The following is a 60,211-nucleotide window of genomic DNA, read 5'->3' as shown; positions in this document are numbered from 1 at the left end:
GCACCAAATAAAGAACTTGTAGTCAAATTGTAGATATATGTAGTAAATTTGTAGATAATATCATAAAACTAAAATTCTAAGCATTTTCGAACTACACAAACCTGCATTCTCATCTACCACAATGGCATCAACTTCAAAATCTCTAAATCTGCCATAGTTATCCCAATTCCCATTCAATTTTAGCATTATTGGGATTTTTGACATGATTTCGTGTAGTTGAGAGAAAAAAGATGAAGAACAGATATAGGTTCGACAATTTGAGTACCGAGGACGATGAAGAACAATTTTGAATTCTACAATTTGTATTGCGTTGTTGAAGCTTCTGAAGCTCTGCGTTGTTTTTGAACTATAGTGAAAGAGAGAATTACGCAGCAATCAGATCTCTTTCCTTTTCAAATTTCGAATTTAATGTGGAAAGAATCAAACACAGATTTTGTGCCTTTTTTTCGCGCGTTTTAAATGGCAGAATCTGCCTAATTATGGATTGGTATATAAATTGTAGTTAAAGTGTGGACTGGGCGGGTAATTAACAAATTATGCACATTTTTGATAATAAGGTTTCATATATGGTATAGGAAGGAAAAAATACCTTGTTGTTATGGATTGGACATGTCTATCAACGAGGTCCCCATTTCTCTGGATCAACGACTAATTGGAGCCCCATTATTGGCCCATTCTACCTTGCCGAGAATCCCTCTCAACACAATAACAGCAACACCCCCTCTACCTCGACCAATCAGATCCTTCCACGTGTCAGAAAACCTCTTCCCTGCATTCTCAGCTTCCCTTTTGCGACGTATCAGAAAATTGAGCGTTGAAATTGAGAGAAATTAAAAACAGGAGAAGGGTCACCATTGCTGATAAGGAGGAGGAGATTTAACACTCCTCCTCATCAACCTGAATCACGACCTATTTAATTTACTCCATTATTATATGTCAATTTAGGATTTAGCTCAATTATTATACGTGAATGTTATATATTATTCGTCGCATTTGAAAAATCCATATATAGTTCGAGAAGAGGGTCATCCTATTTTCTTCCTCTGTTGCTCGAGCGAGACCGAGGTGGAAAAGGCATCGGATTTGACTTTGATATGGCTGAACAGGGACTTGACTCATTTCAAAGGGTACGGCAATCAAAAGGAAACCAGGAACTGAATGATGAGTTGAAAATGAAAGCAAATGAACTCGAAAGGCTTTTTGCCGAGCATAAACTACGTACTCCTCCTGGAAATCAATCTAATTCTATCAGCAGAATTAGTAGGCATAGTTACATGCAAAGTTGGCCATCAGCTACTTCATCCTACAGTAATTCTGTATTAGATAATGCTTTTGTCGATCAAGTGTTTGACAATTTTACTGAACCTGGTGATAGGATCTCTTCTGATGAGGTAAATAGTTTTGCGGTTGGTTCTCCAGGGAAATTTTATGATATGTATATGCAGAAAAGGGATGCAAAACTTAAGGAAGAATGGAATTCTAAGGGAGCAGAGAAAGAAGCTAAGCTGAAAGCTATGGAGGATAGCCTTGAGAGGAGTAAAGCTGAAATGAAGACTATGGACAGACTCAGATCATTCAATTCCAGTTCAAATTTTAGCAGAGACCAGGTATAATTCTAGTTCCCTTCTACCAATAGTTTGCAGCAATTTCACAAACACACACACATAAGGTGTAGACATTTCTGTTTCCTATTCCTAAAGTCACCAATCTTGAAAAAAGTTCCCTTTGACAGCAACAATCAGAATTTGGGCAAAGTGATGATAGAGAACATAAGCCTGGAGAAGAAGTTTCTACACAAAATGCTCAGAGGAAGAAACAACATTTACCTATCAAAACTTCATCTACACCTCAAGCCATAGTAGCATCTGTTACAAGGTCTCCAGTGAAGGCTTCTAGTAGTCCGTCTAGTCGCCGAAAATTTCAACCTGAAAGTCCAATTGCACGTTCTGTTCCAAACTTGTCTTACCTGAGAAAGGAAAACTCAGAGCCTTCTTCCCCGGCTGGTAAAATGACTACTCGTTCACAATCCAGGAACTATTCTCGCAGCAACTTACTGCACTCACAGTCCTTAAGAAAAAGCTCTGCTTTGAATTCTGAGGGTGTTAGTTTGGCACCTCTCAAATTTGATAAGGACAAGATGGAACATAGTCCTACGGGTGTAATTTCAGCACCTCCACAATCTGGCGATGAAAAGAAGGAGCAGAGTCTTACAGATAAAATTCCCAGCATTTCAGATTCGAAGACTTCCATAAAGAAGGTAAAAGATGCTGACTTCAGTTCAAGAGGTGGTTTGATTGAGACAAGGGGTTCTAATATTGTATCTAAGTTTGCGCACAATGTTGATGATGAGGATGAGGCTGATGATGATGATATGGAATTGGATTCCGAGAACTCAGTGAATATAGATGAGGAAGACTTTGAGAACATGATATCTGCAGTTGAGGAAATTTTTGATAATAGGACACCAAGACTGAGCCATGAGACAGAGAAGCTGGTAAATTCTGGTTCAGAATTTGGTGATATCCTGAGATCACCTTCTTCTGTGCCTTCTAGCTTCCTCTCTGGTAGATTTGCACATGAGTCGCTGAGAGAAAGTAGTCCTATCTCACAGACTGATCATCACCCTTTTTCTTATCCTCATGACATGTCTGATGTTGATGCTTCAGACTCTCCTGCGGGAAGTCCTGCATCCTATAATTCACATTTTATGGGTCCAATGGAGAGTGATTCAGCTGCTAGAGTGAGGAAGAAATGGGGAATGGCGGCTCAGAAACCAATCCATGTTGTAAAATCTTCTCAAAATCAATTGCGCAAGGATAAGGCTAGAGGATTTAAACGGTTATTAAAATTTGGAAAGAAAAACCATGGAGCAGATAGTTTGGTTAAAGACTGGATTTCAGCAACCACTTATAAGGGAGATGATGGCACGGGAAATGGACTTGATCCTCCAAATCGATCTGATGTTTGCCAATATGAGGATGAGTTTTTCAACGAACAAGGTGAGATATGATGTTTCATTTTACTAAAGAAAACCATGTTGTTTTCGTTTTGATTGATATTCAATGGCTATCCCTAAATTGATTAAATATTTTTAGTTTTTAATTTTTTCATGTTTCTTCTTTAAGCTTTTAATAAGAATATTCCAGCAGCACCATGCTGATGAATTGCTTTTTCTGATCTAGTTCATGAAATATCTCTATTTCACCACATGTTATGAGCTGAGTGTACCAAAATTGCAGGTTTACTTAATGAAGAAATTGGACTCTTCTGAATAATAAAACACAACTGTTTCATAGTGGTGTAAGACGAAGAGTATACTTATTCATCATTAAGTTTAATAAATTGTCAAAATGATTCTTGTAAAGGACGATGGGTGTGACCAATCATGCATTGGAAATTTTTGATATACATGTGGTTCCTTCAATAAACTTATGTATCAGATGCTGCAGCTTTAGCTTGTGGTTCTCAATTCCATTTATACTGTCGTTGATGATTCTTCTTCCTATTTGTTTTCTACATTAGGTTCTGAAAGGAGTAACAGTTTAGCGCATGACAGTACGAATACAGATCTTTCTGGTGTTTCCATTTTCTTTAGGAAAAATTCAGGGAGGATATTAGAATTTTATCGCATAGGAAAACTTGGGAAGCAAAGGAGACCTTTAGATCTTCCAAAGTTTATCTGTGTCGATTAACAGTTTTGTAGAATTAGCTTTGTTTAGTTTGCCCCAAATTCTTCTAATTCTCTGTTATACACAAGGAAACATATGTAGAAGCTTCAGATAATCGAGTTCAAAATTTAGGTTGTACGAGTATATAGACGTAAATGAAACTTTTTGGGAAGATTTAGTTAATGGGGTTTTCTGTTTCATTTGCTTCTGAGTACATCCTTTTCATGTGATCTTATTTTTCAGTATTCCTTTAAAATTATAGGTCTGAAGCTTGTTGATTTCAAGTTACTGATTTAGTGATCTCTCTGTCTAGCAGTTCAATCCTTGCACAGTTCTATTCCGGCAGCTCCAGTTAACTTCAAATTGAGGGAAGATCATTTATCAGGAAGCTCAATAAAGGGTGAATATTTAGTATAGTGTTGGTCTTTCTCAACTTATTCCTGTGTTTGTTGTTTTGTCCAATAAATGCCACCATGGGAAAGTATGTGCCCCTGGGGTGCTATAATTAAAGTAAGAAGGAAAAAAAGAAAGAGTAAGGGCCTCTATTGGGAGTTGTCACTTTGCTTCATAACCTTAAAAAACAGCTCACAGTTCTCTTGCAACTATCTTCCTGACTTATATTCTTCCTGATTCAAAGAGCATTCCCAATAAGCAGAACAACTGCAGTTGTTTCATCTGCATCTTATGTGTCTTGCTTATTAATCGATGCCTTAAAGCTGTATTACATTCGTCAGCAACGAACAGTATATCATCAAGTTTCTCAGGCATCTTGAACTTGTCAATATTTTGTACTGCAGAATATTCCTATTGAAGCTTGTAAAAGTTTTTGTGCGTTCAAGTATTTACATGTTAACTTCTATCTATTCTTACTATTTCACAGCACCGAGACCATTCTTTTCCTTATCATCATTTAGAAGCAAGGGAAAGGACTCAAAGATAAGTCTCCCAAAGGTATAAAAGTTCCAGTGATTAATCACATGGAACTGCCTTGACGGTGTGCAGCTTCAAATCATATTTTATTCAGCCAGAACTTGAGGTATGCGCGTGCTACAATCAATATTTATACTATTTGTTCTTGTATATAGTATATCATTGGGCTTTTGTTAGCCTTGCTTGTACTTTGGTATTAATTCTGGTTGTCTCGGTGTATAATGTTGTCTATTGCCTTGAGAGGACAGTTCCCTGTGGCGGAATGTTAATGTTATTTTACCTGTCACAGCATTCTTCAACTTTTATATTTATATTTTGCAGTAATTCAAGCTTGATTCTTTTAAATTTCAGAACTTGAGTTTATGTTCAGAATTGCATATTAGCAGTTTGGAAGGAGAAGCTTGATTCATGAGTAATTGTAGATCTAATATTTCATGTAAATGAAAAGAATCGTGTGGCTAAAGAGTACATTGAATGAAAAAGGACTTACCTGCACTCAACGTTTAGCAAATAGGAGATATTATAACTGAGATTTGAGTGCTGGAATTGGTGGGAGAATTAAGCTGGAGAGCAAGAGCACATGCAAAATTCTTGAAAGATCAAAGTTACAAGTAATTTAGCATGTGCCCTGCTTCTCCAGCTTAAATAACCGTCCACCTACACATATTTTCTCAACCATTTGCAGATTCTTCCACCTCTGCTTAAGGCGCTTCGCAAACCTCATCCAGTCCCAACCTCGGGAAAAAGGATAATAGTTGTAGTAGGTCGATGGTTAGCATAAAATAGCCACTCTAACTAATTCTGGATTGAGGCGTATTAGCTTGTAAAAAGATTTAGAGAAGAATATTATGCTGGCAATAGCCATATATGCAAGTACTTGTATATATATAGCATTAAGTTGCTTCACGAAAATGGATCCCATAATTAAGAAAATAGGCCAGTGTAGTGTATTTTAATCAAATGCAGAGATAAGGCCAAGCAAAATGAATTTTTTGCTATGGTGACTGTTGAAGTTGGCAGCCGAAAAGGAAATCCATGAAGCCGAATGCAGAGATAAGGCCAAGCAAAATGAATTTTTTGCTATGGTGACTGTTGAAGTTGGTAGCCAAAAAGGAAATCCATGAAGCCGAGTAGAAACGCCTGCTATTTTTTAAAGAATAATTTCTCAACCAAAATGCAACCTAAAGAGAGCAAGGGCAGGCCACCCACCCTATTTGCCTATTCAACCTGCAAAACTTTAGCTTGAGAAATACTTCGGAAAAGAAAAAAGAAAAAACAATTGTAGAATACCAAAACGATTATGTGCAACTCAATTAGAGCCGTTAACTCGCTTCTGAATGTCACGCCCCAAAATAAGATGAGACGTTTAGCTCTGCATCGAACTAACCAACCGATATAGTCATTATACTCAAATCATGCCCACATGAACCATATGATATCTTCATTTATGAAAGCATTATCATTTTACTGAAAATGTAAAAGGTACAACAAAAAAACTACAGTTAAACATCTTTATAACATCCTCGTTTGTTCCAAATATTTTTGGATGTTATAGCGAATTGCTGTTATAGAGAATATATATTATAACAAAATATGACATTTCCGAAAAAATTTGACTTTTATAGTGAAGTGTTGTTATATAAGGATGTTGTTATAGAGAGGTCTGACTGTAGTTATGAATTTCTTTGTCGCAAAGTGCTTCGTAACTCGTAAGTACTATTTGGACGACTTTGATGTTAGTGTTACCCTTTGTCTATAATAGTTGTGCTGAGAAATACGCTTTGATGATTCATGATTGAACATGTACATTGAGCTTGATATCTATCAGCAATCTTTATTTACTTTTTGAACTGAAAGGAAGTGTATAAGAAACTTTCAAAATAAAAAGAAGAACTATAGGCAATAATCACAAGAATTTGTAAATTTCAACGTGAAGGTACAACATCTTATAAGTGTGAGTGTGGTGCGAATAAAAGTATAAAATTTTATGATCATAAACTCAAGTGACTTGGGAATTCGTAACAAGTTCGAGTAAGTATAAAATTTTAGAAGCATATATCAGACGAGTATGTGTTTGCTTATTCACATTCTGAATCTCTAATCAAGTTCTTGATAAATAATCACGCATAAACAAAAAGCTTTAGATTAAATTGAGAAGTGTTTGAAAACTGAGAAGTATAACATCTCTATAACAACATTCTTATATAACATCAGTTCATTATAAAAACCAAGCTTTTCCGGAACCAAATGTCATATTTTGTTATAATATATGTTCTCTATAACAACATTTCGCTATAATAGTAAAAAATATCCAGAACAAACGAGGATGTTATAGAGAGGTTTGACTGCAGCAGATAACAAATAATCTTTTGGACATAACTTTAAACACAAAAGAGAGGGGAAAATAGGGTTGTGCAGGGATCGGAACGGATTTAGCACATTTCGGATCGGATTTCAGATTTCGGATTCTAGAAAATGCAATCCGAATCTGATCCGGTATTATCCGAATTAATATCGGATCAGATCGGATTTTCAAATTTCGGATCAGATATTATGCCTCAAAGTTACAAACTCATATGTATATTTTCTTTGTAAAAGAGGCAATACAGTAAGAAAAATTCATGTTTATGCAATTATGAGAGTACTATGGTGCCAATATAGCTAAATCCATCAATTATAAAGGAAATAACTTGGAGAAAAATGTAAAAGAAGTACTAACTAATCGAAATTAAAGTTTAGTATTTATACATGCTCTAATAATTTCGGATTTCAGATCGGATCGGATCGGATCGGATTAAAATTATATCAATCCGAATCTGATCCGAAATCCGAAATTTTGATAAACACAATCCGAAATCCGATCCAAGAACGGATCGGTTCGAATTTCGGATATCCAATCCAAATGTACAGCCCTAGGGGAAAAGGGACAAATCTTTAAACCAAATTCTATTTGTGCAAATATTGATATAGTATCGGTCACAAATATTGTTTATCAATTTCTACTTCAAGTACTATTTTTTTTTAAACTTATTATTCAAATGGCCTAAGCATTCCATATGAGTCTTATATTAATAATCAGAGTACAAAGAAATAACATTGTGAAATATGTTATTAGATTTGATTTTTAATGATGCAAATAATATATCTGTGCAGGAACTCATGGATAGCAATTCAAAGATTGAAGGAATCAATTAGAGAAGATCATGGAATCAAGGAGTAACTACGAGATGGAAGCATTTAATCAGGGAACTTAAGGAAAGCAATCCGAGATTAGCAAAGATTAGCAAATCAACGGACAACTACGAGATGGAAGGAATCAAGAAAAGCAATTCGGGATTAGAGTAATCAATCAAAGCCAAGACGGAATCAATCAAGCCTAAACTTAAGGAATCAAACAAGTCGAGTGTATCCAAATCCGGAAGGTGCAAGATCTTGGGAAGCATATATGGAACATCAATCAAGGATCTCGTAATTATAGCCGTTGCTGTATGACCTTATTCTTGGAAAGAATCAATTTCTCTCCAAGGATCAAATCTCTTGGGTTGACAAATCTCTCCAGAAACCAAGCCTCTCTCAAAGTATTTAAACCTGTATCTGTACCCTAGAACCACATACTTTGATCGAACCAAATACCCTCTCTTTATTCTACTACAAACAAACATTGTAGCTCTACTAGATCTGCCGTGTAACAAGTTAGAGAAGAAAGAGAGAACAACATTGGTGAGACATTGTATCAAAAGAAACGAGTGAAATAGAAACTAAGCGATCGGTGTAGATCACACCATTCTCTGTACTCTCGAAGAAACTCATTCACTGAAAAAGAACTCACTTGCAACCCAAGGGGACTGGACTAGGATTCACATTGAATCCGAACCAGTATAAAACTCTGGTGTCTTTAATTCCTGCATTTATATTCTGCATCTTAAATTCTGTCTTTACTAATATCAAGTTCTTATATACAGTCGACTAATCGTAAAACTAGTCAACTGCTAGCTATTAAGTTTAAAAACAAACAATTCACCCCCCCCCCCTCTTGTACTTTCAATTGGTATCAGAGCAAGGCTCACACTTTTCTTTTTGCTTAACAGTTTGTGAGAAAAGATCATGGCTAATCAAGTTATCATAGGAGCACTTCTTCAAGAAGGTACTTCCTAAGTAAGGCCACCATATTTCAATGGACAACACTTCTCCCACTGGAAAGTACGTATGGAGATATATGCAAAGGCATATGATGTTAAAGTGTGGAGAGTCATAAAAAAGGGAAACTATCCTCTGCCGGCTGCCACTCAACCTCTTGCTGATCCTGAAGATATAGACTCATATACAGATGAGCAAATGGTGGTTGTGCAAGTCAACAACAAGGCAAGAAATTTTCTCTACAATGCTATAAGTGGTGAAGAATATGAAAAAATCTCCAGCTGTGATACAGCCAAAGAAATGTGGGATAAGCTTGAAGTTACATACGAAGGAACCAGCAAAGTGAAGGAAACACATATCAACATGTTAGTTCACGATTATGAACTCTTATAGATGAAAGAAGGAGAATCCATTGAGGAAATGTTTGCCAGATTCAGTAAAATCATTAGCGACCTAAAAGCTTTCGGCAAACCATACTCAAGTGGTGATCAAGTTAGAAGATTCTCAAAAGTTTACCAACCACATGGCAAACTAAAGTAGTCACACTTGAATAACAGGACCTGAATAAATTATCTTATGATGAACTTCGTGGAGAACTCATAGCCTTCGAAAAGACGCATCTCAAGAAAACAAACCAAGAAGAAAAGAAGAAAACAGTTGCATTCAAGGCCACAACTGAGATAGCTGAGAATGATATCAATGATAATCCTGAAGCTCTTCAAGAACAAATTGCTATGATGTCAAGAAACTTGGATGGCTTAATGAGAAGATTCAGGAACACGAGAAGAGGAAGGATTCCACCTGGGCGAACCAGGCAATATAACGAACAAGATAAGAATGATGGAACATGCTATGAGTGTGGAAGATTTGGACATACTCAAGCCGAATGTCCAGATCTAAAAAGAAAAATCTCCAGAGGTTTCAACAAAAACAAATCATTTGGAAGCTGGAGTGATGAAGACAGTTCAGAACACGAAGAAGTAGCAAATCTTTGCTTCATGACAATTTTGGAAAACGATATGAACAAACTTTCAGGATGCTGGACACACGAGGATATTTCAGACGATGAATGCAAAGATAACAATGAAAACTGCTTCATGGCTCGAGGTGAAACAAGTGAGGTAAGGTCTTATAATTGTGAAAGATGTAATGAATTGCAGGATATTCTTGATCTCACTTTGAAAGAGTCTCAAAAAATGATGGATGAACTAAAGAGACTCAACAAAGAAGTAAAAAACTGGAAGCTCAAACACGAAGTATGTGAAATCGAAAAAGAAGTACTTCAAGAAGAGTTTGAGGAATTGCAAATGCAACTCAATGGCATGCGCAAATCCACCAGTCACAGCTCTATCAAGTCAAACCAGACGACTTACAAGTCAACTGGAAAAGGACCAGCCAGAACTGAGTCCACTAGTACTAATACAACTGAAAGACCCAAAAATGGGTCAGGAATTACGTGTCACTACTGCAATAAAAGTGGACATAAATATTCTTATTGTCATTTTCGTAAGTCTAATATTTCAGGATGGATTTGGAAACCTAAAATGATCCTGAACCTAGTAACATTAACCTACCAGGACCCAAGCAAGCTTGGGTACCTAAAAGAAAGTGATCACTACGTTTTGCAGGAACACCACTGAAGAAATCGCAAAGGAAAATGGTACTTAGACAGTGCGTGTTCCAGCCACATGACAGGTGGTAAAAACTTGTTCAAAGAAGTTACAAAAATAGACGGAGGAAGCGTTAAGTTTGGCGATGATTCAAAAAGAAAAATAATCGGTACCGGAACAATCCCCTTCAATAACAACTGTGATATCACTGAGGTTTATCTAGTTGATGGGTTTAACTACAACCTTCTGAGCATAAGTCAGCTATGCGACTCAGGATATGAGGTAAAGTTTAAGAAAATAGGTTGTGCTATTGAAGATGAGACAGGTAAGACAATCCTCCTAGGTAAAAGGTATGGAAATGTTTACATTCTTGATGGTTTTGAAAATATTGATGGTCATATTTGTTTAACTTCAATATCTGATGATCCTTGGTTATGGCATAGGAAACTTGGTCATGCAAGCATGCATCTGATTGAAAAACTTTCCAAGCATGAGTTAGTTATTGGTTTACCAAAATTGAATTTCTCTAGAAATCATATATGTGATGCCTGTCAAATTGGAAAACAAACAAGAAACTCTTTCAAAAACAAGGATATTGTATCCACTTCTAAACCCTTGTAATTGCTTTATATGGATTTATTTGGGCCTACTAGAACTGCTAGCATAGGAGGAAAAAGATATGTTTTTGTTATTGTTGAGATTATTCGCATTTTACTTGGGTGATTTTCTTATCTCATAAGGATGAAGCGTTAAGAAACTTTGAGGTTTTCTGTAAGAAGGTTGAAAGAGAAAAAGGGTATATGATTACAACAATACAAAGTGATCATGGAGGAGAATTTGAAAGCAGAGCATTCGAAGACTTCTGTAATGATCAAGGATATACTCATAATTTCTCTGCACCAAGATCACCCCAACAGAATGGTGTTGTGGAACGAACAAATAGAACACTACAAGATATGGCAAGAACGATGCTACTAGATCATTCTCTACCAAACCATTTCTGGGCAGAAAGAGTAAGTATAGCATGCCACATTCTCAACCGATGTCTCATAAGGCCAATTCTGAAGAAAACCCCTTATAAACTGTGGAAAGGTAAACGTCCTAATAGTAGTTGCTTTCATCCCTTTGGAAGTAAGTGTTTCATTCACAATAAGGGTAAGGACAATCTTGGAAAATTTGATCCAAGAAGTGATGAAGGTATTTTTCTGGGTTACTCATTAAATAGTAGATCCTTTAGAGTATACAACAAACGCACGAGGTGTGTGGAAGAATCTGTGCATATTATATTTGATGAAAATAACTCCTCGGTCGAGAAAGGTTTTATTGCAGGTAATGAAGATCAAATTCAAGAAAATCAAGAGACAAGCAAATCACAAAAGTCGACTGATGGATCTGACACCATGATAGAGTCAACTAATGAAACCAGCAACAATCCACCAGAACCGCCGAAGGAGTCGACTACTCATATTGTTCGCCTAGACGAATGGAGAAGTGAACCTGAATATCATAAAAAATTCATCATAGGAGATCCAAATGAAGGAATGAAAACCAGGGGAGCTCTCAAGAAGAAAGCCAACATAGCACTGATCTCTCAGATTGAGCCAAATAAAATAGAGGAAGCTCTTAAAGACTCAAGTTGGATGCAAGCGGTTCAGGATGAGTTAGATCAATTCGACAAAAATCAAGAATGGAAACTGATACCCAAACCTAAAAACGTTCCTGTGATAGGGACAAAGTGGGTCTTCAGAAATAAGCTCAATGAGGATAGAAAAGTCGTAAGAAACAAAGACAGATTAGTTGCTTAAGGATATTCACAACAAGAAGGAGTCGACTATGACGAAACCTTTGCCCCAGTAGCTCGACTGGAATCTATACGCATTCTGTTGGCATATGCATCCTTTAAAGGATTCAAGTTATTTCAGATGGATGTTAAAAGTGCCTTCTTAAATGGTTTCATTGAAGAGGAAGTATATGTGAAGCAACCCCCTGGGTTTGTAGACTAAGAGTTTCCATATCATGTGTATAAGCTAACTAAAGCACTGTACGGGCTGAAGCAAGCTCCACGAGCATGATACGAAAGATTAAGATCTTTTCTTATTGATCATGGGTTTACAAGAGGTAAAGTAGATACTACTCTGTTTATTAAAAGATCATCAGAAGGTAATCTCATTATTCAGATTTATGTTGATGATATTATATTTGGTAGAACTAATCCTCTTATGTGCAAGGAATTTTCAAATATTATGCAAAGTGAGTTCGAAATGAGTATGATGGGAGAACTGACGTTCTTTCTTGGACTTCAAATTCAACAATCTAAAGAAGGAACATTCATATGTCAGACTAAATACACAAAGGAGCTGATCCAAAAATTCGGCATGAGCAGTGCCAAAGCTATTGGCACACCAATGAGTCCTTCAACAAGTCTCGACAAAGATGAACAGGGAAAATCTGTTGNTTACTGTTCCTTACGGTCAAAATGGTGGGCATGGGGGTATGAAAAAACGTAAGCCGTCAGCTACCTCTTCTAGAACACATCCGTATTGTGAATACGAACAATTGCCATGTGTAACCAATTTGACTTCAATTGATGGATTCCTTGACATGGAAGCTGAAGTGATGCAAAAAGGCAAACGAAAAAGAGAAACAGTTTCTTGTCATGAATACTATTGTTATCAACTCCAAATAAGAGATGATAAAAATATAATCTTACATTCAGGACGATTATTTCAACAATATGCTGTAGACGAATGGATGAAAGTTGAAACTCAACATTAGATTTCGCTTTTTTCAATCAAGATTTATTCAGCATCAACTTGAAAAATTACAATTGTCCGAAAATATGCGTGCGAAAACAGACCCAGATTTTTGTGAATATTTGATGAGAATTGGTAATGAAAAAGAAAGAAAAAATGATAAGAGCAAAATAGAAATTCCCCGTCCTCTGATTATACCTTTTACCACTGAAAAAGATTCCTTGAATCATCTATTTAAAGTTACTTATCCTGATTTATATTTAACTCATTCAAATATTTCTTTTATTACTTCTCGCGCAATTCTAACTACAAAGAACGACTTCGTTGATGAAATAAATGACATGCTAATTGCTCAATTTTCAGCTGATGAAAAAGTCTATTTAGCTACTGATGAAACAATTGATCCAAAAGATCAAAGTGAATATGAAGATTTTTGCACACTTTAAATCCTCCTGGTTTACCTCCTTATAGATTGTGTCTAAAGAAAAATTGTCCGATTATATTATTAAGAAATTTGAATTCCTGCGAAGGTTTGTGCAATGGGACACGATTAATATGTAATGATTTCAAATCTCATATTATTAGTGCTACAATATCCAGTGGTGATTTTAAAAATACACATGTATTCATTCCGCGAATACCACTATTAACATCAGAAGACGAAAAACAACCCCTTCAATTTAAAAGAACACAATTTCCAATACGGTTATGTTTTGCCATGACTATAAATAAAGCTCAAGGCCAAACATTAGATTTTGTTGGCATTTATTTGCGAGAACCTGTATTTTCTCATGGTCAGTTATACGTTGCTTTATCAAGAGCCAAAGGTTCCAGCTGTGTCAAGGTATTAATTAGACCGGCTATAGCTGACGATGATGATGATCGCTACACATATAATGTAGTTTATGATGAAATTATCGAAAAAGATTTTTCTGTAACTTAGATCATCATTCCTAATAGTAAGTGTGACGTACAACTTGTTCACTCTTTGAATTTTTTGATTTTGTATTATAATCATTCTGACAATCTTACGTTTGCTCATTATTATATTGTGATGTGTTATAATTGCAGATTACGTCTAGATGGAAGAAAGGTTCAACATCAATGTGATTACTCCAGAAACAGAAGAATGGACCTCTAAGGTTCAAGCAGTTGATAAAGGCAAACCTAGAGACAACAGAGAGAAAACGAAAAAGTATCAACTGATGATTTTGCAAGATGAAGAGGTGATTTTTAGAGGATTCATAAGTTTGCCAATAGTAATTAAGTTAATATTATCCTAATTGTGCCTTATTTTGTTACAGGAAAATCAAGTGGAATGCATTATATTCAATGCGGAGATAATGCATTTTGAAAATCTTTTTCGCCCTTTCCATACTTACTTGGTGTCAGTTGCACAAGTCAAAGAATCAAACTATATGTATGAAAATCCACTTAACAAATTTACATGGACAACTGATAGGTGTACCATTGTTGAGCCAATTGAAACTGTTAATCCTCCAGAGCCACTACCGTCGCCAACGCGCCTAAATCTTACACCGTTTGGCAACTTCGAATATCAACCCGAGGGATCTGAATTTGGTAATTGAATATTTAACTATTTATGTTGTTTGTTCGCCTAAGATTCACATTTATTAGTATTATTATTGTTATTATTACGACTATTGTCTATATTAATTTTTATTGTCTATTAGCTTATTCGTCGTTCTTCTTAAACGCAAGATGTGCTTGCCATCGTGCTCAACGCCAGCCCCTCAACCTATGCTTCAAATGGGAGAAGAATCCAAGATTTTATCATCATGGATGATCAGTAAGTATACATAAACCTGTTTTATTGGATCCAACTAGCAACTGATGATTCAAGTATGATATAGTGTCTCACTTTTTTATGTTGTCTAGCAATAGCACACAATATCATATCTCCTCTAAAAATTATTCCATCCTTTTTTTTGCAGCTTCCTCTTTCTCTAGTCACTCTGCACTATAGATGTGCATAATTATATCCTGCAATATGCAAATAACTTATAAAAAGTCACAAATATTATAAAACATAAACCATCTAAGAAGATCATACTTTATAATAGGGAGAAGCACACGCAGGTTCGGCAAATAGTGTAGAAAGCATAACACACCCCAGTACTAACATGAGTATATATAATAAAAACACAAGCAAGAGATTCAGTATGAGCTATTTCTTGAAGTCTCATATTCTAGGTATCATTTTTAATCTGTACGACACAAATATAAAATGCAAATCACTGCCCTGGTAAGCTATTAAAAGAAACGATTAAATGATGGAACAAACAACAACAAACCCAGTTTGATCCCAACAAGTGGGGTCTGGGGAGGGTAGTCTGTACAGACCTTACCCCTACCTAATTCAGGTAGAGAGGCTGTTTCTAATAGACCCTCGGCACAGGAAGGGCAAGAAGAAGAAGAGGAAAGCAAGGGAGGAAGAAAGATGGAAGATAAAATAAACTTTAAAAAAAAAGGAAAGATAAAGGATAAGTGGCACCAAATAATAGCAATAGGGAATACAATACCTGGGGCGAACAAAACCACATAACATAATAAAAATTTAAGAATATGAAGGGACATGCATACTACAAAGACTATCGGTGAACAACTACAAACTACCAACTAACCTTGTACCTTAATCCTTGACCTCCACACTCTCCAATCAAGGGTCATGTCCTCGGTGAGCTGAAACAGCGCCATGTCCTGCCTAATCACCTCTCCCCAATACTTCTTAGGCCTACCTCGACCTCTTCTCAAACTCTCTATGGCCAACCTCTCACACCTCCTAACTGGAGCATTAATGCTTCTTCTCTTAACATGTCCGAACCATCTCATCCTCGACTCCCGCATCTTGTCCTCCACGGAGGCTACTCCCACTGTGTCCCGGATATCTTCATTCCTAATCCTATCTCTCCTGGTACACCCACACATCCATCTCAACATCCTCATCTCTGCTACTCTCATCTTCTACACGTGGGAGTTCTTGACTGGCCAACACTCAGCCCCATATAGCATAGCCGGTCGAACCACCACTCTATAAAACTTACCCTTAAGTCTTAGCGGCACATTCCTATCACACAAAACACCGGAAGCGAGCCTCCACTTCATCCATCCCGCTCCAATACGATGCGCGACATCTTCGTCAATCTCCCCGTTACCCTGGATAATAGACCCGAGATACTTAAAACTCGCTCTCTTGGGGATAACTTGAGCATCAAGCTTAACCTCTGCGTCTGCATCATGGGTCCCGTCACTGAACTTGCACTCCAAGTATTCCGTCTTGGTTTTACTCAATTTGAAACCTTTAGACTCCAAGGTCTGTCTCCAAACCTCCAACCTCGCGTTAACTCCGCTGCGCGTCTCGTCAATCAACACTATATCATCGGCAAATAGCATGCACCAAGGCACCTCCCCTTGGATGTGATGCGACAATACATCCATCGCCAAGGCAAATAAAAATGGGCTAAGAGCCGATCCCTGGTGCAACCCCATCACCACAGGGAAATGCTCCGAGTCACCACCCCCAGTCCTCACCCGAGTCTTAGCATTATCATACATATCCTTAATCACACTAATGTACGCTACCGGAACACCGCTAACCTCCAAGCACCTCCACAGGACCTCCCTCGGAACTTTATCGTATGTTTTCTCAAGGTCAATAAACACCATATGCAAATCCTTCTTCCTCTCCCTGTACTGCTCCACTAGTCTCCTTACCAGATGAATCGCTTCCGTAGTCGAACGTCCCGGCATGAATCCAAACTGATTCTCGGAAATAGACATGCACCTCCTCACCCTGGCCTCCACCACCCTCTCCCAAACCTTCATAGTGTGACTCAACAGCTTGATACCCCTATGATTATTGCAATTTTGGATATCACCCTTGTTCTTGTAAAGCGGAACCATCGTACTCCACCTCCATTCTTCGGGCATCTTCTTTGTCTTAAAAATAACATTAAACAGCCCTGTGAGCCACTCCAAACCTGTCCGCCCCGCGCTCTTCCAGAATTCCACCGGGATTTCGTCTGGCCCCGTCGCTCTGCCCCTGCACATCTTACGCATCTCCCCTTCCACCTCCTCTACCGTAATCCTCCTACAGTACCCAGAATCCCGCCGACTCTCGGAGTGCTCCAACTCACCCAGCACAATGCATCTATCCCCCTCTTCATTCAACAGTTTATGGAAGTATGTCAGCCATCTTCTCCTAATAAGTGCCTCGTCCAACAATACTTTTCCATCCTCGTCCTTGATGCACTTGACTTGGTCTAAGTCGCGGGCTTTCCTCTCCCTCGCCTTGGCCAATCGGTACAACCTCTTGTCCCCGCCTTTGCCCTCGAGCTCCTCTTACAAACGAGCAAACGCCGCGTTCTTAGTCGTCGTAACTGCTAACTTCGCCTCTTTCTTTGCCTTTCTGTAACACTCCCGATAAGTCCTTTTTTCCTCCTCGTTTGTACTCTCCACTAGCTTCAAATAAGCAGCTTTCTTAGCTTTCACTTTACCTTGAACCTCTCCATTCCACCACCAGTCCCCTTTATGACACCTAGGAGAGCCCTTCGTGACCCCTAAGACCTCTCTAGCAGCTACCCTAATGCAATCCGCAGTGGTGCACCACATACTAGACGCGTCCCCCCTACTCATCCAGGCCCTCATAGCCAACAACTTCTCCCCTAATTCCTGAGCTTTGTCCTTGGTCAGGTTACCCCACTTGATCTTAGGTTGCCTGCACCCCGCCCTCTTCTTCCTACTCCTCTTAATCTCTAGGTCCATAACTAGGAGCCTATGTAGAGTCGTGAGGTGCTCACTTGGGATGACCTTGCAGTCAATGCACAGACCTTTATCACACTTCCTGCAAAGAAGATAGTCAATTTGAGTCTTGCCCATTGAATTCCGGAAAGTGACCAGGTGCTCTTCCCTCTTCGGAAAACTCGAGTTAGCTATAACCAAATCAAAAGCTCTAGCAAAATCCAATAGTGAATTACCTTCCCCATTCCTAACCCCAAAACCGTACCCGCCATGCACATCATCATAACCCCTAGCACTAGCCCCAATATGACCATTGAAATCTCCGCTAATGAACAACGTCTCTGTATGCGGGATACTACGCACCATCTCGTCCAAATCCTCCCAGAATTGCTTCTTGACCTCCTGGCCTAAACCTACCTGAGGAGCGTAAGCACTAATCACTTTTACAGTAAACCCACCTATTACCAGCTTAATACTCATCAACCTATCATTTAGCCTCCTAACCTCAACCACGAGCTCCCTGAGGTCCCTGTCTACTAAAATACCTACCCCATTCTTACCCCCAGCGCTCCCTGAGTACCATAGTTTATAGCCGTCTATATCTCGTGCCCTAGTACCCTTCCATCTAGTCTCCTGAACACACGCTATGTTAATCTTCCTCTTCTGAAGAATCTTACCTAACTCTATAGACTTCCCCGTCAGCGTCCCAATGTTCCAAGACCCAATTCTCAACCTAGAGGCTTTCTTACCCCCCTTCCCACCCCTGGACCCCACCCCCAGCCCCACCCGAGGACATGACCTTACTCTCACATCGTCCACTACCGCCACTATAAACAAAAGGTATTAGGCACACACTACCACTAAGAACCAATAATAGGGACGAAGGACTACAGGCTACGAACCCGAGGGCTAAAAACAGCTCAAAGGGACGACTACGATAACAGATACGCGAGCAGGCACTGGAACAATGAATCTACCCCTATGCACACACAGGTTTAAAATGAATAGATGAAACCTTAAGCTTAAAACACTAGTAGAAAAGACAGAAAAAGCAATCAATCCAATCAAAACGGCCGGCAAGGCAACAGTAAATAGATGTGCGCAAATACAATTCAAGGAAGATGGAACCTGGATCACAGTCGGGACGCGCTTCCAAATCCGCTGAATACTGCTGATATGACCAATTCCCACGAGTAGAACCTGGATCTTTCGACTTGGTATACTCCAGATGCTGCGGAACCTGGCGTATAGCTGCTGCTCTACTGCTTGTACGTGTGAACCTCCCTACCGCCACCAAACAGCCACAAATGTGATACCTGCAAAACACACAAACACCCACGTATCCAAGAAAAATACAGGCGGGCCGGACTGTCACCGTTACCAGCGGCAGAAAATTAATTCAAGAAAGATGGAACCTGGATCACAACTGAGGATGTCCGGACTGCTTGTTTTAATATGATTCAAAAGAGTTGATTTCCGGCCCAAAAATTAATACTTAATAACTTTTTTCTCCTCTGAAGTTTGCAAATCAAGAACAATGATTTGTATACCAAATTACGAAATGGAACCCAATTTGTATACCAATTCCTTATACTTTTGGCCAGAAAACTGATGACTATAATTGTAATTGTACTTATTCTTATACTTCTCCAGTTGAAATTCTGAAAATTTTCAGCGAAATCAAGCAATTATAAATTCGACTTGCCACCGGCGATAATATTGATTTGAAAAATTCTGGCGACTCGTTGCTGAGATGGAAATCGGAATTCGGAAGCCAATTGAAAAGTTGTTTGATCGTCGGAGGAACGTCGATTTCTCCGGTTAAAAAAAATCACGGCGGAGGAGACACCGAAACCGAAAATTTTTCTAGATTGAAGAAGGAAAACCATAGACCCCAGAAAGTAGTTAGGAAAAATGAGTACCTTCCTATGGTATCCTCGTTCTAACACTTTTAAATTAGAAGATTTTTCAGATGCTGATCTTGCAGGTGATAAGGAAGAGAGAAAAAGCACAAGTGGGACATGCCAATTGCTTGGCAAAGCCTTGATATCCTGGAACAGTAAAAAACAAGGATCAGTTGCACTATCCACGACTGAAGCTGAATACATTGCTTTTGGACAATGTTGTTCACAACTACTGTGGATGTCTCATCAACTTGGTGACTATGAACTATTTTTTAAGCCTATTCAAATCTTCTATGATAATTTTAGTGCTATATGTCTTTCGAAAAATTCTGTGCATCATTCTAGAGCAAAGCATATAGACATCAAGCATCATTTTATTAGAGATCATGTTCTTAAGGGAGACATAAAAATATCTTTTATTGGAAAGACTGATCAATTAGCAGATATTTTTACTAAGCCTTTATTAGAGGATAGGTTTTGTGCTTTGAGAAAATTACTTGGCATTACTTGCATTAATATAGGACCTATGTGTAATCCGATTACTTTTGTAAGGTTAATAATTAGTCTCTTACTTTTGCATTAATTACGCCTCAGTTTTCCCTCTCTTTTCCTCTCCTTTCACATCAATTGCGTCGTTCAAAGATGGAAAGCCAATCATCACGTCTATTCAACTGACGCCTTTTCCTTTTCTGTACCCAACCATCAGAAGGTTCAGAATCCCTCTTTTTAAGGCGGAGATCTCTTTTCAATCACTTTCATCTCTATCATCTAGAAAACCCTTCTCCGAAGCTCTGCTCAAACCACTATCCTTTAATGGCTAAACACTCCAAGAACCCATCTGCCTCCACAAAAAAAAGTACCTGCTCCAAAGCAAAACCCCCTTCTATGCCCCCAGAACAAGTAAACTTAGGGTCCGACCATTCTGAGGGTTTCGCTTCTTCGTAGGACGATTTGTCTGATCATTCTCAAATCTTAGGAGAAAAAGCTCTAGGAAAACGACCTATGGAAAACCCCCCTGTTTCCTCTACCCCAAAGAAATCCAAGATAGATCTTTCTGGCTCCCTAGAATCTGACCTGAATTTCTGGGATTTTCCAAACAGGGATCTTTTCATCGCTTTGAAAGACAAGCCCATTGCTCATGGAAGGGTAGTCGACCTTGACGACATGGAAGCCCTAAATTGTAAGGTAAAAAATCTTTTTGTTCATCAAGGGTGGTCTAAGTTCCTCTCTATTCCTCCGCCTAAGGTCTATGAACCCCTAGTAAAGATGTTTTATGCTAACCTTCGTTCTAGTAAACTTGATAAGTTGGAATCCTTAGTGTTAGGTAAGCATATTGTTCTTGATTGTGCCATGTTTGATTCACTCTTTCAGTGTAAATGTTCTGGTTTTCCCATGCTTTTCAAAAATATCTGGCCCGTTGATTTTGAAATCTCCTTTGATCAAGATAAACGGTGTATTGCTGAGTGTTCCTCTGAATTCCTTCCCAACCAGTTAGGCCCCAGTGATGTTAGTTTCGAAACTCGAGTCCTGGCTCATATCGTAGCAACTACTCTGATTTCTCGCACTGGTTCCTTCTCCACCTTCTCTCAAACAGACACCTTCTTGGTGTATTGTCTTGTGACCAAACTCAAAGTCAAGTTATCCTCATGGTCATTAACTTCATGATTGAAGTATGGCCATCACTCACATCCTGGAAGCTCATCAAATTTCCCTATCTGCTTATCCCTTTATCACTGTTTCAAAATCTTACAATTCCAGAGCCTTTTCAAGTATGGGATATGTGAGTGTGAAAGGCTCATGGGTTAAGAAGCACGAAGGCAAAGTAAAACATGCTCCAATAGATCCCAAACCCAAACCTTCCTCTTCTTATCCTAGTCCTAGTGATCCTGATCTTGCTGAGAAGCTTCGTGCCACTGACATTCAACTCTCTGAAATTAAAGATCTCCTCACAGCCACTCAGTCCACTGTTGGTGACATTCATGCCATCTCCAAAGAAACAGGGTCTGATGTGTCCAAGATAAGAGTTGTCGTTCTCAGAGTAAGGGAGAATGCTGTCAAGGCTTTCAAGGAGGTTCATGACAGGTTTGATGGAATGAGCATCTCAGCCAATGCCATCTTTGACCAACTGAAGGAGGCCATATGCAATACTCTTACCTACTTTCTGCGTCGTTAATGTGGTTGCTTAAGACAATTTTTTTTGCTGTGCTGTTTTTGGACTGTTAAATCAGTCATTGGACAATTTCTATTTTTGTTTCTTGTTTAGTTCTGGTTGCTTTTTGGGACTATAACTCTGTTGCATAATACTATATACCTTGTTTTCGTTCGTGGTTTGCTCTGCCTATTCCCTCTTTGCTGATGCCAAAAAGGGGGAGAAGGCTATATGTATGTATCTACACAGGGATATATGTATGTATCTACACAGGTATACAAAGTACAGGTATACAAAGCTAGTCGACTAAAGGGTAAGTGTACGTTAGCATCCTCTGCAGCAGGAGTCGACTGCAACATCTGTACCATGGACCAGTCAACTGCATGAATTGAGGGGGAGTACCATGGACCAGTCAACTGCATACATTGAGGGGGAGTAAAACACAGGGAAGTCAACTGTTGTTTATACATATATATTATTTTGTCATCATCAAAAAGGGGGAGATTGTTAGATTTGATTTTAATGATGCAAATAATATATCTGTGCAGGAACTCATGGATAGCAATTCAAAGATTGAAGGAATCAATTAGAGAAGATCATGGAATCAAAAGATTGAAGGAATCAATTAGAGAAGATCATGGAATCAAGGAGTAACTATGAGATGGAAGCAATCAGTCAGGGAACTTAAGGAAAGCAATCCGAGATTAGCAAAGATTAGCAAATCAATGGACAACTACGAGATGGAAGGAATCAAGAAAAACAATCCGGGATTAGAGTAGTAATCAATCAAAGCCAAGACGGAATCAATCAAGCCTAAACTTAAGGAATCAAACAAGTCGAGCGTATCAAAATCCGAAAGGTGCAAGATCCTGGAAGCATATATGGAACATCAATCAAGGATCTCGTAATTATAGCTGTTGCTGTATGACCTTATTCTTGGAAAGAATCAATTTCTCTCCAAGGATCAAATCTCTTGGGTTGGCAAATCTCTCCAGAAACCATGCCTCTCTCAAAGTATTTAAACATGTATCTGTATCCTAGAACCACATACTTTGATCGAACCAAATACCCTCTCTTTATTCTACTACAAACAAACACTGTAGCTCTACTAGATCTGCTGTGTAACAAGTTAGAGAAGAAAGAGAGAACAACACTGGTGAGGCATTGTATCAAAAGAAACGAGTGAAATAGGAACTAAGCGATCGGTGTAGATCACACCATTCTCCGTACTCTGGAAGAAACTCATTCACTGAAAAAGAACTCCCTTGCAACCCAAGGGGACTGGACTAGGATTCACATTGAATCCGAACCAGTATAAAAACTCTGGTGTCTTTAATTCCTGCATCTTAAATTCCGTCTTTACTAATATCAAGTTCTTATATCCAGTCGACTAATCCTAAAACTAGTCAACTTCTAGCTATTAAGTTTAAAAAACAAACAATTCACCCCCTCTTGTACTTTCATATGTTTCCTCAAGTTAGCTGATACTTTATTTCATTTTTTTTTGTTTACCAAAATTTAATACTCCATTTGAACAAAAGAATTGTAAAATTAGTGGTCGAAATATCACAAATTAAAATAAAAATATTAGGACGGAGAATTTTTTTTACTAGTAGGACTGTTAAAATCCGAAATGATCAGAATCTTCACTCGTGGTGACGTGCATTTATCCGATTCCCTGAATCCGATCCCATTCATTACACTAAAACTATCCCCCAACCATCATTTCGCTGAAATTGATAAGAGTTTACGAGAGGATCAAACAAAATCAAAATCAAAGATCGAGGAATAGAAATACAACAGATCAACAAAGAAAGAGTGCACCGACGTGTATGATAGGTAATTTGATATATGCTGCTAATCCGTTCAATTTATTTATAGGTAATTTGTTTGCCTAAAGTGTTCTCATTCAATTCTCGCAGTGAGTTTAGGTCACTTCAATTTTGTCCTTTTCACGCTGAGATATTTGCGACATTTGCTAGGAAACTGTTTTTAATTGGATTGTAACGCAGATTTGATATGTTAGGTTAGATTGCATAACGCTTTTGATTGTAGATGGCTAGTATGCAAAATTATGTGTTTATACTGAAGTCAGTCTAAGAGCTACTAAATGAAAAAATTATCCCAAAATTGATCTACCGAGCAATTTATTGTGTGTGAACATGAGCGAAAAGCAGTTACCTCCCACGTAGAGTTACCCGGTGCTTGTACTGGTGTCGTAGGTATTGGTGGAATTAGTCGAGGTGCAAGCAAGTTGGCCCGGACACCTCATTAAAAAAAAGAATGAAATGCACTTGAATAGAGCTGAATGGATATATTGGATGATTCACAGTCAACTCCAGCTGATTGAGACAGTTGATTCATTGAGCTGTCTTAGAGAAAAGTTCAAGCTTAAGGCATTGTCGGAAGAATCTTTTCTTTGAAGAACCTCTAAGAGCTTCAACATTGGATGGACCAAGGGGACCCTCGAAATTGTTTATTGAATTTGGCTACTTGAAATTTGGGAATAATGCATTGAAGTTGTAATTTCTTAGGTAAGGCAGCAAACTTTTGCATTGATCAGGCACAATGCATAAGTCAATATCCTCTGTGGGCCTGTGTTATATACAGCAGGAATGAGATGGTACCACTAGAAACTGGTTAAGACTACAGAATGACTGAACCTAAAGATATCTGTAGTCCTAAATTGATTGAAAAACATGTTCTTCCTGCATTATTTTCAGGATTGAAAGGCTCTTGTAGTTGATGCAATTTTCTGCCATCCATGATGTGAAGCTCTATAACTTGAGCACCTGGATTTATTTATTGTACAGCTGCTACTTTTTGTTTCGATTCATTCTTGCACTGAAGAACTTGAATATTTAACAGTGACATAAGAAGTCGTACATCCTTTACAAATTTTGAATGCTGCACTGTGTGCAAAACGTATGATTTGCGGAACATTATGCTTATAGTCAAGATTAGATCTCAGGACTATTATTAAACAAGGTAAAAACTTTGGTATTAGAAACTTATTTAATAAAGATACTCTGTCTCTCTCACTCACATACACACTTAACTGGGGTGAAGCTAAAAAAATTAGGAACTTTATGTCCAATAAATCTTGGTCCGAGGTTTGGAATTAGCAGCCAAAAGGAAAATTTTTAGTTCCTCTGACTTCAAAATCTGCAAGTTGATTTCTTACCTTTTTGTGGTTGCTTCTAGTTGTGTGCTTGTGTAAGGAAAATGGTGAAGTTGACCATGATTGCTCGTGTAACTGATGGCCTTCCTCTAGCTGAGGGGCTGGATGATAACCGCGATGTTCCAGATGCAGATTTCTACAAACAGCAAGCCAAGTCCTTATTCAAGAACCTCTCTATGGGCCAGAATGAGGCATCAAGGATGTCCGTTGAATCTGGACCTTATATTTTCCAGTATCCTTTTATTGTTTCCATATAATTGTTTTTTCTATTTTCATGGTAGTGTCTACATCTCTTCCCAGAGGCTAAATGGAAATTTTTGTAAGTAATTAGTAATAACTTCTTTGCTCAAAAAGATGACTGCAAGGTAAGTAATTCCATACACTTACTGATCTTTTCCAAATAGCTTCACTGGGTTACCTATGCTCAGATTCGAAATTCCTCTCAAGGAAAGAGAGAATTCTGCTAACTTATGATGAGTCATCGTTGCAATTAAATGTGGATACCAGTCTACCGAGGCTTTTAATTTGAGGACTATTTAAGATGCCTATTAGTTTTATTTTTGTAAATTAAGGAGAACTCTATGAGGGCCTCTGCACTTCTTGTTGTTGCAATATTTGGGGACAAGTAGAATCAGTGTACTCAGTACTAATGAGTATGGGTGTTCCTCCAGCTTAATGCTTTTGATAAGTGAAATATCTTCTTGGATGAAATATGGTGATAAATATGGATGACGCAATTAATCCAAAAGAACAAAAAGAAAGCTTGATATTAGTTTATGCACGTCCATTACTTTGATAGTAGCTTCTCCACTTGATATGCATTTAATATGTCTTATAAGCATTTTATTTTCTCATTTTTTCTGGTTTTATGGGGAGCACCAAGGACAAGGTAGGTATAATCTAGTGAAAATGCGCTCCAACTTTAATCACGAGCTTGGAGGTTTGAGTCATTAAGGGAGCACAGTGGGAACCAGTATTTGTCTCCTGCAGAACTTGGGGGTTGGGAGTTATAATGCCCTTATGAAAATAACAAAGAGAGTTATAAATAGGACCAAGTTTATCATTAAAATTATGACTATCTGAATGTGAAATCTTGGGGATGATTTGGCATGTTACAATTGTTGATGTGAAACTGACTTTCCAAGTGTCCACTCTCGCTACTGGTAATTCATTTGCTTGCTTTCTAAATTGATACTAGCTTGTTACTTCTGCGTCCTTCCAATCCACTTGAAAACATAACTTATGGGAATTGTGGATCTACTGTTGTCTTAACCCAAGCTCTCAGTTATATCATTGAAGGGCACGTTTGTTATCTGACTATGTGTGATCGCTCTTATCCAAAGAAACTTGCCTTTCAGTACCTGGAAGACCTTAAGAATGAGTTTGAGCGTGTCAATAGGAGTCAAATTGAAACTGCCGCTAGACCTTATGCCTTTATCAAATTTGGTAAGCAACTTTCCTCAACTCTCTCTCCTTTTCAGTTTTCCAATTTCCAGTTGTTAATACTGATTTTCTATTCTTCCAATATATAATTTTCCCTATTTTAAAAGATACATTCATACAGAAGACGAAGAAACTGTACCAGGATACCGGAACTCAGCGCAATATTTCGAAGTTGAATGATGAACTTTATGAAGTTCATCAGATAATGACTCGAAATGTACAAGACGTTCTTGGTGTCGGTGAAAAATTGGACCGTAAGTTTCTCAGCCCAACATTTTTCTGAACTCTATATTATTAAAAAGTTTGCAAAACTTCTAGAGCTCATCCAGGCATTTCCTCATTCATCTTCTAGATATCTGCAAAGTTTCTGATTTCCAAAGGACTTTTGTGCTGTCCATTTCTTTGGCAGTTTATTTGCTGTCCTCAATTATTAGGTAATGATGGTTATTTTTGCTTAGTATCTTGTCCAATTTGTGGAATATGCCACTAACGCTTGTGTTAGGGTAGGCTGCCTACATCACACCCCCTTGGGTGCGGCCCTTCCCCGGCCCCTGCGTGAACGCGTGATGCTTCGTGCATCGGGCTGCCAAAGTTGGATATATTCTCAAAGAGGAAATTCTAGAAGTTGGAGATCTCTCTAAATTTCCTACTGCACTTCTGCTTTTTATTTGCGGGAGTGAACTAAATGAAGTGAGGACTTCATGCTCTTAATTGCAAGGTGCTTGCGGCAAGTATAGATTGGTCCTGTGAGTTCTGTCTATTTGCACTAGAACTGTTGGATCAGTCCATTTATTGTTGAAGCTGATCATTTGGTTCTTTGGGTTGGTCTAAATCAAGGAGGACTAAAGAAGTGACAAAAGCATAAGATTAGGGGTATGTTTGGTATGAAGGAAAATATTTTCCAATTTTCCCATGTTTGGTTGGCTTAAATGTTTTGGAAAACATTTTCCTTATCAACTCATTTTTCTCCAATTGGAGGAAAATGTTTTCCTTATCAAGAGAAGGGAAAATATTTTCCAAAACTCCTTCTCTTAACATTCCCCCTCACACCCCCCCCCCCCCCTCCAAAAAAAGGTTTTTTTTTTTTAAATTTCAGTTTTTCTGTTACCACCCACCCTACTACACCTCCACCCCACCCCAACCCCCCACCCCTACCGCAAAAAAAAAAAAAAATTCACCTTTTTTTTTTTTGCAATTTCAAATTTCTGTTTTTTTCATTTTTCTGCAAGCACCCACCCCCACTCTCCCCCTACCCCTACCCCCCCCCCCCCGTAAAAAAACTTATTTTTTAAATTATTATTTTTCTAGTTTTTTAGTTTTTTAATTACGGTTAAAGGTTCAAAATTTTACAAGTACCAAAGTTATGAGTTCGGAGGTTTATGTGTTTGGAAGTTTACGGGTTCGAAATTCCGCGGTTCGAAAGTTTATGAAATTTGTGGATTCGGAAGGTTGTTGGTTTGAAAGTTTATGGCTTCATGTTTATTATATCTAAATTATTTATGAATACTCTTGAGAAGTCATTTTCCTTAATTTGCGTACCAAACACCGGAAAATGAATAAGATTACTACTTGTTTTCCAAGAAAACATTTTCTTGGAAAACATTTTCCGTTATACCAAACACACCCTAGGACATCTGTTCACATCATTGGATGGGTAATTCTGTCTAATTTGCTGTTGCATCTGTTTGATCAGGCCCTATTGATCATCTTTTTGTATAGGTTGTCCAAAAATACTTTGAAGGACAAAAGAAGTAAAAGAAAGCTTACAGATTAGGAAATATGTTCACAACATTATGCCTTCTTCTTATCTAAGCTTATACAAGCTGCTCCTTCTTCTTCAGTATTATCTTTTTCTAGATTGATCTGAGAAATTTAATTTTAATGGAATCTGAAGTTTTGGGATTGAGGCGTAGTTGATTGAGTGAATTCTGGATTTTAGAGGTGATTTAAAGTTTTACATTGAATATTGACACTAAGGTTCTACGTTAGGTGCTTGTTTTCATTTGTTTTTAAAATATTGTGTTATTAACTTCACTTTTTTGTGCTTTTTTCCTTTCAAAATTTGTGTTTACCTGACCTCTGTGTTATAACAGCTGATTTTGGTACTCTGACAAGTTGAACTGTAGGCAGCATATGGTGTACTATGTGAAAGAAGTAAAATAAGCATCCTTTTGTTTGAATGCAAAGTTACTTTAAAATGAAGTGAAAGCAAATAAAATGATTGGTTTCTTTCGAAACTGCCTGTTGACATCTAGAATAGGAGATGAGAGTGTTCCACTCTCCCCTCCTATCCTCCCCTCCCCCCAACCAAACGCACGCGCACACACACAACGCAGTGCATGCAGGCATATAAAGATGATCTATCTATTAGATGCTGGTAGCAACTATCCTCTTGTATGCCTCTTTTTGTTGTATGACCGGGAACCATGTGGTACTTGTGAAGTGAATTATGATCTTGAAGTCTTTATGTCCTTACTAATAAAAACTAGATTTTGGCTCTAATCTCGAGACAAACTATGCTGCTTATTGTCCTAAAATGCTTCAGCATATACCTGTGCAAGATAAAATTAAGTATTGCCACATTTTGTTGCATAATGAAAATTCCACCTACTGACTCAGTTGTCCTCCTAACTTCAACCTTCTTATGCATTGGCATGTTATGCAACTTATTTACCACCCCCCACCCCAAAAAAAATGTTATGCAACTTTGTTCATTGTCAGTAACTAGATTGTTTAAACATCAAATTCTGCAGAGGTCAGTCAGATGTCCAGTCGCTTGACATCAGAATCCCGCATATATGCTGATAAGGCGAGAGATTTAAATCGTCAGGTTAGTTTCATTGATTTTCAAGATGATGCACTTGAACATGAAGTTTGCTGTTCATTCTCTGAAGTTCTCTTGTGCAATCACTTTTTTTTTTTTTTTTTGAGGGGGGGGGGGGGGGGAGGGGGGTTTAGTGCATTTATATTGTTTAAAAAGAATAACGTAATATAAGCTGCTCAAACTATGAAAATTAACATTCTAAAAACTTATATGTTCTGTCACGCTTTTTCTCGTTATGGACATGCATTTAGTCTGATTTCGAACTTGAAATTGCTTTAATCACTCATTCATTTTCTTCATTACTCAAGGCTTTGATTCGGAAATGGGCTCCTGTTGCTATTGTCATTGGAGTTGTTAGTCTCCTCTTCTGGGTTAAAAATAAGATCTGGTGATGCTGCCAGAAGATGTACAGCTAAGAGGAGATGTTACTCACATTGGACAGTGCACAACCGACATAAACACAATGGTGTTTGTTTTTCTGCGCATGGGGCAAGTCAAGCAATTTCAGTTGAAAATGTAAAACAGAGGAAGTAAACTATGACGAGCCATGTCGCTGATACTTGATAAATGATATTGATATGAATTGCTCGGCATGTTTTTCTTATTACTCAACCACAAACTTGTCCTCCAATAGGTTATTGTGACTCTGAAATGACGACTAGCTATGCTGTAAATTACAGTGGAGGCTTCATAGCCTACTATTTTGATTTTGTGAGAATGCACGGGAGAAAAACATTATATTGATTAAAGTATTGTACAACCCTATTTATATACAGTAATTACATAATTATAGGTCTCTACTTCCCAATGTGGGACACTAAACATGACTAACTACTTAACACTCCCCCTCAAGCCGGTGTATATAAATCATATGTACCGAGCTTGTTACAGATGTAACTAATACGAGAACCAGTAAGAGACTTAGTGAAAATATCTGCTAGCTGATCATTCGACTTTACAAACTTTGTAACAATATCTCCTGAGAGTATCTTTTCTCTGACAAAATGACGATCGATCTCAATGTGTTTAGTCCTCTTATGGAACATCGGATTTGACGCAATATGAAGAGCAACTTGATTATCACACACCAATTCCTTCTTGCTGATTTTTCCTAACTTCAACTCCTTGAGCAACTGCTTGATCCAAACTAGCTCACACGTTGCCATAGCCATGGCCCGATATTCGGCTTCGGCGCTAGATCGAGCAACTACATTCTGTTTCTTGCTCTTCCAAGAGACCAAATTACCTCCTACTAGGACACAATATGCAGACGTAGAACGTCTATCAGAAGGTGATCCTGCCCAATCAGCATCTGTGTACCCAACGATCTGCTCGTGGCCTCGATCCTCGAATAGTAACCCTTTGCCTGCAGCTGACTTTATATACCGAAGAATGTGAACAACTGCATCCCAGTGACTATCACAGGGAGGATCCATCAACTGACTTACAACACTCACTGGAAAAGAAATGTCATGTCTAGTCACTGTGAGGTAATTCAATTTGCCAACCAACCTCCTATATCTCGCAGGATCTCTAAGAGGCTCCCCCTGTCCAGACAGAAGCTTAGCATTCGGATCCATAGGAGTGTCAACAGGTCTACAGCCTATCATTTCAGTCTCCTCAAGAATGTCTAAGGCATACTTCCGCTGTGAAATAACAATACCTGAGCTAGACTGAGCAACCTCAATACCTAGAATATACTTCAATATGCCCAGATCCTTAGTCTGGAAGTGCTGAAAGAGATGCTGCTTCATATTAGTAATACTAGGGCTGTTCAAAACCGAACCGTAACCGAAAACCGAACCGCAAAATTGGCTTAATGGCTTATTGGTATCGGGTTATCAGATTAATGGATGGTGAACGGATTCAAATTTTATAATTAACGGCTTATCTTTGGGGACGGATTATTCAATTTTCTTAACGGTTAAACCGTTAACCCGTTAAGAATTTTTATATTTTTTTACCCGTATGTATATTAAATATCTCTTCCACTATTTGACAAAGTAGCAGTTATTATTCACGTTCAGAAGGTTCACTAAGACACTAACTGTTATTGTTTTATCACGGATACTAACTTAGTGGTATTAGACTATTGAAAATTCACTTTCAAATTATAGTGACTTCTGCCAGTTGTGAAAATCACTTGCATATGCCTATATGGCTTAATGCAATAGCAGAATGTAAAGAGCCCTACACAACACTAATTTAGTATATGGCTATATGTATTCTGGCGAGATCTTTTACGGAGAAAACATAAATTTCCAGTTAGTGACTTCTGGAAATGGGGGCATGACAGCGTTATATAAACGGGTTGAATTCAAGATTTTAATTTGGTGATTTAATGTCAAGTCATATATGCGCTCATTGCTATTTGATTTAGCCGATAAGCCGCCCGATAATGACGAAACCGATACCAATCCGCCCGATATCTTATTGGTTTGGCTAGCGAATTAGTACATTTACAAGCCGATAACCGATAAGCCGAACCGATAAGCGTAACAATCCGCCCGATAAGCAGCCCTAAGTAGTACCATCCTGATCATTGCCAGTAATAACAATATCATCAACATAAACCACCAGATAAATACACAAATTAGGAGCAGAATGCCGATAAAACACAGAGTGATCAGCTTCACTACAAGTCATGCCGAACTCCTGAATAATTGTGCTGAACTTACCAAACCAAGCTCGAGGGGACTGTTTCAAACCATAAAGTGACCTGCGCAATCGGCATACAAGACCACTAGACTCCACATGAGCAACAAAACCAGGTGGTTGCTCCATATAAACTTCTTCCTCAAGATCACCGTGGAGGAAAGCATTCTTAATGTCTAATTGATAAAGAGGCCAATGACGTACAACAGCCATGGACAAGAAGAGACGAACAGATACTACTTTAGTCACGGGAGAGAAAGTGTCACTATAATCAAGCCCAAAAATCTGAGTGTATCCTTTTGTAACAAGACGAGCCTTAAGACGATCAACCTGGCCATCCGGGCCGACTTTGACTGCATAAACCCAACGACAACCAACAATAGACTAACCTGAAGGAAGAGGAACAAGCTCCCAAGTGTTACTCGCATGTAAAGTAGACATCTCCTCAATCATAGCCTGTCGCCATCCTGGATGAGATAGTGCCTCACCTGTAGACTTTGGGATAGAAATAGTGGACAAAGATGATATAAAAGCATAATGGGGTGATGACAGACGATGATAACTTAAACCGACATAATGAGGATTAGGATTAAGAGTAGATTGTACACCTTTGCGGAGTGCAATTGGTTGACTAAGAGGAGACAAGTCCGCAGTAGGTGCAGAATCTGATGCAGGACGTGAATCACCTGGGCCTGATGCTGGACGTGGACGACGATGATAAGTCAAGAGTGGTGGAGCTGCAGAAGGTTGAAGTGGACTAGGTGGTGGAACTGGAGCTATAGGTGGTGGAACTGGAGCTATAGGTGGTGGAGCTGCAACTGGAGCAGTATGTGGTGGAGCTGCAACTGGAGCAGTAGGTGGTGGAGCTGGAGTTGTAGAGGAAGATGAATGGGAGATAGTGACTGAATCTCCAAAAGATGAAACTGGTAGCACCTCAGAAATATCTAATTGATTACCTGGACCTGTGAAGTATGATTGGGTTTCAAAGAAGGTAACATCAGCAGACATAAGGTACCGCTGGAGGTCAGGAGAATAGCATCGATACCCCTTTTGCTTTCTCGAATAACCTAGAAATATACACTTAAGAGCACGAGGAGCTAACTCATCTTTTTCTGGAGTAAGGTTATGAACAAAACACGTGCTTCCAAAGACACGGGGTGGAAGAGAGAACAAAGGTAAGTGGGGAAACAGGACAGAAGATGGAACTTGATTCTGGATAGCTGAAGATGGCATACGATTAATAAGATAGATGTAAGAACTACATCCCCCCAAAAACGCAACGGAGCATGAGATTGTATGAGTAGGGTACGAGCAGTTTCAATAAGATGTCTATCCTTTCTTTCAGCTACCCCATTTTGTTGAGATGTGTACGGACAAGATGTTTGATGAATAATCCCATGAGAGTTCATAAACTGCTGAAATGGGGAAGACAAACTCTAGGGCATTATCACTACGAAATGTGCGGATAGAAACCCCAAATTGATTTTGAATTTCAGCATGGAAGGTCTGGAAAATTGAAAACAACTCAGACCGATTTTTCATCAAAAATATCCAAGTGCACCTGGAATAATCACAATGAAATTGACAAAGTAGCGGAATTCCAAGGTAGAACTGACCCGACTAGGACCCCAAACATCTGAATGGACTAAAGTAAAATGTGACTCTGCTCTATTATCAAGACGCCGAGGGAAATGCGAGCGGGTATGGTTACCGAGCTGACATGACTCACACTCTAAAGTGGACAAGTGAGATAAACTAGGTACCATTTTTTGAAGTTTTGACAAACTGGGATGTCCTATCCGTTTATGTAATAAATCTGGTGAATCGGTAACAAGACAAGTTATTGAAGGAAGACAAGATGCGAGTCCGTGTGATTTTGCAAGGATAAGATAATAAAGTCCATATGATTCACGTCTGGTACCAATGATCCGCCCCGTACTGCGTTCCTGTATAAAAACAAGGTCATCAAGAAATAAAACAACACATTTAAGTGATTTGGATAAACGACTAACGGCTATGAGATTAAAAGGACTATTGGGAATATAAAGGACTGAATCTAAAGGTAAGGAAGGAAGTGGGCTTGCTTTACCTATTGCAGTTGCCATGGTTTGAGACCCATTGACCATTGTGACTGTTGGAAGAGATTGAGAATATGAAATACTAGTGAAAAAAGATTTGTTACCAGATATATGATCAGATGCACCTGAATCAATGACCCAAGACTTAGAGGTTGAATATTGGGAGACACAAGTCACGCTACTATCTATTTGAACACCGGAAGCTATCCCTGAGGATGTCTATTTACATGCTTTGTACTGAAGGAATTCAATATAATCCGGTAAAGAAACCATCTAGATTGAATTCAATGCATTGGATCCAACGGATTGTGAGTTAAAGGCTTCTGATACGAATGCCATTATAATATTGTGCCGGAAAAAGCAGAAATTTTCTGGGAATCACTATTCACGCCGGAAAAATAAAAAGGATGTCAGAATTTGATGAAACTTAAATGACAAGACTCCGAATGATCTCCTGAATAATATGTCCAAAAGAAGCTTATCGAAAAAGTCACTGTAGCTGCTGGAAAGTCCATGTAGTTGCTGGAAAAATCTCAAAGTGATCGGAATAAAAAGAAAAGGACATGGGTAGGCTCGGAATGGCCACACGAACAGGTTGTCTGAAAGAAAATATTTGGAATCTGGTCGGGTAAAGGCCACACGCGCCGGCGCGTGAGGAAGAACTCGCCGGAAAATCAAAGTTCCGATCCGCGTGTGAGGGCGCGTGAGAGGTCGGTTGCCAGAGATCTTTGGTGGGGTTTGGTCGCCAAAGCCTTGGGGACCCTGTGGTGGTGTTGATTTTTGCACAACACCAACGGAAAGTGATTTCGTTACGGACAGCCTCTTAAGTCGCCGGAAAATTGCACGGCGACGAGGTCTTTCTTCCCGGAAGTCGCTGGAATGATGCACAGGGATAATTTTCTCACTGAAGCTCTAATACCATGTGAGAATGCACGGGAGAAAAATATTATATTGATTAAAGTGTTATACAATCCTATTTGTGTACAGTAATTGCATAATTATAGGTATCTACTTCCCGATGTGGGACACTAAACATGACTAACTACTTAACAGATTTGTTTCGTAGAAATGCATGAACATGATTTCTGAAGATTATAAAGAGGTTCTTTCTATCTCAATAATTGACGTCTTGAAGCATAAGAGAATTGAATGGATTTTGGTGTTTCTGTCAGAAAGACAGAAGATGAATTGTTGAAGCAAAGGCATAAATGATATTTGGAGTATTATATCCACTATATGAATTGTAGTAGCAAAGGCATATAACCACTATTCATTCTGCGGTTTAAGTTTGAATCTTGTTTTTTTTTCATGATTGTGGTCATTGCATGTGATGTGTGAGGGAGTTTTTCTGTAAACATTTTATTTGGTTGGGAGGCAACAACGGTGAAAGGTTATTCTACGAGGCTAGAGGTGTCCTCAGTTCATGTTCGTTATACATCTTTTGGCAAATGCCCCTAATTATCGCAGCTTATGACAACAACAATAAGAAACCACGTGTAATCCTACAAATGGGATTGAGGAGGGTAGTGTGTACGCAGACCTAACTCTTACCTTGTGAAGGTAGAGAGGTTATTTCTGGTAGATCCTCGGCTCAAGGAATGTAACGTCACAGCAGTGTTGAAAGATTGACACTAGTCTTTTGAGCCGAGCCGAACTGGGGCATTTGCATCTATACCATTTTTTTAGGTCACGTTTTAACTTGTACCCTCTTTGCAAATAAAATTGCAAGCGTACCCACTTTTTCGCGTAACTTAAGCATACGGGCCTGAAGTAGCAAAGGCAATCACGCAAACTTCAGCATTCTAGTAGACGGGGCTGAAGTAGCAAAAATTGCTGAACCAAATGTGCTGAAGTTTTTGTTTGTAATTGCTGAACTTAAGCATTCTAGTAGCTGAAGTTTTGTGATGCTGAAGTTATTTAGTTCATTTGTAAAAACTTCAGCACTAAATAAGCTGAAGTTTTTTTGCCTTGGATTCATTAGTTTTGTCATTAAGCTTTTTCAAAAACTTCAGCAGAAGATGTTGAAGTTATTTAGTTCATTTGTAAAAACTTCAGCACTAAATAAGCTGAAGTTTTTTTGTCCTGGATTCATTAGTTTTGTCATTAAGCTTTTTCAAAAACTTCAGCAGAAGATGTTGAAGTTATTTAGTTCATTTGTAAAAACTTCAGCAATATATAAGCTGAAGTTTTTGAAAAGCTTTCTAACATACTAGATAAGTAATCACCTTATTCTTTCATAGTGTATTACTACTATAAAATAATCAGAGTGCCAACAGTATCTAAATCATAAATTTTGGAAACAATAAATGTGAAAAGAACAGAACTATCATGATAAGAATCACTAAGTGTGACCTTAAACTTCCCGTACATGGAAATATTCACAAATTATTGTCTACTAACTTACGTAATTATTTATAATTTATTTTTAAATAATCTGATAAACATACTTATGGCAATCATCCCATGAACTGAAGTTCCATAGCAGCACCAACAACAGCAGAAGAAAGAAGAAAAAGAAAACGAATGAGGAGAAAGGGGGCTGAAGTTGTATAAAAAACGGGTACAAGTTAAAACTTTAAAAAAAAAATGGATATAGGTTAAATGGGGGCGACCAAATAGGGCGCCCCGTGCAATTTTTACAGCCAAACTCGAGTGGGTTCCAAGTTCCAACTGAACTTACTACAGAACATATCTAAGTCTAATTCAACCGAGATTGATAGTACCAAGCTGAATGGAGCATTAGACCGTAAGATTCAATTTTTTATTTATATTTTTAATCTTTGTGCCCAATCAAACTGAGACGTAAACTAAATCGGGAGGAGTAAAAATATAAAAGGGAAAAAGTAGTAGCGCTTCTCAAGGGATTCTTGTAAATTATCCCATCAATATTTATTTTTTCTAGCCGGTACAACTATATATATATATATACACACACACATTGTACATCCGCCAACTATTTCTAATTTAAAAATTAGATGGACGGTTATTTGAGTTAATTCTTATATGGGTTAATTCTTCTAAGTAGTACAAAAATATCAAGATTTACAATTCGTAATTGAAAAATAAGCGCAGTTTCAAAAATAATCGAAATTTAGCCACTTTTACATGTAAAGATAAAATCTGAATAATAACACTCTTAAAAATCCGGAAACATTCCAGCATAATATGCTGGAGTTCGAATTGTTTTACATATGAGATTACAACATAATATGCTGGAATATCATAATGTGCTTAAGTTTCAACATAATATGCTGGAAGTTTATACGTAGAAGCTCCATAATCCAACATATTATGCTGAAACTTTCCGTGTGCTGGAGTTACAACATAAAATGCTGGAAGTTTATACACAGGAGCTTCATAATCCAGCATATTATGCTAGAAGTTTTCGTATTTCACTAAAATAGTGGCTATTTTCTTTTAAAATTTCCAAACAATGGACATTTTTCGATTACTGGTTCGAAAACTGGCTAGCTAAAGTGTTATTTTCGCTCCAAAGCTTGATTCAGGCCTATACCAACTTTATCGTTGCTCGAAACGGAAATTCCGAAGAACAATCCAATCAACAAGTAAATAGGAGTACGAATTTCGGGAAAACAATCCACTTAACAACGGTAATATTTTCGAATTCAAACTTATATTTGAATGGTGATTTCCTAATCACCGAAACCAGCCACAACGAAAGCTCTAAGCATCATCAACAACTCAAAAGATGGATTCCGAACAGCAACAGTACGATAATGTACTATCAGACGGCGACACTGAGTACGACGATTCCGATGATTCGGAAGAGGACCCAACTTTTGACGTTCTTGAGGAGACAAGATCCGGTCTTTCAAAACTCTCCATTAAAAAACACAAATCCAAGGATATGTCCGCCAGGTATATCTCTTGATTCTGCAAACTCCATTTTAGGGTTTTCTTACGAAAATGGCAATGATAAGTGAGGTGTTTGATATTTGAGATACATTTGATATCGTTACGAAATGTAGGCGTAATGTTTCTAAGGCTATGGAAGAATGCATTGAGGGAGAGCAGGACGTGGAAAAGACCGTGCCGGAGCTTGATGAAAAAGATCAGAAAAGCTATGAAACTGTTCAGAAAATAATTAAAGGTATCAATAACATTAGTATCACTTTTGTTTTTACTTGCTGTATATGGTAGCTTATAAATTTTAGGACCATTCAGTTTTGCTGATTATTGGTAGAATAGATAAACCTTTAATAACTAATAGAGTGATCGTCTAGTGTGTGTTTTCAAAAGACCTTCTTTTTAAATGAAAGTTAATTTCTAAAGTATGCGCCTCTTTATTTAAGTATGCGTTTACATGGTCAGTAATAATTCATATAGCCGACTTCAACTTGTTTGGGATTGAGGCATAGCTGTTTTGTATTTGTTAAGACACAACCCCTTGCAAAGACATGGTTATTCGTGAAAGTTTGTCTTCATTGGTATACAAATAGTAAGACCAAATGACCTTTTTCTATAATGTTGCAGTTTTTTCTTTCAGAAAGAAGTAAATATCTTATCTTTAGAATGAGATCACCAAATTTTTTCAATATTGCCAGCTCTAGGACGTACAATTTGTATCCATTGATCATCTTCCTGTTTTCCGCAACATTAAAATGACTGTATTCTTATTTAGGATTTTGATTTTTCATCTGTGTATGAAAGCTTATTGGTCTCTGCTTACTTGGTGGCAGGTGGTCAGATTGAGAAATTGAAAGTGGAGCAATGTAAGATTTACCTTAGGAAGCATGGGCTAAGATTGACAGGGAGCAAAGATGTACTAATTCAGCGCATTAAAGAGCATACTGAGTAATTTCCGTCTTTCTGTTTATTCTGGCTTTGCTTTTTTATCTCACAAACCACTATGCCTAAAGCAAGTTCTATTGTACTTCAGTATCGTTGATGCTCGTGGTGAGGAGAAGTATCCCCCGTCTAGTTTTATATTGAACTGCAAAGGTACCAATTATTTCCTTATCCCTCTTTGAATAAAATGCTTAAGTGGACGCACAGTTTTATTGTTGCAAAGGTCTATGATCATTAGCCATACGAGATAGCCAAGGAAAGGTTTATGTATCTCTTGAAAAGTTATTGTTATTATAACCAACACAGCTTTAACCCTGTGTTTGTGTATAGTTCAGTAATGAATTGGATTTTTGGATATTGTCATTGTCATCTATACTATGTTTATAATGCAGGGGATGCATGCACTGGGGATGTTGTTATGTTTGAACAAAATGTATATGAAATGTAAGATGCTTTTGACTCTAATAAGTTTTACTAGTAAGCATCTTTTAGTCTTCGTTTTTCACCTATAGGCTGAAAAGCTTGTGGAAGATGCCAACTATACTTCTCTCTAATTCCCTCTTAGACATTGTTGAGGGAGCAGTATTATGTGTGCATTTACTTAGTAGGTTCATGATTGTGGTTCATCAGGTTCAGCATTGCATCCAGGAGTGCTACTGGTCCTCCCTGTGGTACAAGAATAGTTGCAGGGCGGATTGTGAAAGAGAGCTATGGTGCGAAAAAGCAGCAACATACCTTTACGGTGAGTTTAAAAAGCAATCAATTTTAGATTGAGTGCGCTGGAGAAGTTATTTTTTGCAACTAAAGTTCTTTGTAGATAACAACAATTATGTGACTAACCTTTTCGGTTTTCAGTTCTTTTTATTTTTCTTTGATTAAAATTTACTCTTTTTTGCATTGTTTCATCTTGTTTGTTTCATATTAAGATTCTTTTTACTATTGGTCAGGTTGAGGTATTGTGGAGTAAAGGGGAGAAACCGCTACCTCCACTGCATCCTCTCCTCATTAAGGGCAGAAACCTCTATAGATTGAAAACATTGCGACAGGTTTGCTGAAGAGTACTAAGAATTTCTGTTGCTTGTGCTTATTCCTGTAGCATATGCTAATTAAGCTTGTACTCGATTTGAAGAAATGGGACGATGAAGCAGAAAGACAGAAAATTTTATCAGAAAAGCACACCAGAGGTTCTGTTGCTCGGTCTAACAGGGAAGCACGTGTCCAAGAGAAGGAAATGCGAAAGATGCGAAAGGAAAATAGGTGCCATGAATATTTTGGCTCATTCTGAAAAGTAGATTGGTAGAATGAACTATACTAGCTTCACATGATTTGAACATTGAATCATTTTAGTGATGCCTATAATGAAGTTTCTTTTAACTGTAACTCTGCATATCCCAGGGTAAACACGGATTACAAGGAGAAAAAAACAGAAGCTGGGAATAAAGGTAGGATGCCACATCATACCTTAAGCACAGAACACCAAAACAACAGAGTACACAGTACAGGGAAACCAATGCATTCTCTCCCAACGAACTCGGTCAAAACGACAGATCAGCCTCAGGTAGAGGTGGACAAGGGCCAAAAAGATGAAAAGGAATACAGAAATGTCATACAGGAAAATGTCTTCTCCAGAGAAAATTGGCCAGAAGAAAGGCCTCATCAGAGGCAGCCTTTGACTAATGGCTTCGGAAATGGCGTCAATTCCAATCCTTCAAAGAGTCCATTAAGAATTCCTAACTCCAATACGCATATGCCAATGTGGAGGAGCTCTAACAATGGAGGTTACGTGAACAGCAATAAGAGTCCATTAAGAATGCACAACTCTAATGCGCATGTTCCAATGTGGAGGGGCTATCATTATGGGGGTTACAACTGCAATACTAGTAGAAGTCCATTGCGAGGACATGGTCATACCTATACCAATAGTCATTCACAAAATATGAACTATAGATCTCCACAGAGAACTGAGCACTGGCAAGCAAGGAATGGTTGGTGTAACGCTGGAGCAGTGGAGCGTCCGTTTCAAGGACAGCACGAGGAACAAAAGAGGCCTTGCAGCTTTTATGCTCAAGGAAGATGCTACTATGGTCATAGTTGCAGGTACTTGCATGATTTTGTAGATATTTAAACATTCAAGTGAAAGAGCAGCGAGTAAGCTTTGCGAGATCTTCACAGAGCCACTATTTTGGGTGACAAGACTTTTGTCTCAGGGATAGCACCATTCATTGTTCACAAAAAGCTTGAAGAACAAATTGTTCTGATTTTGTTAAACTTTTTCTATTTAACTGCGCAATGTGCAAAACGAAGTCTCAAACTTGAATAGAAAAGGTGTGGTAAGTTGATGACCACTATGATTGACTGAATTCTAAATTTGTCAGGACGTAAATTTTTATTAATTTGGAAATGATGATATAATTGAATTGTTATTTTCTAGTACAGCTGTATAGAAATCACCAGGACTTTGCCCGCCAGATTCTAGGATAATTTTAGATGTCTTGCAGAAATATTGTTCAATCAATAAAAGGAGATGTGGCAAGTTGACGAGTATAAGAATACTAAATTCGTCGATAGATTCATACGTCTAACTAATTTGGAAATGAAGTAACGTAAATTGATACAACTGGGTTATTTCTTGGACAACCATACAAAAATCGACCAACATTAGGACCAGAAGTTTGCCCTCCAGATTCCGGGATCAGCTTAGATGCTTTAAGAATTGTTGTTCTGTTCTTAATTTTTACTAACTAGGCCTGCAGCAAATAAAAGTTTTTGTGATTCAAAGGTCTTAGATCCAGCACAAGGTGGTTGAAATCAGTATCCACTTAGGACAGATTTTGGTTTGTAGGATTCAACGGGAGAAATTGATAAGATTTAAGGTGAAAAAAGAATGTCTAGATTCAAATACTACTAAATTTAAGAAAGTCAAAGCAATACATAAGAAATATGAATAAACTTATATGCAAGGGCACAAGCAATACCTATATGTACCCAATTATTCCATAGTTTGGCATATTCCATACGACCACAGCTGACAAACAGGTTCCTAATCTTATCTGAGAATATGTCAAGCGTTTAGATTCTGTTCAAACTACTCTGACTCTTTGACCAGGAAAATAAGAAACTATATATACATAAACATCGTGCTCATTTACACGTTTATCGACCAGGTTACAAATGTTATGATGTGAACTATAATCTGCTACCAAGGATCATATTGAACTACAACATGATTTGATCACAACATATCCAGACAAATTGAATCAGATATCTCGTAAAGAATACCCAAACTTATGAATAAACCTCTCTACCAGCTTATCACAGATCGACATCCGAGCATGAGTACGTTCAGCCTGCTCAGGAGATAAAAGCTGCATCCTCACTCCCCCAAGCAAAAAGAAATTAATTTGCAAGTTATTTCCAAGTACTTTTTGGTTGACAGGAATGGTTTCACTTTTTGAGATTCGATAAACCAGACGATCCATGTTCCACAATCTTCAAAGACAACTGTTCCAACAAGCATTGGCAAGAGGCGCCTATTTGTTTCATCACCGTAACCTGCCGAGATGTATGCCTAGACATGGGAGGGGTGAAACACCAACACCTTACAGTTTCAGAGGAGTTGAAGCTTCCATCTCAATTAGGCATTATTAATTGAATTACTCTTGTTCACACCTTGTAGCTCCATTGGGGAATTGGTTATACTACTTACTGACCCCAAGGTTTGTGAACTCAACTGAGGGCTTGCTGGGCATGCTTCAGGATTACCAGTACTCATAGGATGAATAGCCCCTGAACTCAGTTGTGGGCTGAGCGGAGTTCGTTGGTTCATCTGCTGCGGGCTGGCCTGTTGATGTTGCTGTTGCTGCTGCGGCTGCTGGGAATTTTGATTCATTTGTTGTGGGATAGTCGGATTTGATGGAGAGCCCACTGGAGGAGGTGAAACTACAGCCTGTAGAGGCGAAGCTGTCTCTTGCTGCTGCTGTTGCTGCTGCTGCTGCAATTGCTGCTGCTGTTGTATATGTTGCTGCTGCTGTAGCTGCATTTGTTGCTGCTGTAACTGCATCTGTTGCTGCTGCTGCGGGTTCATGTAGAGATTCATACCGGCCATTAGCTTTGGCGGACCCATTGGACCCACCGCTGGTCGCTGCATTGTATTGATATTAGCTCGGTTTAGAGAGCTCAACATCGAAAGACCAGCAGAGCTTGGATGCATTTGTCTAATTCCCGTAATACCACCTAAACTTGACTGTGGGCTCCCCAACAGATTTGTTCGGTTTTGTGCCATTCTCAGCTTGGTTTGCATGAGCGCAGCTTGTTGCGGAGTGAGTGCCCCACTACGAAGTTGTTGGCTGATTGCGTTACTTATATTAGATGCCTGGCTCAGATTTATTGTGTTTTGAGATATACTGCCCATGCCAGCCATGGCTCCCATTGGAGCTGAAATTCCAGGTCCACCAACTCCTCTTACACCTCCCATGCCCATAACATTACCAAGACCACCAAGGGCAGCGATGTTATTGCTAATGTTCCCCATACCCACATTACCAAGGCCCATCATCATTTTCCTCTGCATTTGTGAATGCTGTGGCTGGGTTTGTTGTGACTGCAACTGTTGCTGCTGCTGCTGTTGTTGTTGTTGTTGCTGTTGATGCTGCTGTTGTAATAGCTGAAGTTGCATTGGGGATGGTTTGATATCCATTTGATTACCCAACTGCATGGAATTCTGGCCAACTGCATTTAACTGCGCAATTGGATTCGAAGCAAGCATTAGTTGAGATCTCTGTAACTGTGGATGCTGCTGTTGTATCAGAGGATGTTGATTCTGCTGCTGCTGTTGCTGCTGCTGCTGCCGCTGCAGAGGGGCTAATGGATCAGATTGTTGAGGTCTAGAAGGCATTGAAACCCCATTTAGGAGTCCTTGAGAGATTTGTAATGCTTGAGAATTCCCAGGAGGCAGTGTTCTCTGGCCTTGCATGTTCTGGGGTGAGTTTACTGACGAATTAATACTGTTAGAGGGCCTTGCAAGCTCATTGGACAACTGACCAGAGACCCCTTCAGAGTATTGCTGCAGATCAGCTCCTGCCCCATTTGGTGGCATTCCTGGCACGTTAGCTTGATTACTTGAAGCACGATTCATGCGGATTGGTTTTGGTTGGACATGATCTTCCACAAGGTATCCTTCGCGTACCATCTGCAAACACATTGGTGCAAGGCAATATAAGGACAAGTAGTTGAAGCAATGTTGATCCTTAGCAATTTCTATTTTACGCAGTAAACTTACCAGTGAACTAAATTGTGCTGCAAGCAAGTCCGCAAAGTGCTGTCACAAGAAAATTTCAGGCATAAGAATCAGAAATGCATGAGAGTATTGTAAATTTCTTCCACTGGCATCCCAATTTAAAATGGTTGAAACAAATGAAAGACGACTCTTTAGAAGCTACCATGAGCTCTCCAGTTCTCCGTGTTTCAGATACACCTTACCATATCCACGAATTACACCTAGTTATTTCTGTTACTCACTTTACTAAGACTTTGCTTGGTGAAATCCAATTAAATGTCTAAAATCCAGAATTCATCTGTCGTGAACATCATCAAAGATCGATAAATGCGCATGAAAGGCGATTGTCATCAAATATTTGATCAATTGATCCTAAGATTTGATTAATAAACGTCAGTATTTCAGGATACGTCGCCTTATGAGATATTTGGAAGGTTATACACCATAGTTCAATTCAAACCTGATCAGCATGACGAGATTTTCTACTCAATGTAGCTGCTATAGCAAGATAGCTTGAACAACTATAAGTTCCATCTCAATATGACCTTTTTTAATTAAAATAAAGCTGAAAGGGTTACAATATCTAACTGACTGTATACTTTTGCCTTCATTTAAACTAAATATGTCAATGATGCTGAAACAATGATAGATTTTATTAGTTCCTGCCCAACTAGAAGTGACAACACTCTTGATTTTCTGATGTAAATACCAGCTTACCATCTTAGTGCTGGTTTGATCAAAGTATCCAACTGCTAGCCTTGAATAGATTCAAGCCAAATTTAATGAGTTCCAATGAGTATTGGACAGATTTGCAACATTTAGATTGGCACATGCTAGCAGAAATGGGATTTGAAAGCTCCACCATATTGGAAGATAGATCCAGGAGTTATGGACTGCTTATCATTCTCCCACTTCTCTTTTCAGGGTTTCCATATAGCTTTTAAATTTCAAATTCAGCTCACAACAGCTGGGTTTAGAACGGAAACTCATCCTACTTGATTAAGTAATATGATTGGACAACACAAGAGGAGGGTATCCAGTCTGTGACATAACAAACAAATAGTGTGCTCAGAACTCACAGTATTCGGCAACGTTGGGAGGTAATCCTCAGCAGTAAAATATTCAGCATCTTCTATTTCTCCAATATGCATTGCCACAGTGCCGTCATTCGGCTTTTCTGACATGATCATTCTAGTCCGCACCTTAGGAACATATGAAAAACCATTTCCTAGTAGATAACATCAAGCAGTCAAAGTCAGTTACAATAAAGCAAATGATACAGACTGAGAGTGCATTAAGACAGACCTTGAAGTATGCGCTCTGTCTGCAGAAAAGTCAAGACTCTTGTTTTGCAAACGTTCGTACTGCCACCTACTAGTGATTTTGACAATGACATTTTGGAAGATTCATCCTTGACATTCTCATTGTTTGAATCATTGGAAAGATGTATTAGCAGCTGTTGAGTAGGAAAGGCATTTGGCTTCCTGCTAGAGTACTCCTCGACCTTACTCTTTTTGGGATTAAGTTGAAACCTGAAATTTAGAGACTTTAGCCTTTGAAGATTTTCAAGAAGAGTAAATATCGTGCTTTAGGCACAGTGGTTAAGAAAATTACATAGTTAAAAAAAGCAATCTGATAAATAAGAAGATATACATTACATCTGAAGTAAAAGATTACTTGATTTGACTTGAATAAGGATGGGGTTTTAAAGAACTAATTGAGAGAGAGAGAGAGAGAGAGAGAGAGAGAGAGAGAGAGAGAGAGAGAGAGAGAGAGAGAGAGAGAGAGAGAAGCAGGGGTGATATGTGAAGTTGTAACTCATCATTCCAACCAGAGCTCTATGTACAAGTTTTTATCAACATAAATAAAGTAATACAGATATAAATTCAGGTGTCAGCATTGGATGCCTTTTGCAACACATTTCAGGCATAGTCGTTGGACTAGAGGCAGATATTTGGGTTTAGCTAAAACTTAAAGGGTGCAAGAAGAAAGGAATGAAGAAACCAAATCGGCAACTTAAGCTGTAAAATAGAACAGTTTAAGAGCATGATCAACTTTATCCCAAAAGAAAAACCATGATCATTACTGTAGGAATGGCAGAGAAAGACAAAGCAGAGACCAGGAAAAAAGATTTACTTATCCCTCCATCCCATGTTTTGTCTTGTCCGTATTTTGGACCATATCAAAGTGATCACATAATTTACATCAAATCTGCACTGTATAGCACGATAATGAATTTGAAAAATCAGCAAGAGTCCTACTCGGCAGAATAGGGACCATGTTTCTTTTCGAGCCTTGTCATCTTTGTGCATTCACATGATGGTATTTTGCATAATTTGCAAGAAACCGGGCAAAGAGTTCAAAATTTTAATTAATTCAGTCTCAATTATTCTCCTCCAGTTGTCGTTCAAGAAATAGGGAACATGACAAAGCAGCTGTTGACTCTACCCTTTTTCAACATAAACCTTTGATTACGTTTCTGCATTCTCGTACAAGTATAGCATATTTTTGAGGTTTAGCAGAGAATTTTATGAATATCAGAGCAGCCACTCTCCTAGTTCCACACCCCCCAAACCCACCCACACACATGCACATACACACTCTTCTAGTCTACCAGTAACCTTGTTTGTCCCACATAAGACGGCTTCTGTTGTTATAAGTCTGGCACTTCTAGACCAGAGATATTGAACCAATCAGCTCCTTATAAGGATGGAATACAGTAACAGAAGACTATTTTGAATAAACCAATTACCAAAAGGTAACACATGCATGCGGAGTGGTGTATCCTCTGACCCAAGATGACACAATTTAAGTGCTCTGTTGGACATAATAAACTTGCGCTGATTCACAAAGACAGCTAATTTAAATGGTCACAAAATGTCCCAAAACATACCTAGTTGTCAACATTTCAATTTTGGAGAACCTTTCAAGCATGATTTGGTCAGCTGAATGTGTAGATCCTACAGGAGGACTGCTTGCATTTATTGGAAGACTCATGGTACTGACACTGGCAGGAGAACCAACTCCACTCATCATGGGGGTCTTAGGAACAGAATTGGATCTCCGCTTTGCAGCCATTTGAGCCTGGTGTTGCCGCTGCATGGAATCATTGGCGCTAGAAGTCATAGATGTTGTGCCACCAGCAGGAGCAGCAGATGTGGCTGCTTGCTTCTCCTTCAGTGATTGTATTAGTCCACTAGTCACAGCAGCACCATACTGAGCTCCCATGGAACCGTTAGAAAACTCTCCAGACTTGGACGATAAAGGAGATTGAGGCAAACCTCCTGCAGAAACACGAGGACTTTGCACTAATTTCCTGTTCTGGAATGGATCCTCTTTCCGGAGACTATTTTCAAGAGGCTGACCGAGGCCATTCCAGGGTGCCTGAGGGAAGCCAGATCGTATAAACTGCTGAGGCAGTCTCTGCTGAAGGCGGGCCTGCTGGGAAGCCATAAGGTTCATATCCGATTCCACCACCTGCATCTCATTTTTAGTCCTTCCTGGCTCTAATTTGTCCAATCTCTCTACCTCAGCAGGCTCTTCCTTTAAGTTATACTTTATTCCTTGCTGTCCTGCAGTGAATGGCATTGTTCCAGCTTCCTGGTTCAGACCCCCTTCAAACATCTGTTGCTGATACTTTTGCATACTTGCATTAGCATATGGAATTCCCCTGGGAACTGAATGCTGCTGTAATAAAGAATTCTTCCAGTGCAAATCTGGAGCCTGAGAGCCATCTATTTGTCCCCCTACAAGTTGCTGTTGATTGGAATCAGCACTCATATGTGTAAACCTTGCCCTCTTATTTAAGGAGAGAGGAGAGGCTTGGCCATCATGATTCTCTCTCTTACCATGTAAAGAAGCAGCACCAGAGCTCATAGCATCCGTATATGAGAGCATCATGTCTGGCGCAGTAGGAGAAGCTGCTGATGCATTTAAAACTCCTGACCTATGGTCCTGCATGATTCTTGGACTCAAAACCCCCATTTGATACTTTGGTTGGTGTGATACCGAAGGCGATGCTGGGATAGAGGCCTCAGACCCAAAACTGTTACTTCTCAGTGCCATCATATTGCTTGGTCCATTATTTTGTGGGTTCAGATTCTCATGAGCAGGCTGCGGCACAAGCTGTCCACCGTCTCCTGACCTTGAACTTTCAGGCACTCTATCTACGCAAACATTTTTCCCATGGATTTTATCATTAGATGTGGCAATAACATCTGGAAGCTGCCTTAGTCTTCTCCTCCTTAAATTGCCTATACCCAACGTTAACTGCAAACAGTACACAGCACAGTTTACATATATGAGCTCCTTTTACCACATGAAGATGGATAAAAGCACACTACCTTTGAGGAGGCTGCGTTGTTGCAGAGCCTGTCTAACTTTGGGGCTGGGTCCAAGCAAAGTTGTGGTTGTAGGGCTCTTAATAACCGGGATTCCACTTCCTACAGTATAAATAAATATTCTCTAAATACAAACCATTTGAATGCCACCAAGGAGAGTCGATCTTACTAACCATCATATCACCATATGTCCAAGCACTATCTGAAATCAGCGGAATGTCCTTCACCACATTTTCAAGAGACATTTTTAGACAAATTCTGTTAATAATGGGACAACCAGTGGCTGAAGGCACATTTTGTCCAGCTTCAGAAAAGCACTTCCGATAATCTCGCACCTGCAATCCCATCCCTAATTAAGAAATGAAAGACTACCCTAAATCTCTGTGTAAGTGATTGGGAAAGGAACAGAGAGAGTCACTTCAGAAGGAGAAGAAAGAAAATGTAGAAGGTAACAAAGTTTAAGTCTTCAGTAGGAAAAAGACGATGATGAAGTACAATAACCAATTCTATAGTAAAATCGCCAAACCAGTAAATTGAAGACTTCTATTTTCGAGGTAAAAAGATAAAGTCAAGGACAAAGCTGAGTGATTGGCATCCAGTTAAAAGAGTGTTTTGTTTTAATCTCTTCCCTTAAAGTAAAGATGCAGAATTAGAAGTTTTGAACCCATAATCTAATACTCCCCCTCCCATTTATATGACACAAATAATACTTGGGGAGTAATAACTTTTTATCTTATAAGGATAATTTTAAATGTGCCAGAATATTTTAAATATACAACACTATGATTTATAATATCTTTTATGCATTACCAAATATGTAACTATATTTCAAAAGAATTGAAAAATTGATGTCCTAATCCAAAATGAATATTAGATGCTTTAACTCTTGCACTCCAATTCCCACATTCATTTTGTGAGGGAGGGAGCATTATTTCTTAAGAACAAGCTGGTCTACTAGCATCTCTTAAACCTTATAGGATTGCTCTTCTGGAACCAGAAACCTTACCTCGCAAACTAGGGTCCCATCAACATACTTGCGAGGTATATCCTCCGGAATATCACTGGGCAGATGTCCAGACTCAATTGCCTCCACGTGCACAAATATACAAAATAAAATATTAGATAACAAAACTAGATAATTAAACGAACTTTGTAAAAGCCGGTTATCATTTATGTACCACAAACTTGGTTTCTTCAGGAAGAGTGAAGCGAAGTCCCTCCTCGAAAGAAAAGAGTGACAAACGGAATGGCTTTGATATTGGTAAGCATTCCCACAATCAAGTGGCTTTCACTCCTCCAGTTAAATTAAATATTGACTCAACTTATTATTACAAAAGCTAATTACTATCCAAATGAAAGACTGACCAAACCACAAAGTTTTTGCAGATCAAAAGTACATAGACAGAAAAGTTCCACTCAAAAATGAACATTACGTTTCTGTCTCTCAATCATACTAGAATTTCAGGAAAATAAACTACTGTTTGCTAATAGCTAAACAGCTGTGACTAAGCACTAACTGAAGAACAAAATTTTACAAGCTTCCCAAGGGAAGACAAGAGGATATGGAGGAAGTTGGGTGCTAAATACATGGAATTAATAGAAGCCAGGGAGAAGAGACAGGTGCTGACTGTTATTTTTGGATACCACCACAGAGAGCAGTTCTTTTCCACTTGGTAGTGCAGTGCAGGATGTGACCTTAGTGGCGCATAATCTAAGGAAGAGAAGCAAATCATTTGTAAAGACAAAGAGAGGACAACAACTACAGGCCCATGGGAGCCTTACATCACGGATACGGACCCCGGGCTTTTCTCTAGGTGCTACTAAATACAGAGGCGTTGGAGGTTACCAATGTATGCAGTTCGGAGAACTGTGTCTGTTTTGACATATTTGGGATGATAGAAAGTTGTCTCGTGCGAGTAAATTAAGAATAAAAATATCATAGTTTCAGTTATATATTTGGTGTAAAGAGAGAATTACTTTGGTATAGTAGTTGGAAGAACTTGATAGATGATTGTGGTTGAACAACAATCCCAATCTGTACAGATTTGACAGACTATCTTCTTTTGCTATTGATGCAATTAATTTGTTAAAAAAGAGTTCGGGAACGAAGCAACAGATGATCCACACACCCAGAGATAGAGAGAGATAAGAAAAAAAGAAAGAAAAAGAAAGCTGACAGTACACTTACTGAAAAGAGAGTTTCAGATGCTCTATCATATGGATGCAATAATTTCGGAACATTTTCAGAGACTTGATGCCCATATTCATTCTGCAATCAAGAAGGACGACATAAGACTCAGCCAAAAAGCCTGACAACCACTATATTGTGCTATAGGATGATTAATAACAAACCTCGGAGGCTTTCCCAAAAGAATATCCATCCAGGAAAAGGCACAATGTAAAGGAAACTTCATTATCTGCTCATATAACACAATAAGCACAGCTGAACATTAACTTTTGAAATAAAGATATGAAAAATGGTAAGATAACGGGAGAATGGATGGAGTCACTTGTCCTCCCAATATACATGAAGTCTTTCACAAGATCTTCACTTACCAGGGACTCTGGTAACATCCTTGCTCCCATGAACAACCGCACCCTGTGGCAGACAAGAGGATGTTATCAGTGAAATAAGAAATTTGAGAGATTTTTCAAAAGAAACATAATCTACAATGATTGAACAGAATTTCACAAAAATTATATGTCCCTCAATCTTTATCAAGTTTATGAATGCTCCCTCTATCCCCAAGTGACAAACAAATACACAGATTCATCTATCTTTCACTCACTAAAATGATTGTCATAAAAAAAGAAAAAGACATTTAGTTGCATGATCTATAGATATCCCACTTCATTCCCTCCACTAAGTAGAGATAAATATGAGATGCCATGGTCCATAACTGATAATTGGCCATTTCATTGCTACATAGCCCAAGGAAATGGAATTATCTGTGTCAAGAAAGATCCTTTTTTTATGAAGCAAGAAAGATCCTTTTTTGCCTGGGGTGTTTGCGAGGATTGGGGATAACAACACGTCCTCGAAAGAAAAGGAGAAAAAATCTAAAAACTAAAGCTGCTATACAAAGAGCTCCCCAAGTGAAAATGAGTCAATCAACTGTCTATTAGGGAATAACCATTTGCGGCAAGCTGACAACTAGGTTCTCTCACTAAACCACATTTTAGAACTCCAACTTGATCTTGCTAAAAGTTTGGTTTCATTTATGTGCTTTCTTTATTTATTTTCATTACATAGGAGTCCCATTTACTTTTACTGCAGGTGCATTCACACTCTTTAGGTTTTCTCCAGTCTCCAAATCAACTGTGTGTAGGCAGGGAAGTTCCCACCGAAGTCAACCTCATGTACAAGAGATAAAGTTTAGGAAATTCTAACTATACTCTTTGAGCTCGTCTAGTTTGCTATAAGAAAACTAATCCTGACATAAATTGTGCATTATTACTACAACGTAGGTTTCCAATATAAACTTTGCATCACTGATACATTCTACAATATTAATTCGGTGTTGGATTTCCAAGATAAAACATGTATAGCGGATACCTGCATAACTTCTGTGCTAATCTATGCATTATTTTATATGGGATAGAATGTGAAACAAGAATTTTGTATTAGTATTCACTGTAGTATTATTTACAGTATAATAACCCAAGTATTACGATCCCAGCACAACTAGTCCAGGAACAAAATGTCCCTTTTATATTTTACTCCTCTAGATAGTCACACACGGTTCACATAAAAATAAAGTCATTCATAGTTTTACAATGAAATAAATAGGTTAGGGATGGATCAAAAAGAAAATTTATGGAAATCGCAAAAGTGAGCTCAAATGCAACTCATTTCTTTTTTTGCCAAAAGATATTAGAGGGTAAATTCTAAATTAATAACAGAATCGGGTGCTATAGCAACAGTAAAAGTAGCACAAATTGGGACTGCAATATCCAATTACAGAACATGTGAATAAGAAATTTACCTTGAGCTTTCCAGCAGATGCGGAATTGGATTCATTTTGTGGAAGAACTGAATTCCTTCCTTTGGTAGCTTCAAAAGCGATGTCGTCTTCTTCAGCAGACAGTGAGGTCTCGGGCTGTATTGGTTTGGGCCGGAACCTTGAACCGGTCTTGGAGACCTTAAACGAAATCCCCATTGCCGGAATTTTACAACCGCGACTGATCCGACGTCGGAGACTTAACGAAAAATTATTTGATTCAATTAAAAAAGCTTCAAATTAAGTCAGCGGGTGAAGTAGTCTCTGTGTATTGGGCATAATAACAAGCACAGAGCTGATGGAGAGACCAATTGGGGAGGACCTGAGTCGGGACGTTTTGGGAGTTCCTTCTGTTTAGTTTTGGTAAAAGAAGAACATGATTATTGAGAAGTGAAAAGGAAACGAAGAAAAGGAAGCCCAGGTTGAAGTTCATGATCCAATTCTTTGGGCCCAAATTAGTATTGGGCTGGTATTGACCCGAAAGTTCTTGCTGTAAATACAGCATATTTGATTCCATCCATAAATCCATTTTCTTATAGTCCATTCCCTTTTTTATTGGGAAATTACCATCTATGTCCATTTATAAGTAGCTCATTACAAAAATTGGCCAACTCATTATATTACTAATATTAGCCAATTAGCTATTTGTAGCAAAAAAATATCAAATTTTTGCTTTCTTTTGAGTGGGTTTTATTAGAATAGATTGGGTACATCTTAAGGAGCTTGAATCTCAGTTTGGGATGATTTGGTGAAGTTTTGAGGTGGTTTGAATTGAAAAAATCGAAGTGTCACGACCCGGATTTTCCACCCTCGGGAGTCGTGATGGCGCCTACTAGTGAAAGCTAGGCAAGCCAATCAACTGAATTATTTGCCTTATTTCCATTTTTAAATCCGTTAACAGTTATAAACCAACAGTTAATAATCAACAAAATTTAACAAGTGGAAGACTTAATTTCTAGTTTAATAATAATGCTAATACCATTCCATAACAACACTACCCAAGATTGGTGTCACAACTTCACAGACGGTCTAAGATTACTACAAATAAAGGTTTAAAAAAAATAATACAACACTGTCTCTGGAAATACAAGAAAGACACAAGAATAATAGCTAGAAGGAGACGCCATCGCCAAGGCCTGCGAACGCCTGCAGGACTACCTCGGGTCGTTTGATGGACCAGAAGCAGCAACCTCAGTGCGGTATTCGATCTACAACACTGAGATCTGCACAAAAGAGTGTAGAGTGTAGTATCAGCACAACCGACCCCATGTGCTGGTAAGTGCCTAGCCTAACCTCGGCGAAGTAGTGACGAGGCTAGGACCAGACTACCAAAATATACCTATGTAGTTAAATCATATACAACGGAACAATACAAGTAGAAATGTACAGCTAAGGATAGGAGGGGGAAACATGCTGCGGGGACATCGAATAATAACAGAAGAACAACGATTAATATAAAGATCACCACAGTTCAATTGAAGATAGGAAGGGGGATCATGCTGCGGGGTACAACAAGTATCAACAGAAATCCAACAATTAAGTGTAGAGAAACCATAACTCAGTTATCAATAAAAATCAGGAAATCAAGACAAGTGCACGGCATCACCCTTCGTGCTTTAACACTCTCTCACCAAAACAATGCACGGCATCACCCTTCATGCTTTAACACTCTCTCACCAAAATAATGCACGGCATCACACTTCGTGCTTTACACTCTTCCTCACCCAAGCAACAATCACAAACAATAAGGGCAAGGGAATAAATGAAATCACAGTAATATCACAATAAAATCCCGGCAACATAAATAACGTCACAAATAAATCAAGTAACAACAGGAAATCAGTAAGTAAGCGTAAATAACACCATAACTCAATTACCGGTAGAATTAGGAAAATCAACGATAAGTGCACGACATCACCCTTCGTGCTTTTACTCTCGTCCTCACCATGAAAATCAGTATAATTGGCACGGCATCACCCTTCGTGCTTTTACCTCACATAATCACTCATATAAAGGCACGGAATTGTACATCGTGCGGCACGGCATCACCCTTCGTGCTTTACACTCTTTCTCGCAAAAATAATGCACGACATCACCCTTCGTGCTTTAACTCTCTTCCTCACCCAAACAACAATCACAAACAATAGGGCAAGGAAATGAATGAAATTTTGCAATAAGAATCCCGGCAAGGGAACAATAATTCAACAACAAGTCCCGGCAAGGGACAACCTCAAAACAACAACAACAATATCCCGGCAAGGGAGTCAATATAATAATTCTTTTCTCTTCTTTCACCTTTGTTTCACAATTCACTTCACAACTCGAGCCAATGCTCACAACTACAAAAGGGCATTTGGCGGCAATTATTTAGCGGCAATAAGTCAATTGCCGCTAATATATTCTATAAGCTGAAATATATGCGGCAAATGACCATTAGCCACTAAAAAATAACCTTTTACCGGCAATAAAAATAAATTGCCATTAGAAATTATTAATTGACTTTTAGCGCATAGGTTTTTTTTTTTTTTAAACTTTCCCTCCCTGCCCAAAATCTTTCCCTCCAAATATTTTGGACAAAGAATAATCGATTCCCTCCAATCAGAAAAAATAGGAAAATCTATTCCTTCATTGAACGGGATATGACTTTCCTTCATCGAACAGGATACGAATCGCACATATCGATTTTCCTTCATTGAACAGGATACAATTTACAGAATCTACATATAGGTCTGGCGAGTTTTTATTGTTTCATTGAACGGGATAACTGTTGTTCTTCCGGCCAGAATCGCAGAATCGCAGGTCTCCGGCCAGATTAACAGAATCGCAGGTCTCCGGCCAGTTTCTTCCCCAGATAACTGCTCTTCTTCCCCAGGTATTTTCGTTTTTCACCCAGCAGACGCGATTAACAGTGGAGTTAGGATTGTGCTGCTTGATTATGCTCTATCGTCGTTGTTAGTATTCTCTGTTTTATCCGTTTCCCACTTCTCTTTTCCTGTAGGTTTCAAGATCGTTGCAGAACTCAGATTTCAATTTCTTGTGTTTATTGACAAAACAATCTGCTTACCAGGTACAAATTCGTGCCTTCAACTGTTGCAATTTGAGATTTGCGAAAGTATAGTTTTTTCTACATATGCGAGTCTTTTGTGATATCCGATTGCTGTAAATTGACGTGCGATGATTGGGTTTATTCCTCCTCTGTTTCTTGACTGTTTTATGATTTTGTTCCTCTGTTTTCTGCTATTCTTGTAATTATTCAGAAATTTTATAAGTGTCGCCGATACATATTGATGTTTTCATTGAATCTACCACTAGTCGAGATATGAATTCCTCTGTATGTTTTCTATTATTCTTGTCATTGTTCAAAATTTTTAAGTGTCGTCGATGCATATTGATGTTTTCATTGAATCTACCTTTAGTCGAGATGTATTCCTCTATATATTTTCTGTTATACTTATCAAGAAGCTGCCAATCAAATGCAAAGGCGATGGTTCCTTTGATCTATATAAATACTAAAAGTAGAATTGAGTATTGAAAGGAATGAAAGATACATGTCTTACACAGTAAAGAACAACATTATAGTCATGAGATCTAAAAACCTACAATCAGACAGCAGATTGGTATGCTAGACAACTTTAGTTCTATTAGGTAGGTACAAAGTATTTGCGTCTAGAAAACTGAATAGTCGTGGGTGAATCCACTTAAATGTGATGCTTTTAATAACAAAACTCAGGTAACCAAAATGATAGCATTGCCATTTGTAATAACAAATGTTTCCCGCTATCTCACCTAACACTCAGAAGAAAACAACAGGAAAGAAAAAAAAGAAGTGAACCTTAGTAAACTAATAAATATGTTTAGATAAGTAAATTGCCAATGAAACAATGCCTGCGTGGATCCCAAACTATATATTAAAAAATTATAATTTTAAACAAGATTAGTTGGGTCCCAAACTGGAAAACTGAATCGAGAAAATCAAACTAAGAAAAGAAAAACTGAACAAAACAGCTATTGTCGAATAACTGAGAAGAGATAGAAGAGAAGAATGAGATAAACGAGTATATCTAGAACTTTGTTGTTTGTTGTACAATAATCTTTGAGCTATAGAATTACATACAAATAGGATGGTTATTTTACTACATTTTGAATAATTCCCTCTGTTGTTGCAGTAAGTGTAGAAAAGAAAAGAATATCTTGAACGTCATGGACAATCCTAGAAATAAAAGATGGAAGCATTGCGATAGAGTTAGTAAAAAATATTTGGATGGAGTAGATGATTTTATAAACCATGCCTTTTCTATAAAACAAGATGGGGAACAAATTCTATGTCCTTGTATGAAGGAATATGACTTGGGTTTCACACTTGTGAATTTCTCACACCTGACAGACTCTGGCGATCGAGAACGTCATGAGCCCTTTATTTTTGCAGAACAAGTTCAACAAGTAATATTTTGTGCAAGATCCTCAAGATCATGAATGGTTTGTCCCTAGGTTAATTAAACCTCGAGACATTTTTAATATGGGGGAGGAAAATAGTGTGCATCTTGAGTCATCAACGCAGAGTGATGCCACTGACTTAGCTCTTTTAGAAAATGCTCGTGTTCTAGAAGATGAGTATAATGATTGGGTAAGAAGCGGTATCGATGGAATAGTAATTGATACAAATGTACATTCTCAAGCTTCTCTAAATGATGGTGAAGCTAATGTTGAGGGAGGAAATGACATAGAAAATGAATGCGATACTGAATAAGATAGGTGGAACTTATAGAATATTTTTTTGCAAGTGTTATTTAAGAACTTCTAAGGGTGTTATTTTTTTACTTCAGAAGTTTGATATTGGATGTTTGAGTGAATTCGTTGTGCTTTCTTTTACTTATATTTTGCTTATTATATCCATTTAAATGTGATATGCTAAGGTGGTATTATCACTTGATAATTGTTTTATTAGTGCATCAATAACTCTTATCTCTAAAACAACCTTTGTCACAAGGCTTTGTTTGTGTGCACGAGTTGTTAATGTTTCTCACATCTTGAGAATAGGACGGTGCTTCCTCCTGTTTTGCACGTGACCTGCTGATCTATTGGAGTTAATCTGGTACTAATATAGCTTAATGCAACTAGATAATTTTTTTATTTTTGGAGAAGGAACTATGCGAACTAGAGGTCGCAACCGACTTGTAATTGAACAAGACGACGATGAAGATGTGCGACCTTATATTGAGCATTTGATGGATGCTCAAAACCATACTGCGGCCCAGCCTTATATTGAGCAGTTGATGGATAATAGGAACAACTCTGAAGACCAGGCACATGATGATCAATCTAATGAGTTGAACAGTTCTGCTGGTGGCACTGAAGTTCAACATAATAATGATGAATCAGGTAACACTTTTCTCTGAAATTATTTTCAAATCTTAATTGTGTGTTAATCTAACTAGTTTATATAGTGTAATTAACAACCGTAGTTTTCTGTAATTTCTATTGTGATATTGAACTGGTTATATGGATATGCCTCTTCTGCAATTCTTCTAGGATCTAGTATTGCTGTCAAAGATGCCGTGCATCCCATAACCATAATAGCTTCTCTTGCAACTGTAATGTTATAGAATTTGTATGTACTCTATAATGTTGGAAAACCGAGATTAGGCCCAAGAAAAAGACAGAATGCCGAGGTAGAACGTCTATCATAATAGCTTCTATTGCAACTATAATGTTATAGAATCTGTAACAGATTTGCCTGAAGCATCACAAACATGTTTGGCTTCATATTATAATGCATGCAACTCAAAAACTTAACCTAACAACATGGATAACACAATCCCAACTTCATTTACTGATCAGTGGATGGATATCGGAATGCCATATTACCAACAAACAGATTTTGGAATAGCAAATCCATATGAGTGTAATATCTCTGATTCCACTATTATCACTACTCAAAACCATAGTCATTTACCAAGTATTTCTAGTGATCATAATCGATATTCCAGCACTTTAAGTCCTGAAAATTCTTCACAGATTGCTGGAAATATTGATGATATCCACGAGTTGAGTCCTAAAACCAGCAAAGGGAATCTGTAACAAATGATATTCACCAAGTATTTCTAGTGAGTCCCGAATCTATAACAAATTATGTTTGAATTTGTAGCTGTTTTCTTTGAAGTATCAAGTACATGTCCAACACCTTTAGCCATAGGAGTTTGTCCAGCTGCTTTTCTCTCACTATGATCATCCTTAATCCCTTCAATAACACCAACATATTGCGCTGATGTAGGAGTTTGTCCAGCTGCTTGCATATTTTGCTGTAGTTGCAAAAGTAGCCCATTTCGATTAAGAATCCTGTCCTAGTCCTGTGCTTGCCATAGTAGCCAATGTTATGCCATAATACTGCCCAGTAGTATCCTGTCTAGCTCAATGTCCCGGTGTGCTTGTTTGTTGCTATCACTGCCCAGTTCCATGATTCTATGTTAACTCTGCATTTTGTTGTCCACCATTCCATTGTGAAAAATTGATCTTCCTATCCTGATGTGTATCCTATATAGTCTTCTAGTTGTATGTGTTGAGTTCCTTCTTTTAAGAATGTGTATATCACCTAGATCCAGTTAAAACGTGCTGCCTCATCCACAAGCTAAGAACTTCTCCCTTGTGCCTCATCCACAAATGGTCTAGCATATCATGTTGTTTCCATGACCTTCTTTGTGATGTTTTGTGTTGTACTTTCCAGTTGTTTCTGTATCTCCACTTAGTACCCAGTGTTGCTTCTATTGCTTTCCTCTTGCCTGGCTCCCTGTATGTGTTGCTAGTATTAAAAACCCTCTTCCAACAGATCTGGCCTGCAGCTTTGTACCAGTTGATGATATTGGTTTCTTTGACATTAGCTGTATGTGAGGTCTTGGCTTCTGATTTCAGTAGCACATTCCAGTAGCACGAGATTTATTCCACTTGCCATTAGATTCGTACATCAATCCGGAGAGCAGTACTTGTGATGTTCTAAACGTCAATACCACATAAGAAGGGGGTGATTTGTGTGGTGCCCAATTTTCGCTCTAGAAGAACCAGGTTCTTCTAGGTGTTCTAACTACTACTGTTTGCGGAATAATAAGTACATAAAATAAAGAACACATCGATTTTTTTACGTGGAAAACACCTGGCTCAAAAGGTGAAAAAACCACGACCTACTACTCAGTAGGATTTTCCCAAACTTCCACTAATATCACTGAGCCAAGTTAGCTCAGTAAACCTAAGGATTAACTCTAATCCCGTTGTAGCACACAGCCTCAACTGTTGCGACAACTTCAAGTTAGCTTATAACTTGAACACCTAAGTACCTAATACAATTGCTTCTATGAAAGCTGAAAGGTACAACTTTAAACCACCTACTACAATTGAACTAAAATAAAAGAAAGACACAATGGAATTGGTTCTTCTATCTCGTTCAAGTAGCTTCAGGAGTGCACACTCAAATATCACATAAATTGCTTGCAAAATCGTCTTGCTCTTTTGCTCTCAATTTAGTTTAACTTCTGCGTATGTGCAATCCTGTAAAAGAGAACAATCACTGTCTTTTAATAGGTTAGTAATCAGAGTTTGATTGGGACTCAATTGTTGATCTTCTATCGTAGTTGAGTCCTTGAAGATCTCAAACTCCAACACTATCTTTATCCGGATTGTGTTCTCTTCATATAAGGAGACTTTC

At 38.3% G+C, this 60,211-nt stretch overlaps 4 protein-coding genes across 5 annotated transcripts; 3 read left to right on the top strand and 1 right to left on the bottom strand.

Moving 5' to 3' along the window:
* Positions 1–736: 736 nt before the first annotated feature.
* LOC109206176 lies at positions 737–4,943 on the top strand. Its single transcript, XM_019368969.1, has 4 exons — positions 737–1,607; positions 1,733–2,999; positions 3,985–4,068; positions 4,549–4,943. The coding sequence occupies exons 1-4, from the start codon at positions 1,095–1,097 to the stop codon at positions 4,623–4,625; spliced, it is 1,941 nt and encodes a 646-aa protein (XP_019224514.1). The 5' UTR covers positions 737–1,094; the 3' UTR covers positions 4,626–4,943.
* An 18,569-nt stretch (positions 4,944–23,512) lies between these two features.
* On the top strand, positions 23,513–30,133 carry LOC109206175 (25.3 kDa vesicle transport protein-like). Of its 2 annotated transcripts, XM_019368968.1 has the most exons (7): positions 23,513–23,751; positions 24,135–24,446; positions 25,117–25,325; positions 26,379–26,539; positions 26,644–26,790; positions 29,290–29,366; positions 29,669–30,133. In XM_019368968.1, the coding sequence occupies exons 3-7, from the start codon at positions 25,138–25,140 to the stop codon at positions 29,750–29,752; spliced, it is 657 nt and encodes a 218-aa protein (XP_019224513.1). In that variant the 5' UTR covers positions 23,513–23,751; positions 24,135–24,446; positions 25,117–25,137; the 3' UTR covers positions 29,753–30,133. The 2 variants fall into 2 exon arrangements, with proteins under 2 accessions (XP_019224513.1, XP_019224512.1); XM_019368967.1 differs by lacking the exon at positions 24,135–24,446 and having other exon boundaries at positions 23,515–23,751.
* Positions 30,134–37,549: 7,416 nt separating this feature from the next.
* Positions 37,550–41,262, top strand: LOC109206174 (zinc finger CCCH domain-containing protein 62-like). The gene is made up of 9 exons (XM_019368966.1): positions 37,550–37,972; positions 38,083–38,204; positions 38,794–38,908; positions 38,994–39,055; positions 39,295–39,346; positions 39,533–39,644; positions 39,850–39,948; positions 40,032–40,159; positions 40,298–41,262. Exons 1-9 carry the CDS (start codon positions 37,803–37,805, stop codon positions 41,025–41,027), a joined length of 1,590 nt encoding a protein of 529 aa, XP_019224511.1. The 5' UTR covers positions 37,550–37,802; the 3' UTR covers positions 41,028–41,262.
* Positions 41,263–41,828: 566 nt separating this feature from the next.
* Positions 41,829–52,888, bottom strand: LOC109206173 (mediator of RNA polymerase II transcription subunit 15). Its single transcript, XM_019368965.1, has 12 exons — positions 52,504–52,888; positions 51,074–51,116; positions 50,870–50,934; positions 50,706–50,786; positions 49,524–49,604; positions 48,691–48,852; positions 48,521–48,619; positions 47,071–48,446; positions 45,483–45,709; positions 45,257–45,405; positions 44,181–44,219; positions 41,829–44,090 (listed from the first exon to the last, which is right to left on the bottom strand). The coding sequence occupies exons 1-12, from the start codon at positions 52,675–52,677 to the stop codon at positions 42,537–42,539; spliced, it is 4,050 nt and encodes a 1,349-aa protein (XP_019224510.1). The 5' UTR covers positions 52,678–52,888; the 3' UTR covers positions 41,829–42,536.
* Between the last annotated feature and the right edge of the window lie 7,323 nt (positions 52,889–60,211).

The sequence above is a fragment of the Nicotiana attenuata genome, unplaced genomic scaffold (genome assembly GCF_001879085.1).
Source record: "Nicotiana attenuata strain UT unplaced genomic scaffold, NIATTr2, whole genome shotgun sequence".
Lineage (NCBI taxonomy): Eukaryota > Viridiplantae > Streptophyta > Magnoliopsida > Solanales > Solanaceae > Nicotiana > Nicotiana attenuata.
The sequence above is the reverse complement of the archived record's forward strand: the minus strand, read 5'-3'. Positions and strand labels throughout refer to the sequence as shown.

Coding starts and splice junctions, on each gene's coding strand:
- LOC109206176 (XM_019368969.1), top strand. CDS start 1,095: ATGGCTGAACAGGGACTTGACTCATTTCAAAGGGTACGGCAATCAAAA. Junction 3,000..3,984: donor TGAGTTTTTCAACGAACAAG/GTGAGATATGAT, acceptor TCTGTCTAGCAG/TTCAATCCTTGCACAGTTCT. Junction 4,069..4,548: donor ATCAGGAAGCTCAATAAAGG/GTGAATATTTAG, acceptor ACTATTTCACAG/CACCGAGACCATTCTTTTCC.
- LOC109206175 (XM_019368968.1), top strand. CDS start 25,138: ATGGTGAAGTTGACCATGATTGCTCGTGTAACTGATGGCCTTCCTCTA. Junction 25,326..26,378: donor TCTGGACCTTATATTTTCCA/GTATCCTTTTAT, acceptor CCAAGCTCTCAG/TTATATCATTGAAGGGCACG. Junction 26,540..26,643: donor TTATGCCTTTATCAAATTTG/GTAAGCAACTTT, acceptor CTATTTTAAAAG/ATACATTCATACAGAAGACG.
- LOC109206174 (XM_019368966.1), top strand. CDS start 37,803: ATGGATTCCGAACAGCAACAGTACGATAATGTACTATCAGACGGCGAC. Junction 38,205..38,793: donor TGTTCAGAAAATAATTAAAG/GTATCAATAACA, acceptor ACTTGGTGGCAG/GTGGTCAGATTGAGAAATTG. Junction 40,160..40,297: donor AAGATGCGAAAGGAAAATAG/GTGCCATGAATA, acceptor TGCATATCCCAG/GGTAAACACGGATTACAAGG.
- LOC109206173 (XM_019368965.1), bottom strand. CDS start 52,677: ATGGGGATTTCGTTTAAGGTCTCCAAGACCGGTTCAAGGTTCCGGCCC. Junction 51,117..52,503: donor CATCTGCTGGAAAGCTCAAG/GTAAATTTCTTA, acceptor TGTCTGCCACAG/GGTGCGGTTGTTCATGGGAG. Junction 49,605..50,705: donor CATCTGAAACTCTCTTTTCA/GTAAGTGTACTG, acceptor GTGCACGTGGAG/GCAATTGAGTCTGGACATCT.